The 72,089-nt window shown below is 38.9% G+C and overlaps 4 protein-coding genes and 1 non-coding gene across 5 annotated transcripts; 2 read left to right on the forward strand and 3 right to left on the reverse strand.

Moving 5' to 3' along the window:
- The first annotated feature begins 11,764 nt into the window (after positions 1-11,764).
- LOC137839454 (predicted GPI-anchored protein 58) lies at positions 11,765-13,498 on the forward strand. Its single transcript, XM_068648568.1, has 3 exons — positions 11,765-11,837; positions 12,302-12,840; positions 13,250-13,498. Exons 1-3 carry the CDS (start codon positions 11,765-11,767, stop codon positions 13,496-13,498), a joined length of 861 nt encoding a protein of 286 aa, XP_068504669.1.
- A 1,783-nt stretch (positions 13,499-15,281) lies between these two features.
- LOC137839455 (uncharacterized) lies at positions 15,282-16,460 on the reverse strand. The gene has a single exon (XM_068648569.1). It carries the CDS (start codon positions 16,458-16,460, stop codon positions 15,282-15,284), a length of 1,179 nt encoding a protein of 392 aa, XP_068504670.1.
- A 294-nt stretch (positions 16,461-16,754) lies between these two features.
- LOC137839456 (uncharacterized) lies at positions 16,755-26,234 on the reverse strand. Its single transcript, XM_068648570.1, has 3 exons — positions 25,958-26,234; positions 24,290-25,698; positions 16,755-17,741 (listed from the first exon to the last, which is right to left on the reverse strand). Exons 1-3 carry the CDS (start codon positions 26,232-26,234, stop codon positions 16,755-16,757), a joined length of 2,673 nt encoding a protein of 890 aa, XP_068504671.1.
- Positions 26,235-29,256: 3,022 nt separating this feature from the next.
- Positions 29,257-30,126, forward strand: LOC137839457 (uncharacterized). The gene has a single exon (XM_068648571.1). It carries the CDS (start codon positions 29,257-29,259, stop codon positions 30,124-30,126), a length of 870 nt encoding a protein of 289 aa, XP_068504672.1.
- A 32,201-nt stretch (positions 30,127-62,327) lies between these two features.
- Positions 62,328-62,400, reverse strand: TRNAP-UGG (transfer RNA proline (anticodon UGG)). The gene has a single exon. It is a non-coding gene; the product is annotated as a tRNA-Pro (tRNA).
- Positions 62,401-72,089: the final 9,689 nt, after the last annotated feature.

Raw genomic sequence — 72,089 nt, forward strand, 5'->3', positions numbered from 1 at the left:
ATGCTTTCAAATCATACCAAGAGACCACAATTGGCCTCTTTTTTAGCCCAATGTCCATTACAATTTGTTGCCACTATTGGATGGCATAGTCTAAGAAAACTAGGGAAGTTAACCTAACCTTTTGGTCTTCGATGACCTTATACACATTAAAGAGATGTTCAACTTTAGCTTCCCATTCTAAATACAAAGTAGGGTCATTAGACTCACTAAAACTAGGTAACTTTACAAAATCAAAAGAATGTTGTGGTTGTTGTTGGTGTTGATGGTGTCGTTGTCAAAATTGTGCACTCGCCAATCATGTTCTTGACTCCTATAGTGCATGGAATGTCTAGTTGTTCTTGGCGGCTCCCATCTCCTTTCTTGAGTTTGCCTTGCTTGAGCTTCTTCTAGTCTTTCCAATCTTTTCGCTAGTTGGCTTATTTCCTCATCTTTGTGGACCATTCGCTTCTTGACCTCCACAAGTTCTCCCAAAAGGTGGGTTTTGTGATGTGATTGCGGTTTTGAAGATTCACCTAAAGACAAATGACCCATAATGTTTGCACAAAGGAATCAAACAATTAGTGAAAAAGAAGTTAGAATACACTCTCTCAAGTTTGCCTCACTTTTGGTGAAAAGAAATCAAGAGGAGAACGACACTAAAAAAGAATTTTATCCTCTCAAAAAGGTCTATATTGGTGTTGAAAATATTCTCAAGTGAAAGAGGACAAAGCCAAAAAAACTTGATCTCAAAGAACCACAACAAAACTTAAGAAATTTGGAAAGACAATCAAGAAAAGCTCAAAACAAGAAAGTTAAATCAAATTTGGGAAAATAGACTATGACAAAACTCGAAAAGGAAGACAAGCAAGAAAAAGGCACACAAGAAAGACTCTAAGATACCTACTAAACTTTTAACAATGAAACTTTTTTTTAGAAATTTGTCAAAGCAAAAGGATCAAAACTCCACAAAGTTTGAAATCAATTTGCCAATCAAGATGAACCCAAAATTTTGAAAATGTTGCTCTTTGAAAAAATATAATTAGAACAAATTTTTTTTATTTTTTGCGCAAACTCCTTTTCTTTTCTTTTTTTACTTGTTTTTGGATTATGGAAATGAAATTTCCATAGTTTTGACCATGCATATTTTCTTATAACTCCAATTTTCACAAAAAGTTTGGGATTCAGAATAATTGATCACTTGAAATCTTTGTAAGAATGGATGACTTTAAACTAGAGGGGGGGGGGGGGGTGAATGGTTTAAAGAGGGATTTCGAAAACTTTTAAGTCAAGAATGAAATTATCTCAAGAAACAATTGATAAGGAATCCAGTTTGCCAAAACAATAAGCAAAAACAACAACACCGGAAAAACAATCGGTTGTTTCGCAGAAACGATAGGTTGTTTATACCAGTTTACAAAATGAAAACTGAATTTAAAGAGTTAAGGAAGAGAGAATGCACAAAAATGTTTATACTGGTTCACTCTAAACCCGGAGCTACATCCAGTCTTCTCAGAAACCACTGAGGAATTCCACTAAGCAATCAAACCTAGATCACTTACAACACAACCAAGAAAGTGACCTTGATCCCCTCAAGACACACACTTCTCTTGGCCAACACACCAACACTAAGAATGTTGATCTTGATCCCCTCAAGAACACACAACACTTCTCAGCAAACACACAGAAGAAATTTGTTCAACAGATACAAGGATTACACTTGTTACAGAAGTAAATCTGAAATCAATACAAGTAGAAATCCTATCTCACACTCTTTGATCAATCTCAATCTCTAAGCAATCTCAACTCTTTGAAAAACTCAAATCTGTTCTTGTTGTTCTCAAAATTGTTATTTCTCAAATCTTTTTTTCTGAATTTATTCAAAGATGTTTGTTATCAAATCTTAACAAACTTATTCATTGCATTTAAAGATTGGTCAAAGCATTAAAGACTGGAGCGTAAATAGTTAGAATCATTTAATGCTCAGTCAAAGCACAAAACAGTTTTTCTGTTATGGTACCAAAATAAACAATCGGTTGTTTCCTCGAATCAATCGGTTGTTTTGGTTTTAACAGTTCAACCATTTGAAAAACAGTTTTCAATCTTTTCTAAAAACATCTAAGTATAAAACAATCGGTAGTTTCGACAAAACAATCGGTTGTTTTTCACTTAGTTTGAAAAACACTTTTCTTTTAAAAGATTGAGAATGCCTATGCTTTGGATTCAATCTAGAGTGGATTACAAAACTCAAACTACCCCAGATGCTAACTAAGACAGCTCAACAACAACAAGCACAGCCAAGCCTTCAACATCCTTCAAAGGGTTTGGATTCTTCAAAGCTTGAACACCACTTGGTTCAACAATCTCCCCCTATTTGATGAATACAAATCCCTGATGCTTGTGTTGTACCTGATTGAATCTGAAGCAGTTCCTGCCAAGAACAGTTTTAAGCAAAGCATAGAACTTCTGATATTTGGTTAGCACAAAAGCAAGTATAGAAATTCAGAGCATAATATCAGAGTAATCAACAAACAAATATAGGAGCAAAAACCTATAAGGTTTAACTCATCCAAACTGTTTTGTAGAAAAAAAATAAAAACTGAAATTAAACACAACATATATCTCCCCCTATTTGTGTTCACAAATAGACAAAGAGAAAAGATAAAACAAGATAATAGTTTTGAATACATGAGAATTAAATAGCAAAAGTAGCAAAAAGAAAAACTGATACATCCACAAAAAAAACAATCGGTTATTTCGATACATCAACCGGTTGTTTTTCTTCATTCATCATCATCAGCATATTGAAGATCAAAGATTTGATTCTGTACAGCCTCGATCTGTTCATCTAGAGTCATGAAACGTTCATCCATGCTGTCAAACCTGTTATCAATCCTCTTGAAATTGCTGACACAGAGATCATGGAGATTCCTTTGATTCTTCTCAAAGCTATCAAGCCTATTCATCATGAGTCTCTCAAAAGGAGACATGGTTTGCATCCTTTCTTCTTGATTCCCAACACCAGCACTAGGTCTAGCATCTTGATGTGCTTCAGGTAGATCTTCATGTTGAAAATCCATATCAGCAGGTTCATCTTGTTCATGATCAGCAACAACACTAGATGAGGCACCAAAGTCACCATCTTTGCTAATCCATTTGCCACCTACTTTGGTAAAACCCATTTTGCTGAGTGATCCATTGTTCAACTCTTGAGTTGACTTGACCAACTCAGATGTTTCATCCTCTAGGTTCACTTCAAAATAGAGTAGAAATTTAGATACCAAAACAACATATGGATAGTGATAGTCACTTAACCTCATTGCCTTTTGCATGTGCTCTTTGATGATGTGGATCCAATTGATTGTGATCTTCTTCATGATGCAGAAGATGTACACCAGATCCTCCTCAGTAAGAACAGAATGATTGCCCCCCCTTGGTGTTAGAATCCAAGTCACAATGAGGGCTAGCAACCTTTCATCAAGCTTTAGGCCTCCAACCGAGCAAGTCCTAACTTGAGCATGTTGGTTCTTCAAGCAACTCTTGTAGTATTAGATTTTGTTGAAATCCTCCACTACTCCAAGGTTTCCCTTGTTAATCTTGAGGCCTGAGTACTTTAGACTAGCAACAGCAGCCCATACCTCACGGGTTATCTCCATATCTACACCTTTTACATGAGAAACTAGGTTGTTTCCCTCAAACTTGAGATTTGTGTGGAACACCCTTATTAAATCTGGGTAGATGTTTCCCTTCATATCCAGGAACATTTTGAGAGATTGATCTTTGAGCAATCTCCTTACATTGTCCAGCTTTTGACTTTTCAGCCAATCAAAGCACACAACCTTGGGGTTGTTTATCACTTTGGGGCTTGTTTCAAACCTATATCTCTCAATTAGATCATTGTCTCCAGAAAACCATCCTTCTAGCCTTCCTCCAGACCTTACAGCTCTGGTTTTGACTCTCTTTGAGGTGGGAGGAGTTGAGTTCATGATGGCAGAGAAGAAAACAGAGAAAAGCTCACTCATAGATTTTGCAAGAGATGTTGCAATTGGTTGTTCTTGTGGAAGAGATCAGCTGCAACAGATTTTATAGCAGTAATAGAATTAAAAAACATTCAATGACATGAGTGGGTACCAGATTTTCAGAGAGATAGGACTTGACCCTGCCCTGCACAGAAAACGTCAGAAAAGGCTGAAAATCACATGGTCTTCACATGTGATCTTTGACTAGTCATTAAGGCTCTTGAATTTCCAAGATTTTGGAATATATTCCTTTATGACTGTTGTAACTTCTCTCTGAACGTGATCAGCTTTCAACACAGGTTCATTGACTAAGGATTCTCTCTTTAAATTGATCTGCAACGGATAGAAATTCAAAATAGAAATTAAATTGATTTCTTTACAATGCTGTCAGGCTCAAAACAATCGGTTGTTTTTCTGCAGCAGTTAAAACTGATTTTGAATTTTAACCATGAGCAGAAAGAGTTCAAAGTAGATGAAGTTAAGCATTTTAAAGAAGATATTTAACCATGAGAAAGAACATTAAAACAAATTAAGAACAGAGAAAGGAAGGTCTTATCCTTTATATTGTTCTTTCAATGAGCCATGTGCTTTATGATCAAGAAGCCTCTTTTAACTTTTGAGGGCCTTTGGACAGATGCAGAGCATTGATTCAGCTTCAATGTTGGTCTTTTTCTTCCAAAAACTTGATCATATGACTTAGTTCTTCACACTTCTTTAGAATTCCTGCACAAGCATGAGCTCAAGCAACAAGATTTGGTCCCTTCACAAATGTGGGTCCAATTGATTTATTTTTCTCATTTGGAACCTCACATCCTTTAGGAATCCATTTCATGTAGCCTCTAGGAATAGAGAACTTTCTTATTTTGAAGAATCTAACCGAATGGCCCTTTTTCATGCAATAAAAGCATGTAACAACCGGTTGTTTCGATTTAACAATCGGTTGTTTTACTGGCTTTCTTAAAATTTTTTTTGAAAACTTATCTTGTTGGTTTTGTGCATTGAAACCTAAACCAGCCTTTCCAAAAATACAGCTTTGAGATGCCAAGACATTCTCAAAGTTAGATTTCCCTTTTGAAAGCTTGTCCACAGTGTCAACAAGATAATGAACCTTTTTCTTAAGATTTTCACAATTTTCGCAAATGAGAGTGTCACACTTGCAAGAAGGATTTTTGAAATGATTTTCCAGATTTTTGAAATCAGTTTTAGATTTTTCAATCTCATCTTCAAGTGATTTCACTCTCTTTTCCAGCCAGCTGTTAAGTTCTTTCAATCGGTTGTTTGAAAGAACCAATCGATTAGCTTCATCATGAGTTTCTTGAAAAGCTTTAAGCAATTCACTATAATTTTGTTCATTTAAAGAAGCACATGAACTTACCTCACTTGAGCTACAAGATTCATCATCTTCTTTAGCTATCAAGCAGATGTTTGCTTTCTCATCTTCACTTGATGAAGAACTTGATGATGATACCTCATTTTCATCCCAAGCTATGTAGGCTCTCTTTGTCTTGCCTTTCTTTTCCTTGTAGCTAGGCTTTTTCTCCTTGCTCTTGTTTGGACAATCTGCCTTTATATGACCTTGTTCACCACAGCCAAAACAAGTATAGTTATTGGAATTAAAATCATTTGATTTCTTGTTTCCATACCTATCTTTGTTGTTGTCCTTGTTGCGGTTCCTCTTCAAGAATTTGCTGAACTTTCTTGACAGCAAGCTAAGGTTTTCCTCATCACTATCATCACTGGATTCTTGTTTTCCTTTGTACTAGGAAGCTTTTAAGGCTATGCTCCTTACGTGCTTGTCTTCGCTTTCTTGAACATTGAGTCGATTAATCTCTAACTCATGTTCCCTAAGCTTACCAAACAAAGAAGCCATACTCAAGGATGTTAGATCTTTAGATTCGGAAATAGCAGTTACCTTGGGTTGCCATGCTCTATCAAGACATTTCAAGATCTTGATGTTTAGCTCTTCCTTTTCAAAGGTCTTGTCAAGGCTCATGAGATGATTGATGATGTGTGTGAATCTTTTCTGCACCTCAACAATTGTTTCACCTTTGAGCATTCTGAACATCTCATACTCTTGGATTAGAGTATGCTTCCTAGCTCTCTTTACCTCATTTGTACCTTCATGAGTTACTTCCAAGGTGTCCCACATTTCTTTTGATGATTTGCATTGAGAGACCCTGAAAAACTCATCAGAATTTAAAGCAGAGGTTATTATATTTTTGGCAATGCAATCGAATTTGGCCTTCTTGCTTTCTGATTCAGTCCATTGAGACCAAGGCTTTTCAATGAAAGATCCATCTTTTTCAAACTTTGGGACAAAAGGACCATTTTCAATTGCATCCCAAATTCCTTTGTCAAGTGATTCCATAAAGATTTTCATTCTTACTTTCCAAAATTGGTAGTTCAAACCAAAAACAGAGGTGGTCTGTTGATTGAAGCACCTTCCCCAAAAGGTAGTCTATCAGCCATTTAAAAACTGTTTTAGGATCAACTTGAATAACATTCAAGAACCAAGCTCTTATACCAATTGTAAGAATGGATGGCTTTAAACTAGAGGGGGTGAATGGTTTAAAGAGGGATTTCGAAAACTTTTAAGTCAAGAATGACATTATCTCAAGAAACAATTGATAAGGAATCCAGTTTGCCAAAAAATAAGCAAAAACAACAGCACCAGAAAAACAATCGGTTGTTTCGCAAAAACAATAGGCTGTTTATACCAGTTTACAAAATTAAAACTGAATTTAAAGAGTTAAGGAAGAGAGAATGCACAAAAATGTTTATACTGGTTCACTCTAAACCCAGAGCTACATCCAGTCTTCTCAGAAACCACTAAGGAATTCCACTAAGCAATCAAACCTAGATCACTTACAACACAACCAAGAAAGTGACCTTGATCCCCTCAAGACACACACTTCTCTTGGCCAACACACCAACACTAAGAATGCTGATCTTGATCCCCTCAAGAACACACAACACTTCTCAGCAAACACACAGAAGAAACTTGTTCAACAGATACAAGGATTACACTTGTTACAGAAGTAAATCTGAAATCAATACAAGTAGAAATCCTATCTCACACTCTTTGATCAATCTCAATCTCTAAGCAATCTCAACTCTTTGAAAATCAGAATCTTGTTGTTCTCAAAAGATTGTTATTTCTCAAATATGTTTTTCTGAATTTATTCAAAGATGTTTGTTATCAAATCTTAATAAACTTATTCATTGCATTTAAAGATTGGTCAAAGCATTAAAGACTGGAGCGTAAACAGTTAGAATCATTTAATGCTCAGTCAAATCACAAAACAGTTTTTCTGTTATGGTACCAAAACAAACAATCGGTTGTTTCCTCGAATCAATCGGTTGTTTTGGTTTTAACAGTTCAACCATTTGAAAAACAGTTTTCAATCTTTTCTAAAAACAACATCTAAGTATAAAACTATCGGTTGTTTCGACAAAACAATCGGTTGTTTTTAACTTAGTTTGAAAAACACTTTTCTTTTAAAAGATTGAGAATGCCTATGCTTTGGATTCAATCTAGAGTGGATTACAAAACTCAAACTAGCCCAGATCCTAACTAAGACAGCTCAGCAATAGCAAGCACAACCAAGCCTTCAACATCCTTCAAATGGTTTGGATTCTTCAAAGCTTGAACACCACTTGGTTCAACAATCTTTTGTTTGGAACTTAAATCTACTTCTACTAAAACAAATTTCTAATTACTTATAAAATTTCACAATTAAAAGCAAGTAAGTAGAAGCAACAATATAAGGAATCCTAGAACATTAAAGAACATATGACTCAAGGCAAAGAAGCAAGAACAATAAAAGACATAAAGGAACATTCAAAAAGCGAAACAATGCTATTGAATAAGGTAAATACCGAAATTAAAAGCAAGAAAGTAAAGGGCTGAAATTATAAGTTCTTGAAAGTAAAGACAAGAATTTAAAGGGAACTGAATGTAGAGACAAGGAATGAAAGATGCAAGAAAGTAAAGTGTCAAATCAACTCAAAGCAAAATAAGCTCAAGAACCTAAGTGCACCACATGATATGAGTTTAAATTGCTTCATTTTAGATGTTTTCATTTCGATGACACTTTACTTTAGGATTGAGATTTTAGGAGTTAATGGTGATACTGAACACTAAGTTAACCAAGTGGTTAAGTAGGTGTGAAGGTGCATTTCACAAAGGCAAAGATAAAAGACATTGTATGGTGAACATGTTTGCAATTGTCGAAATAAAGAAGGAAACTAGGAAACATTGATGGAAAGGAAACATGAAGGAAATGGAAGAAGAAACATATGGAGATGGCGGTGGGAGATCACACCACTTGATGGGTGGAAACCACCAAGATAAGTGCTAGGCCGCCACTTGAGAATTTCATTCTCATCAAGATAAGACCAAAACAAAGAGGAGACAATAGCCACTCAAGCTCGCACAATATTTGTGCAGAGTAACTTTTCTATTCAATTTGAACATGTAAAATACAATGGGTAGGCTTCCTATTTATAGGTGAAGGAGCCTTGGAAAACAAGCAAGAGGAGTAGGATGGGAAAAGGGAAAAAATGGGCAGTCTTAGGGTTTGACTAAGTCAAACCCTCACGTAGGCTTGTCCTTCTAGAAACTAGGTCAAATTGTTTTCCTAAAGGGCTAGGAACAAGCTAAAATGATACCTACACCCTCTATTATGCTAAAGGTGCCTTATTCTAGCCTATCTTTGCTATTTGGACCCCTAAAGTGAGCCCAAATTATTTACAAACATATTCTATTTTCTAAAAAGACCAAAAGGAAGAACTTCTAATATTCAAGTTTATAGCTTCTTCTTCTTTTGCTGATTCTTTCTCGAGGCTTGGTGGGGTCTGACTTTGTATCTTGAGATGACTGACCCTTTTGCGAAGTGCTTGTTGTGTCCTTTGTTATCAGTCGGTTTGTATCACAATTCAAGGAAGGTCAAATTATGGGATGATGTAATAAGTGGAATGAAAAATGAGTTGTCCATGTGGAAGGGTAGGTTGTTGTTCTTAAGGGGTAGAGTATGCCTAATCAAATCATTACTTTTTGCAAAACCATTGTTTTACTTTCTATGTTCAAGGTACCTAAGTTCGTTTGTAGAGAAATTATCAATCTACAAAGGAAGTTCTTATGGGGAAGGCACTTAAAGGGCTAAAAAATTGCATGGATTATATTGGGTGATCTAATTAGGCCAAAGGAGTAAGGAGGATTATGGAAGGATATTCAAAAATTCAATATTGCCCTTTTAGCTAAATGGAAGTGGAGGTTAGGGGTAGAAAGACAAGGCTTATGGAAATAGGTTATACATTTAAAGTATGCACTACAAAAAAAAGTGTAAATTGTGGCAGTTATTTTCGTATAAACTGATGTGTATAACCGTCACAATAAACGCTTGTGGCGGTTTCCCTAATCGCCATAGAATTGGCCGCCACAAAGTTTAATGTGGCAGTTTTACGCTACCCACCGCAACACCCACCACTTTAAACATAGTGTAAGTAGTGACGGTTATTATACGTAAGTAGTGGTGGTTTTTATATGTAAGTAGTGGCAGTTTTTATATGTAAGTAATGTCAGTTATAATTGTCGCAATTTAATTCATTGAAGAAGATTCTGGCGCCATAATATAAGTAAGTAGTTGATCTTGCAGGGGATTCAAACGTCAAAGGATTCGCCTTGTCCAACTCTATCTTCCACCTCCGCAACTGTGACAAGTGCAAGAACGCTCCAGGAACTCCACAAGAACTCCAAGCAAACCTGCGAAACACACCAAACGGCGCCTCTAGCGGCCGGTGGCACTCTGACTCTCAAGTCAGCCTTACAAAACCACCAAAGAACTAAGAACTTGTCTCTCTGCGAGACTCGTGTGCACTCTGTGATTCTCTCTCTTTTCTCTGTGTGAGTGTAAACTGGTAACTTGCAAGAATGAATCTTACCCCCTTTACATGAGCGCGAAATGCCCTTTATATACTCTGTTGTGCGCCTAAGTTATCCGTGAATGAAGTAACTTAGCGCGTTTCTTCCACTAGGTGGCTCGTGCAACCTCAGTGTGAATACCAAGTGTGGCTTGGCTAAGCGCACGCACCAGGAATTACCTATTGTGTGAGCGATCACCCCTGCTTTGCACCATGCACGTTATGGGTTAAGAGAGCACCAATCACCGACTGGCTTACTAGCTCTCTTGGGCCACTCTCGTGCACGACACTACAAAGCACATAACTTCTCCTTGCTCTGATACTCTGCCACGCCAGACTCGTATGCAACGCTCTCCCTGGGGATCACCCTTCGTTTCCAGCTTAAATGCGTGTAACACGAAAACCCGATGATCATCGCTCACACCAGATGACCGATCGGTGCACCATAGCGCCACGCCTTTTGCTTCCAGGCGCTTATCTAGGCGCTGATCACGCATCCTCTTTGACCACCGCCCTCTGATCACCGATCACCACCCTGGGTGACTTTCTCAATGACTCATCTGCTTCCCTAGCCCACGTGTTCCGCTAAGAACGGTCCACGTGGCTATCTGTTGCTGATGTCACCGACTACCGATGACCGACCGGATCACAAGTCCCCCAGTCTCGAGCTGTAAATTTGTTTTCAGCGAAGAGACTAAGTGATCGTCTTCAGTGGCCACGTAACAACTGATGCCACGTCACGTGCCACATCACGTGTTGTGTTTTATGTGACGTTACGCCTTCCTCCCTTAATCTTGCGACACGTGTACGCATCAACGGCTAACATGAAACGTCGTTTGCGCTTCCCACATTCAAATACTTGCGCGCCTCCACTGTTCCCTCACTTTCTCCAACGCTCTTCTCTGAAACTCTTGAAGCCCTTCTCTACGCGATTCGTCTTCCTCAATCTCAAGCTTTCAGAAACCACTTGCGATCATCAAAAGGTACCCCTTTTCTTCATCTATGGCATATTGAATATTTTCTACCGATTGCATCATCCAATAACTGTACTGTGCATACGTTATGGGCCGTTTTCCCTTTCCCTGCATTGTTCTAAGGTTTCTTCTGGTTTTTCTGCATTCTTCTGTGTTTTCGTTTCTTCTTCTTCGCCGCTTTCGCTTCTCCACTCCCTTCAACCATAGCATTTTCGTTCTCCTCGCCTTCCTCTTGTTTTTCGCTGAACCCTGTTTTTCATCGGTCCCTCATTCCTTTTTTTTCTTTCTCCATTGTAGCTACTGAACAATGGCTCGAACAAAAACTACTGCGCGTCTTGCTTCCTCTGGTGCACAGCCTTTCGCAAGTGCACCACCACCGCCTTCGACGAGCACGCCCCCCCAACGAGTGCGCACCCCCAAGCGGCGCCTCCTCAACATGACTACGTGCGTGTACAAGTGGGCTCCCCTCCACTTGCTCGCTGAGACTTCTACGCAACTTCACAACCATCTCACCAACCTTCTGAGCAGCGACTCAGACGAACCCACATGCGCCCTTGACAAGTAGGATGACTCACACTTGGACGTGTGCATCCCCCCTCAAAACATGCCAATATGCGTGGATGATAGGGCCACCAATGGAGTGCCCTTCACCTTCATTTACTCCGCCATCTTCAAGAGGTTGCGCCTCCGACTCCCTTTCACTTTCTTTGAGAAGGACCTCCTCACCGAGTTGAACGTGGCTCCCTGTCAACTCCATCCAAACGCTTGGGCCTTCATCCGAGCATTCGAGATTCTCTGCAACCATTTCGGACACCCTCCTTCAACCGACGTCTTCCTCCACTTCTTCGAGGCCAAGAACCCAGGTGATAGGTCATGGGTAAGCCTGAACGGCGTGTCAGGGAGAGTGACTTGGGCCTATACCAGCAATCCTTCAAGGACTGGAAGGGTAGGTTCTACATGATCACCTCCAACGAGCACAGTCCGACTCTACTTGAGGGCTTCCCACTTTATTGGGTTCCCAAGGTAGAGTTCAAAAAACCCCGAGGCTTGGAGGCTATGGCACCTTATGAGCACGAGCCGGCCTACTCTCGAGCTTGGGTGCTAAGTTCGGCTCCTCCACCCTCATCAAGCACGAATTTGACGCGGAGGCGCTTAAGAAATATATTGGTTTGCATTCTCTTCTTCCCTTCAACTTGTTATTTCTCTGAGTATGATAGTGTGCTTGCACTTAACTGCAACTGCTTGTGTTGTTTTCACTCCCAGCTTGTTTGCCATACTTGCACTCTTGCACATGTTAATCACTTCTCTGCATGCTAACACTGAACTGATGAACTTGATTGACTCCTCTGCACTTTGTTTGCTTTCTTGGCTCTTTGTGCACTAACCCTTTGCCATGCCTAACTGGTGCAGATATCACTTCCAGCAAAGAACGATGCCAAAAACTAATTAAGCTGGCCAAAAGCCGACGAGCTGCCAGGTCGTCTTCGGGGACCGAGGCCACCGCCGAGGCCTCCTCCGAGCCCATCTCTGCCTCCCCTCTCTCGTTCGCGCCAGCTGAAGGCCCCGAGACCAAGGGTGAGAAGAAAAGGAAACGGCTGGTGAAGGCTCCCACCACCGTCGCATCCACCGAGGGGGAGAGCTCGGGGTCTCCTCTAGCCCAAAGAAAAAGAAGGGGAGCCGAGGTGGGCGGCTCTTCCGCCCCAAGACCCGAGGGCGCTGAGGGGGATGCCACTCCAACCCTTCCAGCACAGACTTCTCCAACGCGCCCTCCTTCTCCAGCACCTCTTCCTTCCCTGCCCCCAACCAGCGAACCCCTCACCTTGCCATCTCAAACTGCTGGGAGCGGGGCTGCTCGCTCGGAGGGGACTCTCACCCCTCAACCTCACCACGTCCTCAAGACTCCGCCGCCACGACCGAGGGTGGTGGTGAGAGTTCCCTCTGAGCCTCAGGTTCCAGCACTGAAGGGCTCACCACGGTTATCAAGCTGGCCAGACAACTGCTCCAAAATCGCGAGCTGGTCAAGTGGAGCAGGAGCGAGGTGGACCTTCATCTGGTCCGCCAACTGGTGCTTTCTATGGACTTCTCGACACAGCATCGCCGCATCGAGAAGATGGAGAGAAAGATGACCGAGCTGCACGACCAAAAAGAGTCGCTACAAAATAACTACGAGGCCTTGCAGAACACCAACGGGCTGCTGAGGGACATGGTGGAGGAAACCAAGGGGGGGCACGCCCTGCAAGTCCAAGAAACCATCAAGACAGAGATGATGATGGGGGACGCCGTCGCCACTCTTGACGCTAAGTTGGTCGAGACCACGGGCAAAGCCATTCAGCTTAGAATGCCTTCCTGTGCCAACAGATCGCAAATCTGGTGGAGGCTCTCGCAGCAAACGAGAAGCGTGCCGATGATCAGGGGTCCAAGCTCAAGGAAGCCGAATCCACCATCGCCACCCTTACAACTGAGAAGGTCGTGCTTGAGACCGACAAGGCTGAGCTCGAGGCTGAGAAGACCAAGCTCTGGGAAGAGGCCGCTGACACTTTTGCTGAGGGATTCGACTTGGCCCTCGAGCAAGTTAAGTGCGTCTTCCCGGAGGCTGACTACTCTTAGTTCGCTATCGACTTCGAAGTGGTGGACAGCAAGATCATTCGCCCTTGATCATTTGCTATCTTGTTTATATCCCTTTGTACATAAAACTTTGAATGTAAAGACTCTTCATGCATATATAAAATGCCACTTTTTCTCTTACCGTCCTTCTTGCTGTGCATCTCTTATCCTTTATCTCTTGTCATGCATGACGAACTGCTAACCCGCTCGAACTTGGCCCGAACCTTTACTGTACTTGACTTCTCCACTTCTGACTTCGATCACAACTAACAACACTTGATAACTGATTTGGCTTGGCTTGGCTTGCTTAGGCCTATCGCGTAAGAACTTGTCTAAAACTCTTAAACAATGTTCGAACCACCGATAACCGATCAGAATGCTACAGCCACCCACTCATCAGTCCTCGCGCCTCTGCTTCCACCTTATATCTCTCTATATTGCTTGTCGCTCCAGCGCTAAGTGCGTAGAGGACTCCTAGACCGATCGGTCAAGGATGATGCCTTGTTTTAGGGAAAAGAGTGTTTCTCGATAACCCCTTTTGCCTGCCCCAAGGTCATCAACCCTTAACACGTCGGGTCGTACTTTCCACCTTCTCACTCCTGGGGTGAGAAGGGTTTTGACTAAGAGTTCTACTGCGCCAATATTGATGCTATGCCACTTGGGTAAAGGCGTTTCTCGAAATCCTTCCTTTCCCTTTTTGGGCTTACTAGCACCCCTGGCTTTTCGAACCTTAGTTGCCTGCACTCACACCTGGGGTGAGGAGGACTTTAAACCGGTTGCCATGCTCGCGCCTGGGGCGAGGAAGGCCTAACCGATTACCTGCGCTCGCGCCTGGGGCGGGGAGGATTTTAACCTTGAAACTTTGCAAACTCTTATACCGATAACTTCTTTTTTATTGGGTGGCCTCATTAAAAACCCTTTTTTAGGGAAAAGAGTGCCCCCTGAACTTGTTCAATTGCTTACAAAAGCGCGAAAGCGCGACTACTTTACAATTTCAACTAAAATAGAACTTCAAGTGTGTGGCGTTCCATGTTCTGGGGATCGCCCCCCCGTCCAAAGTCTCCAGCCGATAAGCGCCATTTTCCAACGTCTCCACCACTCTGAACGGGCCAGTCCACTTGGGGGACAACTTATTCTCCATCTCGTGCTGGTGTGCCTTTCTCATTACCAGATTTCCTTCCTGAAACTGCCTTGGCCTCTCCTTGGAGTTGTGCCTACGCTCCACCCTCCTCTTCACAGCTTCGACACTGATCCTAGCTTCTTCTCGCACCTCATCCAAGAGGTCTAGGTTCACCTTCCTCTCCTCATTGGACTCCTCAGCAACAAAGTTTAGAAACCTTGGTGAGCTTTCTTGTATCTCCACAGGGATCATAGTGTCTGACCCATAGACCAAGCTGAACGGTGTCTCATGGGTGCTAGATTGTGGAGTGGTGTGATAGGCCCACACGATCCAGGGAACCTTCTCTGCCCACGTCCCCTTGGCCTTCTCCAACCTTCTCTTCAGCCCTCTAAGCAGCACTCGGTTGGCCGACTCTACCTGCCCATTCGTTTGTGGGTGCTCCACCGAGGCAAACACTTGCTGTATCTTCATCTCTTCACACAGCTTCTTCAATTGATGACTCGTGAACTGAGTGCCATTGTCAGAAACCAAACGCTTGGGCACTCCGAAATGGCACACAATGTTCTTCCATACAAACTGTTGAACCTTGTGTGCGGTGATCTGTGCGACTGTTTCTGCCTCTACTCACATTGTGAAATACTCAATGGCGACGATCAAAAACTTCAACTACCTTACTGCCAAAGGGAAGGGTCCCAAGATGTCAATTCCCCAGGTGTGGAACGGCCATGGGCTGTGAATTGACCTCAACTCTTCAGGGGGCGCCTTGAGCCAATCTGCGTGTTGCTGACACTGCTTGCAACGCTGAGCATACCCCACACAATCCTCCTTCAGCATTGGCAAGAAGTACCCCGCACGGAGGACTCTGCTTGCCAAGGCGCGACCACCAACGTGGCTCCCGCACACTCCCTCGTGGAGTTCTGACATGATTCTCGTGCACTGCTCCCCGTGCACGCACACCAACACCGGATGGGTGAACCCAAACCTAAAGAGATCCCCATCAATAAGAGTGAACTTACTTGAGCTTCTCTTTACTCTCTTTGCCTCTGCCGGGTTCAGCGGAAGCACCCCAACAGCGCAAACCTCCATCACCTCATCAGTCCTCACCGGTTGCGCTCTCACCTTAGGTGTTCTCAAGGTTTCTTGAGTTAGAGACCGATGACCGATGGCTATACGTTCCCTTGACTTGTACACTTGAAGTACCTGGTTGTCCGTCACGAACGCGCGAGGTACCTTCAAGGTCTCTTGGATGACGGTCCTCTGCCTTCCCCCCTTTCCTGAGCTGGCTAGCTTGGCAAGCAAGTCAGCTCTGGCATTCTGCTCTCTCGGCACATGGACCAACTCGAACTCTGCAAAGGACGTCTTCAGGGTGTGCACATACTCGAGATATGCAGCCATCTGAGGGTCTTTGGCCTGGAACTCTCCTGTTACCTGCCCAGTGACCAACAGAGAGTCGCTCTTGGCCATCAAACTCCTTGCTCCCATATCTCTTGCCAGCAACATCCCAGCAATCAAGGCTTCGTACTCTGCCTGGTTGTTGCTAGCCTTGAAGGCGAAACGCAGAGACTGCTTGATCAGCACTCCGTTTGGGCCTTCTAGGATTACTCCAGCACCACTCCCTTGCTGATTGGAAGAACCATCCACTGATAGGACCCAGGGAAAGTCCAAACCCTCCGAAGGTGTCACGCCTGATGACAACTCGACGACGAAGTCCGCAAACACCTGCCCCTTGATCGGTCCTCGGGGCTCGTACTGGATATCAAACTCAGACAGCTCCACAACCAACTTCACCATCCTCCCAGCTACATCTGGCTTCTTCAGCACCTTCTGGATAGGTAAATCGGTCATCACCACCACCGTGAAGCTGTGAAAGTAGTGGCGGAGCCTCCTCGCCGAAAACACCACCACCAGAGCCGCCTTCTCTAGAGCCTGATACCTTACTTCAGGACCTTGCAGCACCTTACTCACAAAATAAATAGGTCTCTGAACTTGGTTTTGCTCTTGGACCAACACTGAACTGACCGCCCTCTCCGTCACAGCAAAGTACAAGTGGAGAGGGGTGCCCACCTGTGGCTTGCACAAAATTGGTGGGCTTGCCAGATACCCCTTCAGCTTGACGAAAGCCTCCTCGCATTCCTTAGTCTAAACGAACCTGCTGTTCCGTTTGAGACATTGGAAGTAAGGGTGACCCTTCTCTCCTTCGGCAGACATGAATCGCGACAATGCCACCAACCGTTCGGTGAGCTGCTGCACCTCCTTCACTGACGCTGGGCTCCTCATTGCCATGATCGCCGCGCACTTCTCGGGGTTTGCCTCAATTCCCCGCTCTGTCAAGAGGAAGCCTAAGAACTTCCCAGCTTCTATGCCGAAAATACACTTCTCTGGGTTGAGCTTCAACCTGTATTTGGCGATAGTCGTAAACAACTCCTCCAGATCAGTGACATGTTGTTCCTTCTCTCGTGAAGTTACCACCATGTCATCCACGTAAGCTTGCACATTCCTTCCCAGCATCGGCGAGAGCACTCTATCCATCAACCTCTGATAGGTGGCTCCCGCATTCTTTAGCCCGAACGGCATTACCTTATAACAGTAACAAGATCGCTCAGTCATGAACGCGGTCTTGCACTCGTCCATCAGATGCATCCTAATCTGGTTATAACCTGAGAATGCATCCAAGAAACTCAGAAGCTTGCACCCCAACGCGCTATCCACCAAGGCATCTATGCTGGGTAGGGGATAGGAGTCCTTGGGGCACGCCTTGTTCAAATCGGTGAAATCCACGCACATCCTCCACTTGCCATTCGACTTCTCCACCAGTACCACATTTGCCAGCCACTCCGGGTACTGGATTTCTCTAATATTCCCCGCGGCCAGGAGTTTGCGGGTTTCTTCGTGGATCACCTGCCTCTTCTCCTCATTAAACTTCCTCCTTCTCTGGCGCACCGGTTGGACCTGAGGGTCCATTGCAAGACGATGGCAGAGAGAGTCTGGGTCAACACCTGGCATGTCTGAGGCTGACCATGCAAATGCGTCCAGATGCCTCTCAATCACCCCGGCGATCTGTCGTCGCATGTCCTCGCTGAGCGGCCCTCCCAGCTTGAACCTCTTCCCTTGGATCTCCGTCTCCACCTGTTGAACCAAGTGGTGTTCAATGTTTTGAAGAATCAAAATCCTTTGAAGGATGTTGAAGCCTCTGCTTTGCTTGATGTTGCTGAGTTGGTTCAAGCAATTAGCATCTCAATCTTTATCAAAGTAAAATGTTTTTCAAACTAAGTTGAAACAACCGATTGTTTACAGTTAGGTGTTTTGAGAAAGTTTGAAAACTGTTTTTGAATGGTGAAATCTGTTAAGTAACAAAACAACCGATTGATTCGAGGAAACAACCGATTGTTTGTTTCAAACCATAACAGAAAAACTGTTTTCTTTGACTGAGCTTTAAATGCTTTAACTGAATACGCTCCAGTCATTAAATGCTTTGACCAATCAGTTTTAAATGCAATTAAGAGTTTGTTAAGATTTGATAACAAACTATATCTTTGAATATATTAAAAAAAAACTATTTTTAAGTTTTAAGAATCTTGAGACAAAGTTTTTAACTAAGAGTTTTTCAAAGAGTTCTGAGATTGCTTAAGAGTTTAGAGATTGATCAAGGTGCTGGAATAGGATTCTACTTGTATTGATTTCAGATATTCATCTGTAACAAGTGTAATCTTTGTAAACTGCTGAACAGTTCGTTTGTGTGTTTTGCTGAGATTGGCTGTGTGTTCTTGAGGTGTTCAAGATCAGCAATCTTAGTGTTGGCCAAGGAGAGTGTGTTTCTTGAGGTTTTCAAGGTCCTTCTCTTGGTTGTTGTGTAAGTGATCAAGGTGTGGTTGCTTAGTGGATTTCCTCAGGGTTTCTGAGAAGACTAGATGTAGCTCTGGTTTGGAGTGAACCATTATAAACAACTGTGTACAATCTCTCTATCCCTAACTCTTTATTTTCAGTTTGTTTGTTGTTTGCTGGTATAAACAACCGATTGTTTCGAAGAAACAACTAATTGTTTTTTCTAGTATTACAGTTTTTGCTTGCTGTTTTGGCTAACTAAATTGCTGAATCAATTGGTTTCTGAAATAAATTCATTCTAGCTTTGAAAAGTTTGCGAAAACCCCTTTAAACAATTAACCCCCCCTCTAGTTTAAAGCCATCTTTTCTAACAATTGGCATCAAGAGCTTGGTTCTTTAAAGTCATTCAAGTTTATCCTAAAATCTTTTAAAATGGCTGATAGACTACCGTTTGGGGAAGGTGCCTCAATAAACAAACCACCCTTGTTTTGTGGTTTGAATTACCAGTTTTGGAAAGTTAGAATGAAAATATTTATGGAATCTCTTGACAAAGGAATTTGGGATGTAATTGAAAATGGTCCTTTTATCCCAAATTTTGAAAAAGATGGTTCTTCCATTAAGAAGCCATGGTCTCAATGGACTGATTCAGAAAGTAAAAAGGCCAAATTGAATTGCATTGCCAAAAATATTATAACCTCTGCTTTAAATTCTGATGAGTTTTTCAAGGTCTCACAATGCAAATCATCACAAGAAATGTGGGGTACTTTGGAAGTCACTCATGCAAGAACAAATGAGGTGAAAAGAGCTAGAAAGCAAGCTCTCATCCAAGAGTATGGGATGTTTAGAATGCTTAAAGGTGAAACAATAGCTGAGGTGCAGAAAAGGTTTACACACATCATCAATCACCTTATGAGCCTAGACAAGACGTTTGACAAAGAAGAGCTAAACATCAAAATCTTGAAATGTCTAGATAGAGCATGGCAACCAAAGGTAACTTCAATTTCCGAATCTAAAGATCTAACATCATTAAGTGTTGCTTCTTTGTTTGGAAAGCTTAGGGAACATGAGCTAGAGATGAATAGACTCAATGTTCAAGAAAGTGAAGATAAGCACACAAGGAGCATAGCCTTGAAAGCATCCAAACATAAGGGAAAGCAAGATTCAAGTGATGAGGAAAATCTTAGTTTGCTGTCAAGAAAATTCAGCAAATTTCTAAAGAGAAACCGCAACAAAGACAACAACAAGGATAGGTATGGAAACAAGAAACCCAATGAATTTAATTCAAATAACTATAATTGTTTTGGTTGTGGTGAGCAAGGTCACATAAAGGCATATTGTCCCAACAAGAGCAAAGAGAAAAAGACAAGCTACAAGGAGAAGAAAGGCAAGACAAAAAGAGCCTACATAACTTGGGATGAAAATGAGGTGTCATCATCTAGTTCTTCATCAAGTGAAGATGAAAAAGCCAACATATGCTTAGTAGATGAGGATGATGATGATTATTGCAGTTCAAGTGAGGTAAGTTCATGTGCTTCCTTAAATGAACAAAACTATAGTGAATTGCTTGAAGCTTTTCAAGAAACACATGATGAAGCTAATAGATTGGTTCTTTCAAACAATCGATTGAAAGATCTTAACAATGGGCTTGAAAAGAAAGTTAAATCACTTGAAGAGGATATGAGAAAAGCAAAAATTGATTTTGAAAAACTGGAAAATCATTTCAAAAATTCCTCCTACAAGTGTGATACTCTCAATTGCACAAATTGTGAAAATCTTGAGAAAAAGGTTCACTATCATGTTGAAACTGTGGACAAGCTTTCAAAGGGGAAGTCAAACTTTGAGAATGTCTTGGCATCTCAAAGCTGTGTTTTTGGAAAGACTGGTTTAGGCTTCAATCCACAAAACAAGCAAGATAGGTTTTCAAAAAGTTTTCTAAGAAAATCAGAAAAACAACCGATTGTTAAGACGAAACAACCGGTTGTTACATGCTTTTACTGCATGAAGAAAGGCCACTCTGTTAGATTCTGTAAAATTAGAAAATATTGTGTTCCTAAAGGTCTTATGAAATGGATTCCTAAGGAATGTGATGTTTCTAACAGCAAAGAAAAGCCAAATGGACCCAAATTTGTAAGGGGACCAAATCTTGCAACTTGAATTTGTTTATGCAGGAAAAATGAAGAGAGAAAGAACAACTGAGCCATCTGATCAAGCTGTTGAAGAAAAAGGCAGTCATTGAAGTTGTATCAATGCTATGCAATATGTCAAAACAGTGAAAAGAAGTTTTCTTGATCAACAAGCAATTGGCTCATTAAAGAAACAACACAAGGATAAGACCTTCCTTTATTTGTTCTCAATTTCTGTTTCAAAGTTCTTTCTTGTGATTAATTTTCTTTTAATCAAAATCATGGGCTTTAATCTGTTTCTGTTTATGGTTAAAAACTTCAAAATCAAGTTTTTTTTACTGCTGCAGAAAAACAACCGATTGTTTTGAGTCTAACAGCACTGTGAAGAAATTGATTTAATTGCTTTTTGAAATTCTATCCGTTGCAGATCAATTTCAAAGGGAGAATCTTGGTCAAAAGATCTGTGTTGAAAGCTGAGCATGTTCAGAAAGAAGTTACAACAATCTTAAAGGAATATATTCCAAAATCTTGGAAATTCAAGAGCCTTAATGACTAGTCAAAGATCACATGTGAAGACCATGTGATTTTCAGCTTTTTCTGACATTTTTTGTACAGAATAGAGTCAAGTCCTCTCTCTAAAAATCAGGTACCCATTGAATGAAATTAAATTCAAATTGATTCTCTTACTGCTATAAAATCAGGTGCAGATTTCTTCCAACAAGAACAACCAATTGCAACATCTATTGCAATATCTCTTGCACCATCTCTTGCAAAAAATTCTTTGAAGTGAGTTTTCGTCTCTGCTGTCATGGAATCAACCCCTCCCACCTCTAAAAGAGTCAAAACCAGAGCTGTAAGGTCTGGAGGAAGGCTTGAAAGTTGGTTTTTTTGTGACACCGATCTCATTGAGAAGTATAGGTATGAAACAAGTGTCAAGAAGATAAACAACCCCAAGGTTGTGTGTGATTGGCTGAAAAGTCAAAAGCTTGACAATGTAAGGAGGCTTCTCAAGGACCAATCACTCAGAAAATTTCTAAAGCTAAAAGGGAACATTTATCCAGATTTGGTGAGGGTATTCTACACCAACTTGAAGTTTGAGGGAAATAATCTAGTTTCTCATGTGAAAGGTGTGGAAATGGAGATAACTCATGAGGTTTGGGCTGCTGTTGCTGGGCTTAAGTTCTCTGGTCTAAGAATCAACAAGGGAAACCTTGGTGTGGTGGAAGATTTCAACAAAATCCAGTTCTGCAAAAGTTGCTTGAAGAATAATCAATCTCAAGTTAGCACATGCTCGGTTGGAGGTTTGAAGCTTGATGAGAGGTTTCTTGCTCTCATTGTAATTTGGATTCTAACTCCAAGGGGGAGTAATCACTTTGTGTTGACTGAAGAAGATCTGGTTTACATCTTCTGCATCACCAAGAAAGTGAAGATCAATTGGATTCACATAATCAAAGAACATATGCAAAAAGCCATGAGGTTAGGTGATTACCATTATCCCTATGCTGTTTTAATATCTAAGTTTCTACTCTTTTTTGAAGTTAATCTTGAAGATGAAACTTCTGAGCTGGTCAAGTCAACTCAAGAGTTGAACAATGGATCACTTAGCAAGATGGGCTTTACAAAAGTAGGTGGAAAATGGATAAGTAAGGATGGTGATCATGGTGCCTCATCTAGTGGTGCTGCTCATCTTGAACAAGATGAACCTGCTGATATGGATGTTCAACATGAAGATCCAGCTGAAGATTTTCAAGATGCAGGACCTAGTGCTGATGATGGACATCAAGGAGAAAGAATGCAAACCATGTCTCCTTTTGAAAGACTCATGGTGAATAGGCTTGATAGCTTTGCTGAAAATCAAAGGAGCCTTCATGATCTGTGTGTTAGTAATTTCCAGAGGATTGACACAAGGTTTGACAACATGGATGCAAGGTTTATGACTCTGCATGAACAAATTGAAGCTGTCCAGAATCAAATCTTTGATCTTCAGTTTGCTGATGAAGAAGAATGAAGGAAAAACAACCGATTTGTCAACAAAACAATCGATTGTTTTTGGGCTGTTCTTTTCTAGTTTTAAAATTTCTTTCCTTCTGTTGTTGCTGTTTTAATTCTGATGTAATGGAAACAATATCTTGTTTTATCTCTTATCTTTGTCTATTTGTGAAGACAAATAGGGGGAGATATATGTTGTGTTTTCCAGTTTGTTTAAATTTCTGTTTTTCATGTTGTTAAAAACAGTTTGGGTAATATGTAGTTTGTTTCTGATATTAACTGTTTTAAGCTTTAAATGTTTATCTGTATGCTAACAGAATATCAGAAGTTCAATGTATTGCTCAAAGTTCTATTGCAGGAACTGCTTCAGATTTAATCAGGTACAACACAAGCATCAAGGATTTGTCTTCATCAAATAGGGGGAGATTGTTGAACCAAGTGGTGTTCAATGTTTTGAAGAATCCAAATCCTTTGAAGGAGGTTGAAGCCTCTGCTTTGCTTGATGTTGTTGAGCTGGTTTAAGCTTTGTTCTGGGGTAGTTTAATGTTGTAATCCACCCTTGGATTAAATCTCAAGCAATTATCATCTCAATCTTTATCAAAGTAAAATGTTTTTCAAACTAAGTTGAAACAACCGATTGTTTTGTCGAAACAACCGATTGTTTACACTTAGGTGTTTTGAGAAAGTTTGAAAACTGTTTTTGAATGGTGAAATCTGTTAAGTAACAAAACAACCAATTGATTCGAGGAAACAACCGATTGTTTGTTTTGAAACCATAACAGAAAAACTGTTTTCTTTGACTGAGCTTTAAATGCTTTAACTGAATACGCTCCAGTCATTAAATGCTTTGACCAATCAGTTTTAAATGCAATTAAGAGTTTGTTAAGATTTGATAACAAACTATATCTTTGAATATATAAAAAAAAAAATGTTTTTAAGTTTTAAGAATCTTGAGACAAAGTTTTTAACTAAGAGTTTTTCAAAGAGTTCTGAGATTGCTTAAGAGTTTAGAGATTGATCAAGGTGCTGGAATAGGATTCTACTTGTATTGATTTCAGATATTCATCTGTAACAAGTGTAATCTTTGTAAACTGCTGAACAGTTCGTTTGTGTGTTTTGCTGAGACTGGTTGTGTGTTCTTGAGGTGTTCAAGATCAACAATATTAGTGTTGGCCAAGGAGAGTGTGTTTCTTGAGGTTTTCAAGGTCCTTCTCTTGGTTGTTGTGTAAGTGATCAAGGTGTGGTTGCTTAGTGGATTTCCTCAGGGTTTCTGAGAAGACTAGATGTAGCTCTGGTTTGGAGTGAACCAGTATAAACAACTGTGTACAATCTCTCTATCCCTAACTCTTTATTTTCAGTTTGTTTGTTGTTTGCTGGAATAAACAACTGATTGTTTCGAAGAAACAACCGATTGTTTTTTCTAGTATTACAATTTTTGCTTGCTGTTTTGGCTAACTAAATTGCTAAATCAATTGGTTTATGAAATAAATTCATTCTAGCTTTGGAAAGTTTGCGAAAACCCCTTTAAACAATTCACCCCCCCTCTAGTTTAAAGCCATCTTTTCTAACACCACCCACCCCTCAGCATGGTGGGGCCTCTTTTCACTGGCGATGACCGCCCTTGCGATCCTTGACTCGCAGGGCGTGATCATGCTCCCTTTCTCAGCTTCTACTTGGGCCACCCCTGAGCCCCCCCAGCACTGCTTCCTCCATCTCCACATCACCTTGTATACCTCTTACCAGCCATACGACCTCCGATCGCCTCTCGTCCACACCCGGCGGTGGTGTCGGGGTAACATGGCACACACTCCTTTGCTGCTTGAGGCTGTTCTCATAGCAGCGCCTAGCCTCCTTCTGGTCTGACTTAATGGTGATCACTACCCCCTCCATCGACGACAACTTCAACTTCATGTGCCTCGTTGACGGTACAACTCCCAACCTGTTGAGCGTCGGCCTCCCCAACAGTATGTTGTAGGCGGATGGGGCGTTAACCACTAGGTACTTGATCTTTTCAGTGCGAGCCACGGTCCCATCCGTGAACGTGGTCCTCAGCTCTATGTAGCCTCGCACCTCCACTTGGTCCCCTGCGAAGCCATACAAGAACCCTACGTACGGTCTCAGTTGATCAAGGGACAGCTGCAGTTTGTTGAATGTCGGCCAGAACATCACGTCCGCCGAGCTTCCCTGGTCCACGAGGACCCTGTGCACCCTTCTCCCTGCCGTGACAAGGGAGATGACTATAGGATCGTTGTCGTGAGGCACAACGTCCCGGAGATCCGCCTTTGTGAATGTGATGTCAGCATCGGGGGAATGATCTTCCTCCGCCGAGTCGACAGCCATCACCGAATGAGCGTACCTCTTCCTCTGAGAGGCTGTACACCCCCCTCCAGAGAAGGCCCCCGCGATCGTGTGGACCTCTCTGTGCACAGGTACCTCGTGCTGCTGATCTTCTGCTAGTGGCCCCGACGCCCGATCACCTTGCGCCTCCCGCAAGTAATCGCTCAAAAAGCCACTTTTTACCAACTCCGTGAGTTGGTGTCCCAACGCTAAACAAGAGTGGAGTGAGTGACCATAGGCCTGGTGAAACTCACACCACACATTCTTTTTCCTTCCCAGCACCTTGCCAGTCTTCTCTGGTGCTCGCAACCTTGCCGCTATGGCTGGAATGGTGATCAGCTCCACGAATTCCACCACGAAGTCAAACCTGGAGGGCATGTTACTCTCCCTCGCGCGCCCCCTACCCTGATGCTTCCCAGGCTCGTAAGGGCGATGCTTCCCCTGAGCCTTCTTTCCTTCTCTGGCCTCATGCACCCTCATCGGCTGCTGAGACCTGCCCGGTCCTCCGCGCGACTTGGCCGGGACCGCGCTTCCCCTCTTCTCAAAGACCTCCGTCTCTGCTACAATGTGTGCCACAGCACGACGCCTAATCTCTACGAAGGTGCTGGGGTGGCTTCTGATCAACGATTCACTGAAAGGGCCTGGCAGAACCCCTTTCTTAAATGCATGCACCAACATATCTTCATCTTTGCTGGGCAGCCTCACCACCTGAGCTCCAAAATGACTGAGGTAGACCTTGAAGGACTCACCTTGGTTTTGTCGCACGCCGAACAAGTCATACGACACCACTAGGGTGCCCTGTTCACGATATACTGCTCCATGAACAACTTAGAGAATTGATGAAACGAGGTGATGTGGCCATCTGGTAGGCTCACGAACCACTCCAAAGCAATTCCGCTCAGGGTGCTCATAAACAGCTTGCAATACACCGCATCTGAACCCCTAGAGAGCATCATCTGGGTGTGAAACGCTGTCATATGCGTCTCTGGGTCCTCCACCTCGGTAAAGAAGGCTTTCACCCCAACCAAGTTTGGTGGCACCACCGCGCTCATAATCTCCGATGAGAAAGACATGGGGAAAGTCCTGGAGGAGACAGCGGCAGCGCCACCCTTTCCTCAGTCGCGCGTTCCTTCTGCGCTTGCAGCGCCTTGCGCAACTCTCCATTAACTTTGTCTAACTCCTCGTTTCTGCTCTGTGATGTAGCCAAATCCGCTTGCATCCTTTCTTGTTCCATTCTCGACGCTGCCACATTGTCTTGCAGCGTTTGCATCATTTCCAAGACCTGCGCCATCATCACAGCTCCTTCTTCAGCTGATGGCGCGGGTGAAGTTTGCCTTGTCCTTCTCATTTTCTCAGCAAAGAACCTCAAGAACAAACGAAATCTGACAGCAAAGTGTGGATGGGATCACAAATTCACACGGGCCCCACGGTGGGCGTCAAATGATCTTGCAGGGTATTCAAACGTCAAAGGATTCGCCTCGTCCAACTCTATCTTCCACCTCCGCAACTGTGACAAGTGCAAGAACGCTCCAGGAACTCCACAAGAACTCCAAGCAAACCTAAGAAACACACCAAACGGCGCCTCTAGCGATCGGTGGCACTCCGACGCTCAAGTCAGCCTTACAAAACCACCAAAGAACTAAGAACTTGTTTCTCTGCGAGACTCGTGTGCACTCTGTGATTCTCTCTCTTTTCTCTGTGTGTGTGTAAACTGGTAACTTGCAAGAATGAATCTTACCCCCCTTTGCATGAGCGCAGAATGCCCTTTATATACTCTGTTGTGCGCCTAAGTTATCCATGCATGAAGTAACTTAGCGCGTTTCTTCCACTAGGTGGCTCGTGCAACCTAAGTGTGAATACCAAGTGTGGCTTGGCTAAGCGCACGCACCAGGCATTACCTACTGTGTGAGCGATCACCCCTACTTTGCACCATGCACGTTATGGGTTAAGAGAGCACCAATCACCGACTGGCTTACTAGCTCTCTTGGGCCACTCTCATGCACGACACTACAAAGCACATAACTTCTCCTTTCTCTGATACTCTGCCATGCCAGGCTCGTATGCAACGCTCTCTCTGGGGATCACCCTTCGTTTCCAGCTTAACTGTGTGTAACACGAAAACCCAATGATCATCGCTCACACCAGATGACCGATCGGTGCACCATAGCGCCACGCCTTCTGCTTCCAGGCGCTTATCTAGGCGCTGATCGCGCATCCTCTTTGACCACCGCCCCTTGATCACCGATCACCACCCTGGTGACTTTCTCAATGACTCATCTGCTTCCCTAGCCCACGTGTTCCGCTAAGAACGGTCCACGTGGCTATCTATTGCTGATGTCACCGACTACCGATGACCGACCGGATCAGTAGTGACGTTTTTAACTGACGTAATAGTAATTCTGAATAAATTAAATTTAATCACCATTTCTTTATAATCTGTTTTATACAATTAACCTAAATATAATATATTTTCATAATAAAATAAAATAATATATAAAGTTATAATCATCCATTCATTTCATTGAAAGTTAAAGCACACATAATATTGTTCAAAAATTTATACATAATTAAAAATTAAAACACATTAAATGTTCATTCATCCCTAATCAAGTTTAAAATTACATCACATAATTGTTCAAAATTTTATACATCCCTAATCAAGTTTAAAATTAAAAAACACATCCCTAATCAGTTTTTGCTTCCATCACTTGATCCAATTACTTGATTAGGTGATGGAGCACCACTTCCATTATCTGATGCCTGAAATAAATAATTTTAAGTTAATGAATTTGTATGTTTATAATTATAAAATAAAAAACATCAATAATATATTTAAATATATTAATATCTCATTAGTGGATGCATGAACTAAAATAGCGGTTATTGCAGTAAAATGTTTTGGAACAGCAAAATAGTTAATTGGGTTTTAAAAATAGTTTATTCAAATAAATAATAAATAGTTAAATAAAAACCAAACTTACATAATGTGATGGTTGTAAAAACCGAATAGACGTATGAACTGTGAAGCTGCTGTGAAGCGAAAAATGTCCTAATAAAATACTGCAATTAATATAAAAGTTTGCACCACCATCATAAATCTGTGTTTTTGCTTTATATAGAGAGATAAAGAAAGGGACGGATAAGATATGAGAAATTGGTCTTGGGTGGTGGTGCCTTTGAATGTACCTTTTGATTAGGTATATACCCAATTGTCATCAAATCAAGGGTTTGTGGCTTTCGGGGTAACGGGGAACAACGGGGACGTTATTAACTTGTTAACGTTAAAATACCTACAGACTCAAACTATCAACTTGTTTTAATCATTGTTTATGGTGATAAATAATATAATGTCTTAATAATACAATAGATTACAAAATTGTATATTAATAAAAAATTAAAAGAATACTTTAGTAGAATAGATAGTGATGTGCTTCCCCGTTACCTATCTGTGTTCTTTTTTAATTTATATAAAAATTTGTCTTCTTTAGCAATATTCTTATTTAAAGAGTAAATTATATATATATTCTTCTCTAATTCAGCAACTCAAAAAAGGATAAACAAATAATAAAGCAAACAATTTTACCTCATCATTTAACCAACCAGAGCACTGGGCTCAGTGATCGAACATCAGCGCTTGTGTTAAGCAGGTCAGTTCGGTGGTCTGGTCGAGTTAATGGGCCACATAAGTGGGCCTCAGGTATGTGTGCATTGAGGTTCATTCATATACTCAACGTGAATAAGGTCTGGTAAGCAAAAAAGTGTGAGTGGTGTGTTTAGTACATTTGGGTCTAGCACAATTAAAATATTCTCTAGAAACGCCTAAGCCCAAGAGCGCTAGGATTTTTGGAGATAAGCTGCATGCATGATACATAAAAGGCTTGTACACCTATAGTGGACAGATGGCTCCCCTAATGCTAGTACATGAGTGGTACCTGGCGGCCATGCTGTTAAGATTATGCACTCCAAGGAGGAAAGATGATGTCGTGTTAAGATTGTGCGCATTGTAACAGACTCTCCTCCCATCAAACCTACTTTAACTCGAGATAAGTTTCTTGTGAGAGAAGGTTTGTTACGAAAAGGAACCTAAAAGTAGTCTATAAAGGGGACTTGAGATCCCTGGTAAAGGTAAATCGTTTCTAAGACTGAAACTACTTGCTTACTTACTCATTGTTTCTATAAGTCCGGTACTAACTTGATCGTCGGTGTGCAATCAACAAGTAGGGCCCCCTCTATTTCAAACGGAGTTGCGTTCCAACATCCAAGGCAAAGAGCAAATTTCAGCTTAAGCAGACGGAGTCACAACCTGTTCCCAGAGTCAACCAGCAACCAGGTCAACCAACAAGAACATTTGACGCCCACCGTGGGACAACATGAGGAATACTCGACAAGGTCCATCTGGACAGGAGGAAGGTCAAGAAGCCTCGATGACGGTGAAACCATCAGCGGATCAGAGACACGAATTGCCAGTCCATGGCGAGGTCAACACGATCTCTAGGGGTTTCTCGGGGGGAAGATGCATCGCCTCCCAGCGAAAGAAGTATGTTAGGGAAGTGATGGCAGTAGAGGCACGGGAGCCTGGCCAGTCGCCCGAGCCCGACCTCTACATCACTAAGGCCGATTTGCAGGATGTGGTCCCCCACGATAATGACCCGGTGGTGATCTTGGTGGTCACGGTAGGGAAAAGGGTACACCGAATCCTCATCAACCAAGGGAGCTCGACCGATGTTATGTTTTGGTCAACCTTTAACAAATTGGAGTTGTCGCCGGACCAACTGAGACCATACAACGAATGTTTGTACGGTTTCGTTGGAGACCAGATGGAAGTAAGGGGACATGTGGAATTAAGGGCGACCTTCACAGATGACACCGCATCTCTAACAACCAATATCAGATACCTCGTCGTTAATGCTCCTTCAGCTTACAACATCCTCCTGGGCAGGCCTGCCCTGAACAGGTTAGGAGCAGTGGCCTTGACGAGGCACATGAAAATGAAGTTTCCTTCCCTTAAGGGAGGGGTGATTACCATCAAGTTCGACCAGAAGGCGACAAAGAAATGCTATGAGAATAGCCTAAAGGCTAAAAGAGGAGTGTGCACGATCACCGCCCATCCTGAAGAAGTAGAAGGGGTTACCCGTGTGGAGATCGCCCAGGAAAGGCGACCTGAGCCTATTGGCGAGGTTCAGGAAAGAGAGATCGGAGGAAAGAAGTTCAAGCTGTTAGAACGTATGGCTTTAAACTAGAGGGGGGGTGAATGGTTTAAAGAGGGTTTTCGCAAACTTTTTAGTCTAGAATGAAATTACTTCAAGAAAACTTGATTAAGAATTCAGTTTGCCAAAAACACAAAGCAATTTAGCACAGCACCAGAAAAACAATCGGTTGTTTCGCATAAACAATCAGTTGTTTATACCAGTTCACAAATATAAACTGAATTTAAAGAGTTCGAGGGATAGAGAGATTGAACACACAGGTTTATACTGGTTCACTCTTAACGAAAAGCTACATCCAGTCTTCCCAAAACCCCCTAGGGAATCCACTAAGCAATCAACCCTAGATTACTTACAACACCACCAAAGAAGTGACCTTGATCCCCTCAAGACACACACTTCCTTTGGCTCAGCACAAACACCACTAAGAATGCTGATCTTGACAACCTCAAGAACACACAACACTTCTCAGCTTCACACACAGAGTTTTCTCAAACTACAAAAGGATTACATTTGTTACAGAAAGATCTTAAATCAATACAAGATGAAAATCTTATTCCACACTCTCTTGATCAAAAGCAATCTCAAAAGCAAACTTCAACTCTTCAAAAGCCAAATCAGTGAAAAACTCAAATCTGTTGTTCTATGATTAAAGCTTAGTTATTTGTTACAAAAACATAACAAACTATTTATTGCTTTCAAAGACTGGTCAAAGTATTTAAGACTGAAGCGTATTCAATTATAAAATCATTTAAAGCTCAATCAAAGCACAAAACAGTTTTCTGTTATGGTCCTAAAACAAACAATCGGTTGAATGCTCGAATCACTTGGTTGTTTTGGTTTGACAACAAGTCAACCATCAAAAACAGTTTTCAACATTTTTCAAAACACCTAAGTATAAAACAATCGGTTGTTTCGACAAAACAACAGGTCGTTTTTCACTTAGTTTGAAAAACACTTTCAATTAAAAGGTTTAAGAATGCTTAAGCTTTGGATTCAATCAAGAGTGGATTTACACAGATAATCTATCCCATATCCTATTCTAAAACAGCTCAGCAACAACAAGCACATCCAGCCTTCCATCAAACTTCAAAGGGTTTGGATTCTTCAAAGCTTGAACACACTTGATTCAACAATCTCCCTCTATTTGATGAAGACAAATCCCTGGTTGCTTGTGTTGGATTTGACTGAATCTGAAGCAGTTCCTGCAAAAACAACATATATACAATCCAATGCTTTCTACAATAGCAGGTTAGTTTTACACATATTAAAAACAAGGTTCCAGACAAACAATCGGTTGTTTACACGAAACAATTGGTTGTTTCTATCAGCAGAAGCAGAAACAATTTTGATATCAGAGATTTCAGCAGTTTTAAACTATTCCAGAGAAAGATACACAAGAAACAATCAATTCTCCCCCTATTTCTCTTCACAAATAGACTCTAACAGGTATTAAAACGGATTTAGGAAAGATTTTGAAGGTTAAGGATACCTAACTTATTTCGCAAAAAGAAGAATCTCTCTTTTGGTAGTGGTTTTGTGAAGATATCTGCTAGTTGTAGTTTTGTCTCGACAAACTTCACTTCACAGTCCCCATTGCTCACATGATCCCTGATGAAATGATGGTGTATCTCAATATGCTTAGTTCTTGACTGCTGAATCTGATTTTTGGTAAGATTGATAGCGCTTCTATTGTCACACATCAAAGGGACCTTGCTGATTTGCAATCCAAAGTTTGCAAGTTGCTGTTTGAGCCATAGGATTTGTGCACAACAGCTTCCAGCAGCTATGTACTCAGCCTCAGCAGTAGAGAGAGCCACACAAGCTTGCTTCTTGCTATGCCATGAGATGAGGCTTCAAAAAAGAATGTGGCAAGTGCCACTTGTGCTTTTCCTATCTAGCTTGCATCCTACAAAATCAGAATCTGAATAGCCAATTAAATGAATGGCAGAGTGAGAAGGATACCATAACTGATGAGAGTCAAGTAAAGGAGGTTTTTATTAATGAAGGAAGAGGCAATTCACCATCACACTTGAAGTTCTTCCTTCTAGTCTTCTCAAAATTAAAAGAAGACATAAAATAAAGAGAGGCCCAAGCCCAAAGCCCAAGCCCAAGCCCAAGTCCATCCTATGAAGGGCAAGGCCCAGTTTTAAATAATAAAGAATATTGTTTGAAGGTGCTTAGAGGGAAACATTAGAAACCTCTATTGTTAAAGCATCTTTTAGTCTTTAGTTAGGAGTCTTAGGGGGGGGGTGTTAGTAGATAGGTGTAGGAGTAGAAAAGGAGGTGCCAAAGTGAAGGAAGAGGTCACACCTTCCTCATGCTTTGTTTTAGGCGCCAATTCTAGAAACTTTTTAGGAGGGAGTTTTTGAATTTGTGTAGCTTACATTTCAGCACCTTAGGCTATAAATAGAGGTGCTCTCTTTGTAAATTTTAGATTTGAATTTTGATTAGAGAAACTATACTCAATTTTTGAGAGAGCATTGGAGAGCTTTTGAGCCTTCTTCTCTAGTCTTATCTTGAAGGATCCATGGTGTCCTCAAGTGGCGGCAGCACACTCATCTAGGAGCAACCATCCTTCTAGTGGCGTGATCATCCAACCTTGCATCCATCTTCATGAGCATTCTTTTCTCCTTCCTTCCTTCTCTTTCAATTGTTCATGTTGTCTTGTGTTCTTGAGTTTATGGTTCGGTTGTTCTTATTTTCCAACAAACATTTTCAGTCCTTTGCCTTTTAATTTCATTTTGTTCGGTTCAGTTTGTTCCTTATCCAATTCTGTTCGGTGATTTTAAGTTTTACCTCTTTTTGTTGGTTCAATTTGACAATATGAGGAACTTCCATGTGAGTTTGCATTTGGTGCTAGTTTTGGTGAGTTCTTGACTTAGAACATTGATCCAATTCTTAGAAAAAGTGCCTAACATTTGTCCAACTCAAGTTGATTCCCAAGAATGTCAAGAATCATTCTAATTGTGCTAGTGGAATCACATCAATAACCCAACAGTTGATGTTCCTTTGAGATATTTCAGAATTCTCTTTGCAGCTTTGTAGTGGGATTCCATTGGATTTGTTTGATATCTTGCACAAAGACATACCGCAAACATGATGTCCGGTATACTTGCTGTTAGATAGAGCAAAGAGCCAATCAAACCTCTGTATTTCAGAATTCTCTTTGCAGCTTTGTAGTGGGATTCCATTGGATTTGTTTGATATCTTGCACAAAGACATACCACAAACATGATGTCCGGTATACTTGCTGTTAGATAGAGCAAAGAGCCAATCAAACCTCTGTATTTTGTTTGATCTACACCTTTTCCAGCAACATATGCATCCATGTAGCAGCTTGATGACATAGGTGTGCTTGCTTCCTTGCAACTGTCCATTTCAAATTTCTTGAGAATCTCTTTACAATACTTTGATTCGCATAGAAAGATTCCATCCTTTGTTTGCTTAACTTTCAATCCAAGAAAGAAAGACAATTCTTCCATCATAGACATTTCAAACTCACCTTTCATAGCAGCCACAAATTCTTCACACAAACTATCTTGTGTTGCACTAAAGATGATGTCATCAACATAGATTTGCACAAGGATAATTTCAGAATTTGACTTTTTGATGAAGAGAGTCTTGTCAATCATTCCCCTTTCATAGCCATGAGACAAAAGGACGTTGCTAAGCCTTTCATACCACTACCTTGGAGCTTGCTTCAGCCCATACAAAGCCTTTTTCAGCTTGAAGACATGATTGGGATATTGGTGATCTTCAAAGCCCGGTGGTTGATCCACATACACTTCCTCATTGATGTAGCCATTTAAAAAGGCACTTTTGACATCCATTTGAAAGAGTTTAAAACCACTCATACATGCAAAAGCCAACAACAACCTCTCAACTTCCAATCTTGCAACAGGAGCAAATGTTTCACCATAATCAATCCCTTCCTCTTGATTGTAGCCTTTGGCAACTAGCCTTGCTTTATTTCTTGTGATCACACCATCCTCATCCAGTTTGTTTCTGAACACCCACTTAGAACCAATGATGTTCATCTCAGATGATTTAGGGACAATAAACCATACCTCATTCCTTGCAAACTGATTTAGCTCTTCATGCATAGCTTCAACCCACTTTTCATCCTTGAGAGCTTCATCAATTGACTTTGGTTCAATTTGAGAGACAAAAGCAGTGTGCCTGCAGAAGTTTGAGATGGAGCTACGTGTAGAGACACCCTCCTTTATCTGCCCAATGATGTTCTCCACTGACAGATCTCTAGGAATCCTCCATTCTTTTGGCAACTCACTCTGTTGCAAAATTTCAATCGGTTGTTTCGAGCAATCAACCGATTGTTTTTATGCACAAATGTCTAGCTTCTCCAAACTGATGTTTTGCTCATCCTCTTCAGGACTGTTCTTCGAGATTTGAATGCTTTTGCGATCCACTTCATCAAAGATAACATGAACAGACTCTTCTACAGTCATTAACCTCTTGTTGTAGATTCTGTATGCATGACTAGTTAGAGAATAGCCTATGAAGATACCATGATCATCTTTTTCATCAAATTTCCCTAGGTTTTCCTTTTCATTGTTGAGAACAAAACAACTGCAACCGAAAACCCTTAGGTGATTGATGTTTGGTTTCCTTCCATTGAAGAGTTCATAAGGAGTCTTCTTCAAAATTGGCCTAATTAGCACTCTATTCATCACATAGCAAGAGGTGCTAACCGCATCAGCCCAAAAATACTTAGGAAGAAAAGATTCACTTAGCATTGTTCTAGCTAGTTCTTCAAGGGATCTGTTCTTCCTTTCCACTACACCATTCTGTTGTGGAGTTCTTGGAGCTAAAAAATTGTGCAGAATTCCCATCTTTTCACAGAATTTGCTGAACTTTTCATTTTGGAATTCACCTCCATGATCACTTCTTATTGAGCCTATGTTGTTGTTCTTTGTATTTGAAGTGGAAAATGTGCGTCGATTTTACGGATTTGAACAAGGCCTGCCCGACGGATTCATATCCGTTGCCCAGCATCGACGCCTTGGTAGACAACGCGTCAGGCTGCTGACTTCTCAGTTGATGCCTTCTCAATGTATAACCAAATCCGGATGCATCCCCGAGACGAATACAAGACAACATTCATGACAGAGCTCTCTAGTTATTGCTATAAGGTGATGCCCTTTGGGCTTAAGAATGTTGATGATAGGGAAAAACGTGCAGGCATGTGTGGATGACATGGTCGTCACCTCCAAGGAGAAGGACCAACACATTGCTGATCTAGAGGAGCTATTAACCACAATAACCAGGCATAATTTGAAGTTAAATCCCGAAAAGTGCGTATTCGGGGTGGAAGCAAAGAAGTTCTTGGGGTTTCTCCTCACCAAGGGGGGAATAGAGGCGAACCCCCAGAAGTGTGTGATGTGAATGTAACTACAAGAACACATGATTCTTGACATTCTTAGGAACAACTTGAGCTGGATTTGAAAGGCACTTTACTTTGGAATTGGATCAATGTTCTAAATTCAAGAACTCACCAAACTAAGCACCAACCAAGACTCATATGGAAGTCCATTTATTGTCAAATTGAATCAAAACAAAAGGAAAGAAGAACAAGAATTAAAACTGGACAGAATTTTAAAGATAGCTACTGAACCAAAACATAAATAAGAACACAATGCTGGAAACACAAAATTAAACGGTAGAAAAAGAAGGAAGAACACTACGAATTAAAACTACCGAATGGAAAATTGAAGAAAAGGAAGAAGAACACTTATAGGAAGATGCTTGCTGGATTTTGAGAATTGGAAGAAGCCATTCACGCCACTTGGAACCTTGACCCAAGATAAGTGATGGAGTGCCACCACTTGAAGCTCACCATAACTCACAAGATAAGGCAAAGAAGAGGAAGACTCAAAATTACAAATTCTCTCCAAAATTGAGTATAGTCTCTCTACTATAAAATTCCAATCTCAATTGTGAAGGACCTAAGCCCTCCTTTTATAGGAGTAAGGGCTGGTCATTTACATAGTTTATTCCCTAAGCTACCCAAAAAACTCCTAAGATCACACCCCCCTTACTAAGCTCACTCCCCAAGCTTCTAGAATTTGCTAAACTAAAGCCTAAAGATGCTTTTACAAAAGAGGTGTCTCATGTTTCCCTCTAAGCACCTTTCTAAACATTATTCTATATTATTTACAATTTAAAAGAAACTATAAAGAGAGATATTTAATATGAAGCCTATTATTTGAGAGTTTGTAGACTTCTTTATCTGTAGGCTTGATCTTCTCTTTGACTTCTTTTAATTTGTGAGAAGACTAGAAGGAAGAACTTCAAATGTGTAGGTGAAAATCCTCTTCCTTCATTAATAAAATCCTCTCCTAGTGGATATCCATCAGTGTGTGACGATCATAGCGATGAGAAGCCCGACCTCGATGAAAGAGGTGCAGCAGCTAACAGGATGAATGACTGCCCTGTCCCGGTTTTTATCAGCAGGAGGAGATAGGGGACATCCCTATTTTCAATGCTCGAGGAGGAACAACCGATTTGTGTGGACAAACGAGTGTGAAGAAGCGTTCCTCAAGCTGAAGGAGTACTTGGCCAGCCCGCCTGTTCGGTGTAAACCATTGCCAGGTACTCCCCTCCGTTTTTACTTCGCTATCACGGATCGAACGATCAGCTCAGTCATAGTGCAGGAGCAGAATCGTGTCTAGAGGCCTATGTATTTTGTTAGCAAAGTGTTGTAAGGGCCGAGGTGCGCTAGTAGTATTCGCAGCTCGGAGACTCCACTACTATTTTTAGAGCTTAATAGTGATCGTGATGACTGACCTTCCCATCCGTAAGGTCTTACAAAAACCTGATATGGCGGGACGGATGGTGTGCTGGGCGATCGAGTTGTCCGAGTTCGGTGTGCAGTATGAGCCCAAAGGACCTATCAAGGGTCATGTTTATGCAGACTTTATAGTAGAGCTCTCCTTGGCAGCCACCCAGTTAGACAATGGAGATTTCCAGTGGGTCCTCTCCGTGGACGAGTCCTCTAACCAGTAAGGCAGTGGAGCTGGTATCATCCTAGAGGGACCAAACGCATTACTAATTGAGCAAGCCCTAAGATTCGCTTTCAAAGCCAACAACAACCAAGCGGAGTACGAAGCCTTGGTGGCAAAAATGTTGCTAGCCAAAGAGATGGGCGCTCGAAGTTTGTTGGTAAAAAGTGACTCGCTGCTATTGACGGGGCAAGTTACGGGTGAGTACCAGGCCTTGTACTTAAGGTATGCCATGCTCTTAAAGGAGACCTTTGCTGCGTTCGAGCTGGTGCACGTTCCCAAGGAACACAATGCCCGAGCTAACTTACTGGAAAAGCTCGCCAACTCAGGCAAGGGGGGCCGATACAGGACAGTTATTCAGGAAACCCTAAAAGCGCCCAGGACCACCACAGGCTGCGCGAAAGAGGTCCAACAGGTGAGTTTCTTCGAGGGCGGGAGAAGAGGGCACCGATCGTTAACACAAGAAACGTTGAGGGTGCCCAAGGTAAATGTTTGTGACTTGTCAGGGGGAGAATCATCGAATGTATGCTTGGTTGACGTGAGTGAAACCTGGATAACACCCTATAGGCGTTACCTGGCTGATGGTTTACTCCCACAGGAGCCAACAGAGGCCAAAATCATTAAGAAGAATGCATGCAAATATATCCTAGTGGATCGAAAGTTGTTAAGGCATGGCTACACTCACCCTATCTTGTCCTGTGTGAGCGGTGAGCAGTGCACACGTATCATGGTTGAGCTCCATGAAGGTATTTGTGGGAGTCATATTGGGGTATGAGCTCTCTCATCAAAAGTTGTTCAAGCAGGGTATTACTGGCGGATAGAGGTCGAGCCCGTTGCACATATCACAACCCACAAGGTTCAACACTTTGTGTGGAAGAACATAGTTTGTCGTTTTGGAATCCAAAAGCGTTTAGTGTCTGACAATGGCACCCAGTTTGCAAGTCAGCAGCTAAGCAAGCTATGCACAAAGCTCGGCATCAGGCAGGTGTTCCCCTCGGTAGAGCACCCTTAGACTAATGGGCAGGTTGAATATGCTAACCAAGTCCTGCTCAGAGGCCTAAAGAGGAGACTGGAGAAAACCAAAAGAACTTGGGCCGACAAGGTTTCTCGAATTGTGTGGGCTTACCACACCACTCCCCAATCCACCATCAAGGAGACACCTTTTAGCCTGGTGTAAGGGTCGAATGCTATGATCCCTGTTGAGATCCAGGAAAGTTCACCGCGATTCCAAAACTTCGTAGCGGAGGAGTGTAACGAGGAAAAGAAGGTAAATTTAGACCTGCTCGACGAGGTAAGAGAGAAATCATTGATTTATGGAAGTTGTGCTTACTCGAGACATACATTGTAAATTGTTCATAAGGTTACAAAAGGGAGGTAATAGCGGGGGAATCCCACACGGCTATTCCTCATCTACCAGTTGCCCATCCACGACAACTTTGCCTAAGCCTATTTGGGAGAGGTTCAACTCAGGGTAGACGCAGATGACTTGGGGAACGACGTCGTCAAATCCCATCATGTAGGAGTTGGCCGCATCTTTGGTCAACTCCTCCATGGTCTTCTCTAGTGAGGCATCTTTCTACACCAGTTCATCTTCCCACTAGGCTAGCTCTCCCTTCACCTTTTCTGAACTTCCCTTGCTTCCAACTTCTAATTCATGTTTGCCTTTTTATTCAACTTTTAATTGTAAAAATAAACTGACTTTGTTATATGCAGGGATTCAGAATTCGAGGTCGAATTCTCCCCGACTCGAGGAGTATGATGAGAATCAAATAAAGGAGGCTTTTATTAATGAAGGAAGAGGTCATTCACCTACACATTTGAAGTTCTTCCTTCTAGTCTTCTCAAAATAAAAGAAGACATAAAATAAAGAGAGGATCAAGCCTAAAGCCAAAGAAGTCTACAAGTTTTCAAGAATGGGCTTCAATTAAATATGTCTCTTTATAGTTTCTTTTAAATTGTAAATAATATAGAATAGTGTTTAGGAAGATGCTTAGAGGGAAACCTTAAGATACCTCTTTTGTAAAGCATCTTTAGGCATTAGTTTAGAATTTTCTAGAAGGTAACTCTTCATGTCATCACTAAATAGGCGTTAGAATAGGTAAAAGGGAAAGGACCTTTGGTTAGCTTCTTATGTAAGCTTTGTGTACTCTTTGACCGGTCCTTCTCCTATATAAGGAGGGCTTAGGTCCTTCATAATTCAGATTGGAATTTGGCTATAGAGAAACTCTACTCAAATTGAGAGAGAATTGTGTGAGAACTTTGTCTTCTCCTCTACCTTGTCTTATCTTGAGTGCCTTGGTTCTCTCAAGTGGCGACATTTGCTCACTTATCTTGGAGCCTTCACACTTCAAGTGGCGTGACCATTAACCAAGCTCTCCATCCTCATAAGTTCATCTCTTCTTCATCTTTTCCTTTTCATTTCCATGCTTATACGAACTATTAAACATGTCCTAGTTTCATTCTATTCGGTGTTTTTGCTTCCTTTTCACTTTATGTTCGGTTCTTCTCTTTTCTAGCTTGATTTGTTCGGTTCATTTCCATTCTTAAGCTTTTTAAACGGTGCATTTGCTTTCTTGTTCAATTTAATTGGTTCAATTGGCAATAGATGGATCTTCCATGTGAGTTTGGTGTTTGGTGCAAGTTTTGGTGAGTTCTTGAAACATAGAACATTGATTCAATTCTATTAAAAGTGTCTATTCTTTCTCCAACTCAAGTTGATTCCTTAAAATGTCAAAGAATCAAGTATATCTTGCTAGTGGAATCATATCAGTTCTCGTGAGAGAAGGGTTGTTACGAAAAGTAACCTAAAAGTAGTTTATAAAAGGGACTTGAGATCCCTGGTAAAGGTACACCGTTTCTAAGACTGAAACTACTTGCTTACTTACTCATTGTTTCTATAAGCTATGTATTGACTTGATCGGCAGAGTGCAATCAATAGGTAGGGCCCCCTCTGTTTCAAACGGAATCGCATTCCAACATCCAAGGGAAAGAGCAAATTCCAGCAGAGTCAACTGGCGACCAGGTCGACCGACAAGAAAAATATATATAATTTTTTTAATAGTACCAGTAGATTATATATATATTTCATGGTAGAAAAAAATCAAATTAACCTATAATACGAATTTCAGTGACAAAAGTCACATTTAGATAAAGGTACATCATCTATCACCGAATTTCATGGTACCAAAATTTCAAATCATGATATAGTTAGATACTAAATTCTAATTCAACAACTCAACAATGGGATAAACAAATAATAAAGCAAACAAGTTTACCTCATCATTTAACCATCCAGTTGACCTAAGGCACCGAAACTTTTCTCCAGTAATCTCAATATTAGAATTTTCATGGGTAACCAAGATTGTCCACCTGAAAAAGCAAAGAGCTTACATTACAGATTATACTCAACCTCCTAACATATAGCCAAATCATAAAGTAATATCGGTTGGCAGAGAAGGCACGTTCAACCTCGTCTTCTTCCTCACTACTAAGAGCAACAAATGATTCTTGCAACACTTCGGGTTCCTGTAAATCATAGTAGCACACAGGGTAAATTGAGAGTAACATTTACCCTAATTCTCCTTCCCCAACAAACCACACCAACTCAACTTACATGTTAGTACTAAAAATAAAAATAACTCAATTGTCTATTTCCACTATTACCTACAACCATACAACCAGTTGTCAAACTTTACTTCCTTTAATTTTACCAATATCCTAAATAGACATATATGGCTATTAGTACATTCAAGCACATAATCTATTTTGAATAAATATCCACCAGGGTAACAAAATGAAACCATTCGCAACCCAATGTAACCCAAGTAGTTATCAACTTCAGGCATTACCTGTAGTACCCTAAAACATTTAGCAAATTAAAGACCCATACTACTTCAACTTTTTTCAGTACCAAGCTTATTATTCGTGTCAGAAGGGAAAGCAAACAAACACTGAAGATTAACACAACTTGGGTAAGAAAAAATACCTTTTCAACCTGTTTTCTGGCAGATAATTCCTTTTCAACCTGTTTTCTCAAATATTTCTCTTCTTTAAATGTTTTCTGCAATTTTAAATTGTCACAATTGAGAACAATAAATTTAAAGAGAACACGATTAACATATAATCAAGCTTACTAGTTGATAGATATAATAACATCCAACACATTCCCACTAGGAATATAGTATATTTCACATACTCACGTACCTTAGACATATTAATATTACTATTACTATGTATATGATTATGATAACAGTTCACAATAACACAAAAGTGGGTTAATGAAAACTGCATTTATCATTGGTAAAATTGATGTAAATAGTAATTTTTATATTTGAGCCTATCAAACCCAAAAGAAGTTTATGACAACAAGCTAACAAGGAGTAAATGAAAACCAATCCAACACAATTATGCTCATGGAAAATTTGGCCAAGATAAGTCACAAGGAAACACAAGGAATGAGATTAGCATAGAAAGTATGATACAAGCATAAGCAACATGGATTTAATCCTAGCCTTTAATCTAGATCTAGATTTAAAATTTAAATTTGAAATCCCATCCTTCTTTCTTGTAAATTTATACCAAATCTTAGTCTTAAATGACTATATATGTTACAATATATGGCCTTAAACAAGAGGGGGTGAATTGTTTAAAAGGGGTTTTTGAAAACCTTTTCAAGTTTAATGAAACTCTTTGTATAAATCCAGAACAGGAATCAAGTTAGCCAAGAACTCAAGCATATATACAACAATACACAAAAAACAATCGGTTGTTTCTTCGAAACAATCGGTTGTTTATATCAGTTAAGCTTAAAACATAATTAAAACATAATCAGACAAACAGCTTATACTGGTTCACTCTTAAGCCAAGAGCTACATCCAGTCCCCAGAATACCACTGGGTAATCCACTAAGCAATCAAACCAGATTACAAAACACAAACCACCAAAGTAGTGACCTTGAACCCTTCAAGAAACACACTACCTTTGGCAAACCACACCAAGAGTATTGATCTTGAACACCTCAAGAACACACAATACTCCTTGGCAACACAACACCAGAAATACATTAGGTTTAGAAAGGATTACTCCTGATCATAGTACAATCTGAATTGAATACAATTGCAATCCTATTCCACTCTCTCTTGAAAATCCAAAGCTTGGTGTGAATCTTGAAATCTTATAATCAAATCTGTCAAACTGAATTTCTCAAAGTTGTTTCTTACTTGTTTGAAAACATAAACAAACTATTTATATTTTCCAAATATTGGTCAAAGCATTTAATGAAGGAGCGTATTCAGTTAGAAAACATTTAAAATAGATTCATCATTCAAAATTGATTTCTCTTAGGATTTTCAAAGAAACAATCGGTTGAAATCACGAAACAACCGATTGTTTTGGCTTGACAGTTAAGTCAACCAAACCAAACACCTTTCAACCTTTTTCAAAAACTCCTAAGAGTAAAACGACCGGTTGATTCGACAAAACAACAGGTTGTTTTTCACTTAGTTGGGAAAACACTTAATTTCAAAAAGGTTTTAATTCACGTTAATTTTAGATTCAACAAAGGAGTGAATCACACTTTATTCTACCCAGATCCCACCCAAACACAGAAACAACACCAGCCTTTCATCAAACACCTTGGATTTGGATTCTTCAAAGCACTTGATCACTTTTGATCAACAATCTCCCCCTATTTGATGAAGACAAATCCTTGGTTGCTTGTGTTGATCTTGATTGAATCTGAAAAAGCACCTGCAAAACAAAAAGCTATGCAATGCAGAGCATCTCTCATAGTAGGTTATGATGGCACATAAACCAGTTTTCTACACAACCATAACAGTAGAAAAACCAGCCAAAAAACTCAACTAAAACACACCAAACTACAGCACCATACAAACCAAATTGCAACAGAAGATTAAATCAGAGTTATAGCAGTTTTAAGACAACACATAAATCATATTCTCCCCCTATTTGTCTTCACAAATAGACTTTAGGAAGAGATGAAAACAGAATAGTCCAAAATAAAGCAATACAAGCATAGAAAGAATAACAAAACTTGGCATCAATCTTCTTTCCCATACTGCAGCTCAAAAAGCTGGTTCTGAACAACTTTAATTCGTTCATCAAGGGTCTGAAAACGTGTCTGTTGTCTAAGTTCTGAAAATTTGTAAGACAAAGATCATGAAGATTTCTCTGATTTTTAGCAAAGTTGTTCAGCCTATTGACCATGAATCTTTCAAAGGAAGACATTGAGGGAATCCTATTTCCTTGATATCCAACACTTCTTCCAGCACCTAAGTCAGCAACAGATTGTTCTTCATCTAGAACATTAATATCAGCACCTTCAGCAGCTTCTTGATCTTCTTCATCATGTTCAGCATGAGCACAACTTGAGGAACCACCATGTTCACCATCCTTACTTACCCATCTTCCATTAATCTTGGTAAAATCCATCTTGCTTAGTGAACCATTGTTCACTTCATGTGTTGATTTCACCAAATCATATGTTTCATCCTCAAGATTCACTTCAAAATAGTTTAAGAATTTAGAAATCAAGATAGCATAAGGATAATGATAGTCACTTAACCTCATAGATTTTTGCATGTGTTCCTTGATGATATGGATCCAATTGATCTTGCCTTTGCTCATTACGCAGTACATGTAGACAAGATCTTCCTCAAAGAGAACAGAATGGTTGTTCACTCTTGGTGTTAGAATCCAAGTGACAATGAGAGCCAACAACCTTTCATTCAACTTCAACCCTCCAACAGAACAAGTTCTTAATTGTGCATGTGGATTCTTCAAACAAATTTTATAATATTGAATCTTGTTGAAATCTTCCTCCACACCAAACCAACATACTTTAGGTCAGTCACAACGGCCCATACCTCATGAGTAATCTCCATATCCACACCCTTGACATGAGAAACAAGATTGTTACCTTCAAACTTTAAATTGGTGTAGCAAACCCGAATAAGATCTGGATAGATGTTCCCCTTCATCTATAAGAACCTCATTAACAGTTGTTCTTAGAGTAGTCTTCTCACATCATCCAACTTTTGACTCTTCAGCCAGCTAAAAGAGACAACTTTTGGATTGTTTATCACTTTTCTACTTGTTTCAAAGCGATATTTCTCCATCAATTCATTGTGTCCTGAAAACCAGCCTTCAAGACGCCCTCCTGATCTTACAACTCTGGTTTTAATCCTTTTTTCTGATGGAGGAGTGGAATCCATGAAACCAGAATGAGAGAAATCTGAAAAACAAAGGAAGATATGAGATGCAACAAGAGATATGCCAATGGGTTGTTTTTGTGTAGAAAAACAGCTGTAGAGGGTTTTATAGCAAAGCAGAAATCCTCTTTGATCCTTTGGGTGCAGTGGGTTCCAGTCTTCAAGAAGAGGAATCTAGTCCAAGCTTGCACAGAACCACGTCAGCCCTTACTAGAAAATCACATGGTCAGCACATGTGGATTTGACTAGTCATAAAGGCACTTGAATTTCCAAGATATGGAATAAATTCCTTTTATGACAAGAAACAACTTTCTCCTGAACCAAATTAGACCTCATGACTGCTTTAATGACTCATAATCCTTTAAAAAAAGAAAAATTGTAAAAGATAGAATGCATAAAGAAATTAAATCAATTTTATGCAGTGCTGTCAGAGAAGAAACGATCGATTGTTTCGAGGAAACAATTGGTTGTTTCGAGGAAGCAATCAGTTATTTTTCTGAAGCATCAACAATGTTTGAATTTTTTTAAAAAAAAAAACAGAGAAGAATCAAAGTGTAATTGTACATATATAACACACATAGATGAAGATTTTAGCATGAATTTATAACAGAAAAACAAATACAAAGAAAGTCCTATCCTTTTGTCATGGAGTTCCTTCAATGAGTCATTATTCATGATCAAGAATGTTTCTTTTGGCTTTCAAGACAACTTAAGCTGGTACAAAACCTTAATTCAATTCCAGACAAAATCCATTTCTTCCAAAATCTTGATCTGATAACTCAAGAACCCATGCTTCTTTTAGTATCCCTGCAACACAATAAATTCAAGCAACAAGATTTGGTCCCCTTACAAATGCAGGTCCTTTTGATTCAGCTTTATCACTGGAAACTTCAGAACCTTTGGGAATCCATCTCATAATACCTTTAGGAATAAAATATTTCTTAATTTTACAGAATCTAACTGAGTGGCCTCTCTTTATGCAGTAAAAACATGTAACAACCGGTTGTTTCGATATTTCAATCGGTTGTTTTTCTGGCACTTTTGAAAAAGGCTTTGAAATCCCATTTTTCTTGTTTTGAGGATTAAACCCCAAACCAGATTTTCCAAAAACACATTTTTGGGATGCCAAGACAATTTCAAAGTTGGATGTACCCTTTGAAAGTTTATCCACAGTTCTTACAAGATAGTGGACTTTACTCTCAAGAGTTTTACAATTTTCATAAGCTTTAGAGTCACACAAGCAAGAAGAACTTTTGCAATGCATTTCAAGATTTTCAAAATCAGTTTTTGACTTTTCCAATTCTTTTTCAAGAGTCTTGACTCTATTTTCAAATAGTTATTCAACCCTTTCAATCGGTTGTTTAAGAGAGCCAATCGGTTAGCTTCTTCATGAGTTTCTTTAAAAGCTTGAAGCAATTGACTATAGTTTTCAGCACTTAAGGAGGCACAAGAACTTACACTGCTTGAGCTGCTTGAATCATCATCTCCTTCAGCCATCAAACACAGATTGGCTTTTTCATCTTCACTTGATGAGGAGCTTGATGAAGAGACTTCATTTTCATCCCAAGCAATATAGGCTCTTTTTGATTTCCCTTTCTTTTCCTTATTGCTTGACTTCTTTTCCTTGGCTTCTTTATTTGGGCAATCAGCTTTTATATGCCCATGTTCTCCATAACCAAAGCTAGTGTAATTGTTAGAATTGAAATCACTAGTTTTCTTGTTTCCATACCTTTCTTTGTTGGATTCCTTGTTGCGGTTTCTCTTTAAGAATTTGCTGAACTTTTTGGACAACAAACTAAGAGTTTCTTCCTCACTTTCATCACTTGAGTCTTGCTTATTCTTGTGCTTGGCAGCTTTCAAGGCAATGTTCCTTACATGCTTGTCTTCACTTTCTTGAACATTGAGTCTATTCATCTCCAACTCATGTTCTCTCAACTTTCCAAACAAGGAGGTTGTAGTCAAAGATGTCAAGTCCTTTGATTCTGAGATAGTCGTGACTTTAGGTTGCCAAGATCTACCAAGACACTTGAGAATCTTGATGTTCAACTCCTCTTTGTCAAATATTTTTCCAAGACTCGTTAGATGATTGACAATGTGAGTGAATCTCTTTTGTACTTCAGCAATTAATTCTCCTTTGAGCATTCTGAACATCTCATACTCTTGTATAAGAGTATGTTTCCTTGCTCTCTTCACATCATTTGTTCCTTCATGGGTGACCTTTAGGGTATCCCACATTTCCTTAACAGATGCACACTATGAGATCTTGAAAAATTCATCAGAGTTCAAATTAGAGGTTATGATATTCTTGACAATGCAATCAAACTTGGCCTTTTTATTTTCAACATCAGTCCATTAGGATCATGGTTTTTTAATAGAAGATCCATCCTTTTCAAATTTAGGAATAAAAGGGTCATTTTCAATTGCATCCCAAATTCCTTTATCAAGAGATTCAACAAAGATTTTCATTCTAACCTTCCAAAAGTGATCATTCAAACCACAAAACAAATGTGACCTATTAATTGAGGCACCCTCCCCAAAAGGTAGTTTTTCAACCATAGAAAAAAAAATTAGGATCAAACTTGAATATTTTTAAAGTACCAAGCTCTTGATGCCAATTGTTAGAATATATGGCCTTAATGTGGTTTTGAAAAAATGGGGTTTTGAAAAAGATTTCAGGTTTAATGAAATTCTTTGTATAAATCCAAAATAGAAATCAAGTTAGCCAAGAACTCAAGCAGATATACAGCAATACACAGAAAAACAATCGGTTGTTTCTTCGAAACAATCAGTTGTTTATATCAGTTAAGCTTAAAACAGAATTAAATGAGTTCAGGGTAAGAGAGAATCACACAAACAGCTTATACTGGTTCACTCTTAAGCCAAGAGCTACATTCAATCCTCAGAATACCACTGGGTAATCCACTAAGCAATCAAACCAGATTACAAAACACAAACCACCAAAGTAGAGACCTTGAACCCTTTAAGAAACACACTACCTTTGGCAAACCACACTAAGAGTATTGATCTTGAACACCTCAAGAACACACAATACTCCTTGGCAACACAACACCATAAATACAGTAGGTTTAGAAAGGATTACACCTTTGTTAGAATGGATGGCTTTAAACTAGAGGGGGGTGAATTGTTTAAAGAAGATTTTTGTAATCTTTTAAAACAAGAAAGAATTTATCTTAGGAAAGAATTGATTCAAAAATTCAGTTCGCCAAAACAGCAAGCAAAAGCTGTAGTACCAGAAAAAAAAATCGGTTGTTTCACAGAAACAATCGGTTGTTTATACCAGCAAACAACAAATAAAATTGAATTTAAAGAGTTAGAGATAGAGAGATTGTACATCCAGTCTTCTCAGAAACCCTGAGGAAATCCACTAAGCAACCACACCTTGATCATTTACGTAGCAACCAAGAGAATGACCTTGAACACCTCAAGAAACACACTTTCCTTGGCCAACACACATACACCAAGATTGCTGATCTTGATCCCCTCAAGAACACACAACCAATCTTAGCAAACACAGAAACGAAACTTGTTTCACAGAGAATACAAGAATTACACTTGTTATAGAAGATAATCTGAAATCAATACAAACAGAATCCTATTCCACAACTTTGATCAATCACACACTCTTAGCTCTTTGAAAAACTCAAAAACTCTTTGCAAAACTTTTCAAAGAATTAATTGTCAAATCTGTTTTTCTGAATTTATTCAAAGATGTAGTTTGTTATCAAATCTTAACAAACTCTTAAATTGCATTAAAAGATTGTTCAAAGCATTTAATGACTGAAGCGTAAGCAGTTAAAACATTTAAAGCTCAGTCAAAGCTAAAACAGTTTTTCTGTTATGGTCCCAAAACAAACAATCGGTTGTTTCCTCGAATCAATCGGATGTTTTGGTACTTAACAGTTCAACCATTTTAAAAACAGTTTTCAATCTTTTTCTCAAAATACCTAAGTATAAACAATCGGTTGTTTCGACAAACCCATCGGTTGTTTCGACAAACCCATCGGTTGTTTTAACTTAGTTTGAAAACATTTTTACTTTCACAAAGATTGAGATTGCTAATGCTTTAGATTTAATCAAAGGGTGGATTACAACATATAAACTACCCCAGAACTAAGATAAACCAGCACAGCAACACCAAGCACAACAGAGGCTTCAACATCCTTCAAAGGGTTTGGATTCTTCAAAGCTTGAACACCACTTGGTTCAACAACCTTATCACAGTACAATCTGAATTGAATACAATTACAATCCTATTCCACTCTCTCTTGAAAATCCAAAGTTTGATGTGAATCTTGAAATCTTAGAATCAAATCTGTCAAACTAAATTTCTCAAAGTTGTTTCTTACTTGTTTGAAAACATAAACAAACCATTTATATTTTCCAAATATTGGTCAAAGCATTTAATGAAGGAGCGTATTTAGTTAGAAAACATTTAAAACAGATTCACCATTCAAAACTGAATTTTGTTTGGATTTTCAAAGAAACAATCAGTTAAAATCACGAAACAACCAATTGTTTTGGCTTGAAAGTTAAGTCAACCAAACCAAACACTTTTCAACCTTTTTCAAAAACTCCTAAGATTAAAATAACCGGTTGATTCGACAAAACAACATGTTGTTTTTCACTTAGTTGGAAAAACACTTAATTTCAAAAAGGTTTTAATTCACAATAGATTTAGATTCAACAAAGGAGTGGATCACACTTTATTCTACCTAGATCCCACCCAAACACAGCAGAAACACCAGCCTTTCATCAAACACCTTAGATTTGGATTCTTCAAAGCACTTGATCATTCTTGATCAACAATATATAGGTAGTTCAAATTTGTTGTTGAAAAATAATTTCTCATGCTTTTTGCTTGGCTTGCATATTCTTGATATGTCTCATCATGCTAACTAGAAAAGAGGAACAACATGTCATGCAACGGTTGTTTCTATTTATTGGCAAACAAGGGATCCAAGAAAGCATGATGTATGACATTCTTCACTCATGCTATATCAGATTGGCTCACCCTAAATCTCCTTAAGTTTCTGCTCATAAAACATTTGTATCACATCAAATTTTACCTGTCCAAAACAAATCCTTTTGCTCATAATGATGTTGTGTTTGATTCTGTTTCAATTATATTCTGTATTTTATTCCTAGAATAAGAAATTTAGAGTGTATTTGAAAGTACTGGATGCGGATTATAAAATATTTTCTACTCTTCTTGTGAACTTGTTGTTAGAATCATTGACTGAAGTTTCATATAAGTTTTCGCGAATAGAAACAAATGAGGAGATTCAACTCTACCTACATTTTATGTTTCATGTGTTAAATGCTTTTTATGCTTATATGACTCTTATCACGTAATCTTCTTTAGTGAAGAGTCGTGCTTTACAAATTACAAATTGCTAGAGTTAACTCATCAAACCATTAAGACAGCAAACCATAATGAAATTCACCTCAACTGAAATCTCTAAGACCAAAAAATGAACAGAAGAAAACCATACCAATTCAATCCAATCAAATCAGAGAACACTGGATAAATCGAACTCAGAAAGAATGTGATGAAAGAAGTAGAAAGGGAGCAACTAACCAGCATCTCAGTTCCACATGTTACATTGAAATTAAGGTTTTAAAAAACCATTTAGTAGAAACGAAACGAAATGTAATTTCCCGCAATATCAAGCTACCTTGCTGAAATGAAAATGTCGCAAAACTTCGCCCTCCTTCCACTACCTCCAGTGCCACCACATGAAATAGGGTTGGTTAGATTGAAATCCAAAAAAGTGTAGAAGTGGAATTCGTTTTCGGATAATGAACAAATCTGAATAAATCCTTTCGCGGAGGCACTGATGGTGGCGATTTCGGATAATTGCGAAAGGATTTCGTGAAGCACAAAGGATTTTGCAAGTACAACTTCGCGAGTACAACTTCGTAATTAGGGCTTCGTGAGGAGGGTTTGTAAGGAGTTCGTTAGGGTTTGAGTGTTTAGGAAAAGAGGGGTTTGAGTGTTTAGGCAGAGCTTCGTTAGGGTTTGAGTGTTTAGGCAGAGAGAGATTTGACTGTTTAGGCAAAGAGAGGGAAGAGAGGGAAGAAACTTTCGTTTCCCAAAAGTCAAACCAGATTTTCAAACATAATTGGGAATAAACTAATTTCGGTTACCAAAAATATTTTCAAAAATAATTGGGAATAATGAGGGATGTTAAACTTGTTTTTATTTTGAAGGATAATTGTGACAGTTGAAAATGACATATTTTTGAAAGATAATTGTGGCGGTTAGTCAAATGACGTATTATACTGAAATTTGTGACAGTTATTAATAACCACCATATTAAAACTGCCACTTTTTACACAATTTTTTGTAGTGATGGGACATGGAGGACTTTGGATGGGGAGGGAAGTGTGAGTTTAGAATCAGCCTGGTGGAAAGACCTAAAGAAGGTATGTGGGAAGCAACAAGAGAGTAATTGGTTTAATAGTAATATACATTGGAAAATAGGTAGAGGAAATGAAGTCAAATTATGGGAAAATGTATGGCTTGCAGGGGAACCGTTAAACAATGTATTCCCTAGACTCTATACAATATATGGGACCAGGAGAAAACAATAGGAAGATTTTGGACTTGAGTGCTCAAACATAAAAGTGGAGGTTAAATTGGAGACGGGATAGATTTTGTTGGGAAAAGGAACTAGAAGCAGAATTTATGCAGATTGTGCAAAATCTAAACCTTAAAAAGGAACAAGAGGACATGTGGGTGTGTGGGTAGATGACCACCTAGAGTATTTTGTTAAGTCAGCATATAGTTGCCTACAACCCGACCAGAGGGAGGAAATGGAGATTAGGGAGTCTTGGTACTCTACTTTTTAGGATATTAAAGTATTACTTGTTGCCCAACTTTTGGCCTAAAGAGTGATTAAGGACAGATGTCCTACCGAGGTGAACCTTACATGTAGGGAGCATTAGTACAAAATACATAATTAATGACACCCTTTAAAGACGGTTTGGAAACAACAATCGTAATAAGCGAGGCGGAGGCAGTTCCATAAATTTTTTGAATTTTTTTTGCATTTTTAACGACTGTTCCTGCCTGAACCGTCGTTAAAGGTGGGAGTTGAGGATACAACAACGGTTCACACCAGAACCGTCTTTAAAAGTAGGGCTTCCGCAACGGTTCTCACGAAACAGTCGTTAAAGGTGGTGTCTTTTGATTTTTTCAGCACCAACGCTTTGCCTCACTTTCATTTTCACACAGATCCCTCTTCTTTCTCATAGATCCATCTTCATTCTCACATATCCCTTTTCTTTCACTCCTCACCCACACCGTTCATAGGCCACCCTTCCGCCTTCACCTCTGCACCGCTTGCCTTGCGACCAGCGCCGCCCCACGATCGCGCCCTTGCGACGTCGTGCCCCGCACCGCGCCCCTGCGCCAGCGTCGTCGCGCCCCTGGCCACCACGACCGCGCGCCTCGCGTCCCTGCCCCACCGCGCTAGCACCGCCTCCTTGTTGCCCCGTTCGTTAACAAAGTTCTCGCTCGTTTGCGCGAGTTTCTTTTCAGCTTCGTTTCACTTTGGAGGTTAGTATATTGATGACATTTTACGGCAAGTGCACCGCATTTGTCAGAAGTAATAATTGTCCCTAAGGACGGATATCGATCCCACAAGGAACAGTGAATTATCGAGTAAAATAATCGCTAAATATAAAAACAGAACAATTAAAAGAGTTTTGAATTAATTGTGTTGGCATTGATCAATAAGAAAACAGACAAAGAATTAGTTGTTTCAATTGGAAAAATAAGGATTAGTTTCATCTCTCTCACTCTCAAGTATTTTTATTAGCATGTCAATATTAAGTTCTTTGATTGAAATTGATGCCCGTATAAAAACGATTTATATCGATTCCTCGCATATAAAATCCTTAAGAATGTCCCCTAACTATTGATCCCTCGTATAATTATAAGAACAACTTAGAACGAAGCTCAGACGTTTAATAGCAATTAACATTTCAAGTCTATTCCTAGCACTCAAATATGTTAAGTATTGTTGTTTAGGTCCGAACCCTAAAAATACCTCCTGGTCATATTTAAGATTCTCAATTTGTCACGGAAAATTAAAAGTAAAACAACAATACCAATAATCAATCAAGAACTGAATATTAATATATAAGATATCACCTCAATACATAAGAGTTTGAGCAGATTACTCCCAATCCCAAAGGGTAGAATTAGCCACGCATACTTCTAGCACCTTCCATTCTCCCAATTGGGTTACAATTCACTCTCTGGTGTTTTCCTCTCAATCTGGCACACAAGGGTTGAGCCTCTAGCCCCCTATTTAACCTAATTTTCTAAGGTTAGGTTGGTTCCTGTGTCACGCTAATGGGCTAAGTGATAAAACATAAAAAGGCCCAATCTATCTCTACATCTTTTTCCATTTTGGGACCTTCCATCTTTCTCTTTTTAGCTCAAATCATTCATCTTTAATCCAAATCTCCAATCTTCCTTAGAAATATGCAATTAACACCAAATTTGGGAATAAACTACTCTTATTCAAATAAAGATCATAAAAAATGTAAAAAGGTGTAAATTCATAAATTAGGGATTATTTTATATGTAAATTAGCAATAAATCCTCATAAGTGTCTATATTTTAATATGAAATATTACTGAAATTAGACACTTATCATATATTTGTATTTTTTATTTAATTATATATTAAATATTATAACTATATTTTGAAAGTGTTTGTTTTGAGTTAGATATTGATTTTATATATTAAACACACTGAGTCTGAGTCTGAGGGTGTCCGACCTTTGGCTTTCTGATTTAGTTTTTAATGGTTATATATTGTTTTGACATATTGAACGCACTGGTTTTGAGTCTGGAGGTGTCCGACCTTCGACAATTTTGATTTATTTTTTTAATGATTACATATTGAACGCATTGGTTCTGAGTCTGCATTGGTTCTGAGTTTCGTAGTTCTATGGATTAGAGTTGAATTAATACACCACGAATAAGTGATGCTTAAGAAAAATGGGTGGAAGAATTCATACAGTTCGCATAACATAATGCAGTTAGTTGTAATAATGGAGTAAGAATAAGGTGTCCTTGTGTCAATTGTTTGAATGGAAGGATATTGAGTGCTTCCGAAAATAGAGAACATCTTTCGTGTGATGGATTTTTGAAAAATTATACAATATGGACGTGGCATGCTGAATTGTTAGACTTACCAAATGTGCGCCGAGCTTCGGAGGAAGTTCATTTCTCAATGAATGATAGATTAGAAGACATGATTCGTGATGTGGGAGTAGAATCTTTTGCTAATGCAGTTTTCGAAAATATGTCTAATGATGCAGAGACTCCTTTGTATCCTGGTTCAACTAACTTCACAGGATTATCAGCAGTGTTAAGGTTGATGAATTTGAAGGCAAAGAATGGATGGACCGACAAAAGCTTTACAGAATTGCTCGAATTAGTTAAGGACATGCTTCCAAAAGGAAATACATTACCCAATCGAAATTAAGAGGAAAAAAATACTTTGTCCGATGGGTATGGAATATAAAAAAATACATTCATGTCCTAAAGATTGTATTTTATACAGAAATGAGTACGAATATTTAAGAAGATGTCCCAAGTGTGGTTTGTCACGTTATAAGGTTAAAGTTGGTCAGAATGATGAAATTGATGAATTCACAAAGGTCAGAATGTCCTAAAGTTGGTCCTCCTGCTAAGGTTGTTTGGTATCTTCCAATAATTCCAAGGCTTAAGCGTTTGTTTGCAAATGCAGATGACGCTAAAAACCTTAGCTAGCATACAGATAATAGAAAAAGTGATGGACTACTTCGTCATCCTACTAATTCTTTGTAGTGGAAGAATATTGATAAAGAATTTCCAGAATTTGGAAAAGAATCAAGAAACTTAAGACTTGGATTGGCAACTGATGGAATGAATCCCTTTGGAAATTTAAGTGGTAATCATTTTTCATGGCCTGTTTTGTTAGTGATTTACAACTTACCTCCGGCTTTTTGTATGAAGCGCAAATACATGATGTTATCTATGATGATCTCTGGTCCAAAACAACCTGGAAATGACATAGATGTTTATCCTAATCCATTGATTGAACATTTGAAGTTATTATGGAATGAAGGGGTTGATATGTTTGACGCGTTTAAGAATGAATCTTTTCGATTGCATGCGATGTTGTTTTGTACTATCAATGACTTCCCTGCATATGGGAACTTGTCAGGTTATAGTGTGAAAGGCCATAGATCATGTCCAATATGTGAAGACAAGACATCTTATGAGCAGTTGAAACACGGAAGAAAAACTGTGTATCTTGGGCATCGTAGATTTCTAAAGAAATATCTTCCGTATCATAGATTGAAAAAAGCTTTTAACAGATACCAAGAACATGACATTTGTCCCACTCCCTTAAGTAGTGTTGAAATTTATGAAAAAATAAAAAAATTTAATGTGACTTTTGGAAAAATGAAGAAAAAGCAAACTGTGAGTGAAATATGGAAGAAGAGATCAATCTTTTTTTATCTTCCGTATTGGCGTAAGTTAGATGTCAGACACTGTATAGATGTAATGCACGTAGAAAAGAATGTGTGTGATAGTCTAATAGGAACACTTCTAAACATTAAAGGAAAAACAAAGGATAGTGTGAATACACGTCTGGATTTGATTGAGGTGAATATATGAGAGGAATTAGCACCGAGAGAAGTTGGTAAACGTACATACTTGTCTGCAGCGTGTTACATTTTGTCAAAGAAAGAGAAAACAAGTTCTTGTGAATTTCTTAAAGGTGTTAAGGTACCACAAGGCTACTCTTCAAATGTGAAGATTCTTGTATCTATGAATGATTTGAAACCAATTGGCTTAAAGTTACATGATTGTCACGTTCTAATGCAACAATTACTATCGGTGGCTATTTGTAGAATCTTACCAAAATATGTTAGGCATACAATCACTCGACTATGTTCATTTTTCAATTCCATATATAGTAAAGAGATTGACTCTCAGAAGTTGGATGAACTTGAAGAAGAAATAATTGTTATCTTGTGTCAACTCGAGATGTTTTTTCCTCCATCTTTTTTTGATATTATGGTACACTTGGTTGTTCATCTTGTGAGAGAAATCAGATTGTGTGGGCCAGTTTATATGTGATGGATGTATCCAGTTGAACGATACATGAAGATTTTGAAGGGATATGTGAAGAATCAATGTCGTCCTGAAGCTTCCATTATTGAAAGATACATTTCAGAAGAATCTATTGAGTTTTGTTCCGAGTACATGTCAAAAGCCAAATGTATAGGAGTTCCTGAAAAAGGTTGGCACTCTCGTAGATTGATAAGTAAAATCTTCAAAAGGTGTACATGTCATAAGCAAATCTAGAGAAGAGGTTCTGCAAGCACACTTGTATATCTTGAATAACACTGATGAGGTGTTACCATACTTAGTGTTCCCGCTGGTTGACCCAAGGCATCTTATGCGTCTACGACAGTTGTGCGTCCTAGAATCCCTCCTCCTTACGTGCCTTTCCCCTGACGGAACCACCTGAAAACACAAGAGACAAAGGGCGCCCTCGCGGCCGTTTGCACTCCGACGCTCGAGTCAAACATCGGGCAAAGAAACACCAAAAACTCTAAACTCTGAGAGCTCTGTGTGTGTATTCTCTCTGTGTGTTACATGCATTAGAAATGTGTACCTTGTTATGCTAGTTGTTTCCCTTTATATACCTTTCAGTGTCTCTGCCCCTTTTGCTAACTGTGACCTAAGCTTATTGTAGGTGCGTCTTAGCGACACTATCACCCAGTCTTAGGGCCATCTAGTGCGTAAGACTACCTTGCCGAAGAGCAACTGGCGCGAGATGACCACTTGGATGCCAACTCATGCACCCAACCCCCAGGCCATCCGCTCTAGGAGTGCCCTTAACTATTCACGCGCCATGCATGCAGATCACCCCTGGGACGTGACCCTTACAAGTCGTCTCTTTCCCATTGGCTCTTTGATAGTGGTGCGTACTACCGTGTCCCCTACACCCCATGCACGGATCCCTCATGATCTACGCTTCCCCTCACTGATAACTAGAGTGTGGCTTGGAAACCACCTTTTTCGGTCTATCTTTACTGTTGGGTTACCAAGGCCCGAGGCCTCCACGCCCTGCCTTGATGTCGCCCCCTCCTCGGCTCCCCTTATCTGTGAGCCAACTAAGACTCTGGCCCGTCCTGCCAACCTCCCAGTGGACCTAGCCTTCGGGGCCCCACCATGACTTTGGTCATTGCCCGAGACCGAGGACTGGTCGGTACACTTAGATACACACAAAGACATTATCAAATATAAAAATCCAAGACAATTAGAAAAATGGGTGTTAATTGAGCATAACAAAACTTTCATGTCATGATTTAAGCAACAAATAATGAATGATCCATCAACATCTGAAACATTAACATGGCTTGCAAACGGTCTCAAGTTTGATATTTTATGTTGTTCTAGCTATGAAGTAAATGGTTGTTTGTTTTACACAAAGTCTCGAGATGATAGGAGTACAGTGCAAAATAGCCGAGTCACCTTGGAGGCAAAGTCTATGCGGTTTTCAACTGCAAAGGATCAAAATCCTGTTGTGGGATCGATGCCTTATTATGGTGCATAGTAAAGATTGGGGAAGTTAATTATACCAAGTTTACTGTACCTATTTTTAAATGCAAGTGGGTTGACAATAAGACTGGTGTCAAAGTTGATGAATCAGGAATGACTTTGGTTGACTTTCGAAAGATGGGTTATCATGACAAACCATTCATAATGGCACATCAAGCTTCCTAAGTTTTCTATATCCAAGATCCTATGTCTGAACACTGGTTTGTTGTGCTACATGGAAAAAAAACAACATAATGACCCAGAAGATACAAACAATGACATTTGTTACAAGAACGACCATCAATAAAGAGTACAAGGATATTGTTGATGGTGTACATGCAACTCGAAATGATCACAACGAAGGAATATACATTTGTATGTGCATGTGATTCATGTTTAGTTTTACAATATATAATTTTAATTATATTTCATATTCTTGATGCTTATCATATTTGTTTGATAACAGGAACATGGCAGATGATAAAGTTTCTCGTTCAAAAACTGGTAGATGACCTACAAGATTAAAGAATATGTTTAAGAAGATAAATAAAGATGACAAAATATCATTGCCTATTGATGTCCACACTGGTGTGGCCACTGGGCCATATGCAAAGAAATATAGGAGTTATCTTGGAGTACTGTCTCGTGAAAGGATCTCTATCTTAACTGAGTTTTGGGATCACGTGACCAAGCACGAGAGAAACATGATTTGGCAAGATATTATGGTATGTAATTGTTTTTACCTTCTTCAATCGAAAGTTCTTTTATACTTTGTTCTTGTTTATGAACTAATTCTTTCAAATAATGTAGATGCGTTACAAGATCTTGAATGTGGAAACCTTGAAAGCGAAGGTTCTTTCTGATGTGGGTGTCAAGTTTCGTCAGTTCAAATCAAAATTGACAACAAATTTTATATATGGTAAAAGGAAAGAAGAAAATCCTTGTACAAAATATGCATCCCTTGATGAAGAAACTTGGCGGCAGTTTGTGCAAATTCGACAAACTGAAAAATGGCAGGTTAATATCACTTTTATATTTGGATATAGTTTATATTAACATATTATTAAATTTTGAATGTTGATGATAGGATGTTCGGAACAAAGCAAAAGTCAGTCAGGAACATAATGATACCCCACACTTATTGTCCCGTGGTGGTTATAAGTTGTTAGAGCAGAAGATGCTTAAAGAAAATATTAAATCACGTTCTACTTCCATTGAGGAAATGAATAGTGTAGATTCTTTTAGGCCTCCATCCCCACCACTCCGACATGAGATGTGGAAGGGTGCCCATATAAACCTATCAGGGACATGGAGTTCTAAGTCTACAAAACAAACAGTTGAACAAATTGTAAGAAATATGTTTTCTATGTGTTATTTTAAATTGAATGTGTTGAAGTTTGACAATTTCTTTTCATTTGTTTTAGGATTCTCTTGCTGAGCAATCAACACAGGGGACTTTTAATCCATGTGGTCGCAATGATATTCTTAATGTTGCTCTCGGACGACCTGAGCACCCTGAACGTGTTCGTGTAACTGGATATGGGGTTGGGATTCAGTCATACTTTGGACCTTCATCACATAGCAAGGAACAATCGTTCAGTCAACCTAGCCAAGAGTATTTACTACAATTACGTGAGCAGATAAAGGCTGAGGTAACTCAAGAGCTTAGAGAAAGCTTAATGGAGGAGTTTAATGGGGGATGAAAAGGGAGTTCGAAAAGTGGTGGGAGGGTTTAAGACTCTCACAGCAACCACCTACTATGATAGAAGATGAACCACCTCCGCCTCCTATTAAGAAAGTCAGACTAAAGGGAGTTGTTCGGTGGTTGATCTATCGGGAGATGACTTTGGCTCAACTAGCCAATGCGAGTTATATGTTGAATGTAATTCTTTGACCCGATTTGTTGCCCTAGGTAAGTGTTATAAAAGGGTCACAATGTTACACAATGTGCCTCTTCCTTCTAATTTCATGAAGGTCACGGTGGTGAAGGTCCTTTATGGTGATGTTGCAATTTCTGTGCCGACATCAGAGGTCACAATTGTAGCAGAGGCATTACATACTTTCGTTGCCTAGCCTAGACATCTGATCAGACCTATAGACTCTACGGTATATCTTTGCACTAATACTAATAGGATTATATATAAGATATATTACATTCTAACTAATTTAAGTATTTGTTTGTTTGTTGATGAGTAGCAGGAACCTAAGACAAAACTGCCTTTGCGAAAGAAGAAAATATTCTCCATTGATGATCCTGTGGCGGCATTGGTGGAAGTTGCTACAGCTTTGGATACAACCGTCTTAAAGGTTCCATGGGATGCCAATGTTTTTGGAAGGCATAGTGATGTACCGTTGTACATTCACATGTCTGATTTGTTGGACCTTGCATCCGGAGATCAAGAGATTAACTTAACAGTTCTGCAATTATGGATTATGTAAGTTCAAATATTAAAATCTTTATACTTTTGATTTATTAAATATATTAGTACTAACTTATTGAAATTTAGGTATCTTTGTGGATTATGCTTCGATGAGGGGAAACACAATATGTATGGGTTTTTAGACCCTCAAGTCATTCAATTAATTGGAAACAAGAAGTCAGAAACACAAACATACATCACCAATGCCTTAAAGAATGGAGGAAAAGAAATTTATTTTGCTCCATACATCCATGAGTAAGTCCTTATTAAATAAGTTATATTAAATTATTAACATAAGATAAATTAACTGATTTGTTATATAGGTGTCATTGGCAACTATTGATCATATTTGTTCAAGATCATACCATTGCATGGTTTTGCTCCTTGCATAAAAAAAAACCCTCCCTATTTTAAACACATTATAGATAGGTACGACAGTTTCATTTAACATTTATTATTACTTATACATTATATAATGTTATGTATTCTGACATGAAATCTTATTATTTTAGTACTTACTCTGGATATAACATGTTGAGTGGGAGGAGAAGTGCAAACGCACAAAGACTCATTTGGATGTACCTTAAGGTATTTAAAGTATATTTGTTCACTTAATTTAATGTGTCTTAATCATTCATTTAATACATTTATTTTCACATGCAGTCCAACAAGCAATCCATAAGTTATGAGTGTGGTTATTATGTTATGCAGTGGATGTTGACTATTGTGCAAGCTGCAATTAATAAAGGTTGGGATCAGGTAATACCTCAATACAATAAACACTTTAAAATTCGGGGTTTATTATTCATGCACTGATTCAAAAAAATTCAAATGTCACAGTTTTTCAACGACTAACACCCATTAGATTCAAAAGCATTGGAGTATGTGAGAACAACATGGTCAAAGTATTTTGTAACCATGTATAACACCTTAGGATAGTTAAATCATTAGAATGACATACTTTTTCATATATTAGCAAAACTTTTTGTAGAATGTTATAATTTGTTGTATGTATATTTTTTGTATTTAAATTATGATTTTAAATGTTTTGATCTTCTGGAATTAGATATTTTATGTAGATTTGAGGTTTATTAAAAAACAAAATATAATGATTTACATACAAAGTTAAATCATTAGAATGACATACTTTTTCATATATTAGCAAAACTTTTTGTAGAATGTTATAATTTGTTGTATGTATATTTTTTTTATTTAAATTATGATTTTAAATGTTTTGATTTTCTGGAATTAGATATTTTATGTAGATTTGAGGTTTATTAAAAAACAAAATATTTTTTTAAACCCACATATAACGACAGTTTCACATGGAACCGTCTTTAAAAGTCTCACATACAATGACGGTTCCATGTGGAACACTCTTTAAAAGTCACACATATAACAACGGTTCCCATGGGAACCGTCTTTAAAAGTTTGTTTAAAACTTTTTTATTACTATTTAGCATCTACTTATAAAGTCGATTAAATGAACCGTCGTTTTATAACGACAATTCAACAACCGTCGTTAAAAATGATTATTTTATAACGACGTCCGCAGTAACGACGGTTTGAGAACCGTCTTTATATGTCATTTTTAATCGTCGTTAATGTACCTTTTTGTACTAGTGAAGATAGGATTATTGAATACATTGGGTAAGTTGTGTCGACTTGAACAAGGGAGTGTGAATAGGTGCAAATAATTATACATCTATTCCTGAGGTGTAAGTAGGTGCAAAACATTTGGTTAATGTGTGACATATGGGTGAGAATTCAATGTGTGAGCCATCAAAATATACCTGATCACTTCTGACATTTTTATCTCATGAAGTTGTAAAAAAAAACAAAATAGAGTCTGGAAAGGAGTGTAAATAAGCATAATATGGATGATATGGAAGCATATAAATAAGATAGTGATTGAACAAGGGAGGTTAGATATTCAAGAAATTTTTTGCATGGCCCAACTCAATTCATGGTCCTGGACAAAACACAAGATACCCAAAAGCTCTTATCTTCTACTCTTATTAGGTCCAATATCCAACGACATTCCTGAAAATGTTATGATCTAGACGTAGGTAACTAACTATCTATGGCTATTGTTGTGGGTACTAATATGCAAGAAATAGAGAGTGGTTACTGAAAGCAATAACATGCACCTAGACAAAGATGCTAGTCAAAGGACCTACTCAGTTTCTTATGAGTAGGGTGTAAAGAGTGTGTGCCGAATGGATGGGTTGCTAAAACCTCAAGGAAAATTGATTTGTCACGGCTGTATCAAGCGGGAGATGGAAGCAAGTCCATGTAATGATGCGGGGAGTCAAATATATGTTACCTCACTTTAGGGGTTGTAGGAGCCTCAAATTTCTACTTTGAACTCCCAAGATAGCCATGCGTAGGAGGATCGTAAAGGAGGTATAGTAACGTTATCCTGGTAGCAGTGGGAAAAAGAAAAGATGCAACATAGGAAACTTCGCAATAGCATATTTGTGAGTTGTTGTAGTTTTAAATCTAGTGAAACTGCTGCAACCATAGTAGTAATGAATTTGTGTAATTTTACTGGTTTGTTGTAAGGGTGTGGTTGATGTTGATCTTGAGTGTTTTGGAGTGTGTGTGAAGTTTTTTTTTTATAAAAAAGTTAAGGTACCTCTTAAATACTCATTTTTATTTATTTTATTTATTATTAATAAAAGATAATAAATAAATAACTAGATATGTTTGAATTGCAGAGAGAAGATCTTTTTCCTACATATATCAGAAAGTGTGATCTTTGGTTAATAAATATAAAATAATAATGACCATAAAAATTATGAATACATTATTGAAAAAATAATATTTATTAGAAGTGGATATAATAAAAAAAATAGAACAAATAATTTAATTGGAAGAAAAAAAATCTGCTTTTTAGGGTTTTTAAAATATATATAAAAAGGTGAGGCATTCCGAGAATCGAACTCAGGACCTCTCGCACCCAAAGCGAGAATCATACCACTAGACCAAATGCCCAACATATTTTATTAAGTTTAATAAGATATTAACTGTCTTTGTTTTATTACAAATCAAGTTGGGTACCATGTTTGAGAAATTATCAAAATTATCCTACATAATCATTTATGATTAAATATAAAATATTATTACATTAATAGCTCGTATTTTAATTGAATAATTTAAATTTATTTTCTCATTATTTTTTTATTTTTCATTTTCACGAATATATTCTAATTCATCAGATGTTTTTGTTTTTTTTAAATATATTTTTAATCTCCGTCCACTTCTAATCTTGTAAACATATTTATTAGTTTTAACGCATGACATTATGACAAGTTTCTCTTAAATAAATAATAAAATTTTAACCACTACTACTTTAAAAATAACTTTTAATTTAAAAATATTAAGGATGTTGGTGTACATCTAATAAATAAACCCTTCTGATTAGCATTACAAAGTTAAATGAATTAAAATGATCTTTTAAAGCTTAAATAACCTAAGAGGAAATGACTAAAGAGTGAGGGTAAAAAATAATTTTAGTCATAATTTTATTTAGTACTTTTGTTAACATCATAAGTACAGTTTATTATTATTCAGTCAGAAATATTTTTTGTTTCATCGGTATCTTACAACCAAATTTTAATTAAACTTTGTTATCGTTGTTACATTTATTACACTTTGTTTCCCTATATGTGGTGTGGTTAGGGACTAGGTTTATTGCATAAGGGTGTTTGAACTAGCGAGACCTGTTTACATGTGAAAATAGACTATGACATCTTCTAGTTTCATATATTTAAAAGAATTAAATATATTTTAAATTTATATGAAAAATTAGTTTTTATTTCTATTTAAATTTTATATATCATAAATATTTATAATTAAAAGTTTATTGAAATGAAATATTGTTAATTTTTTTTTGACAAACGAATTTTCAGTTACATAAATTATAAGTACTATATTGTCTAAAGTTTAGATTAGATAAAAAAAATTAATTTCACTTTATAATATAGGACAAAAGTTATATTTAACAGTTTTAAAAATATATAACTTTATATCATTTTGTAATTTTCTTTAGTGTCATTTAATAAATAAAAAATTATTTATTTCATTGAATAACTTCTCTTTGTTTTAAAGTAATTAAAAAAGTTATTTTTTTAAAATAATAGCTACATAATTTTTTTAATATAATTTTTATAAACATACATATATTAAATTGTATATTTTTTATTTTTTAATTAATTATTCATAAAAATAATAAAATTATATCTTTTTTACATGAACTGAAGCACATTTATTGTTATAATATATTAATAACAAAATTGTATAAAAGTACACTAATAGATAAAAAGATATTAAAAAAACATCTCTCTTCCATTCCATTGTAGAAAAAAAAACCTAAGTGATATTTTATATAAACATTTTTTCTATAAATCCCCCGCTTATTCTCTTTCTTCTTCTTTTTCTCGTCCCGCTCTTTCGGTTTAAAATTCTCTCTTTTTCTTTTTTTTTTCATTTTATCTCTCATACTTCATCTATCTTAAAATCTGATCACACCATGTTGTAGTTGAAGAGTGAGGGTATATTTCTACCCTTTCAGATTTTCAAACATAGTAAGTTCATTTTTACTCTAAATATCCATTATTCTCTATGTTTTTCTTTGATTTAGTCATAAAGTGAGACCAATTGATAAAAATGTTTCTCTCAATTTGATTAAGCTCATACTAAAATTTGGTAATATTTGGATAACTTGCGTGTTCCTAAATTTTGAAGTAGTCCCCCCTCTTCGAGGTAGAATTTCCATTAGTGGAATTTCAGGTAAGGGAAACTAACTTTAACTCTCAATAGTACCCTAGGCTAGAAGATCTGAATGTGGAGGGGACGTGGTCCCAAGTTTCAATTTCTCTTGTATGGATGTTATTTGATAAAGTTGTTTGATTTTATGTTGTGTGAACATGTATAAATATTATATTTTGATAGTTTGGAAGTTAAATATTGTTTTTGATGTTTGAAAAATTCTTGAATGTTATGAATTTTTAAATTTTATGTAATTGAATGATATGTATTATATATGAATGATGAAAGTTGTATGAAATTGATGTCATACATTTGGGATAATATATGAGTTATTATTTGATGGTAAAAACTATGTTTAATAGAGATGATCTAGTTTCACTGATGATCTAAGTCATATAGACTAAGATATCAGGTGGTGAGAAGCTGGTGAGGGAGTTCATACACAATGGGTCCCGTTGTAGACACTCGATATATTGGATGTTTGAACTTACCCTGATCTTTTCTCTTGAATTTGCTGATAATCTTTGGATCAGGTGTTAGTCTCTGGTAGGGACATACTTAATGAGTCTTCCGGAAGACGATGGATTCATGTGTAGTCAATGGGATTGCAATGAAATCTAATGATTGCGATTGAAAATAGATCCATGTGTGGTCTATATGAATGATGAAATTGGTATTAAAATTTTATATATTTAAATAAATGTTTATAAATGATTAGTTTGATTGGTTCTTTTTGCATGAATTAAATGTTGTGAAATTTCTTTTCATTAGTTTACCCTTATTTTTCTTATTGTGTTGTGAACTGTGATGATTGTACTAGGTACACAAGCAAACGATCATACAGGTGTCGGGGGGAGGAGAGGGTCTGGAGGGCTTTATAATATAATTTTGAACTTTGTTAATATTTATATTTTTATAAGTCATAATCTTGTAATAGTTAGATGTATTTTATACGGTGTTATATTTTTCATCAAATATTATCACATCTTCCAAAAAAAAAAAAAATTACGTGCATTTTTTTCTATTAATTGTTTCTCACCTCTTTTGGTGCATTTTTTTACAAAATTCATTATTATTTGTTAAAAAAAACCTTGGATTTTGTTAGGAACATCATCTCTCTTATACTCTTGTTAATATATCCTGTGTTATTAAGTTTATTGAAAATAAAAAAAAATTGAATTAGTATCATTATTTGATGAATTTTCTGTTGAGAAATTTATCTTAAATAAAACTTAGAAGAGATACACAACAAGGATTGAAAATGATTCATTTTTTATTAAATGTAATATCAACTTTAAATGATCAATTATGAGAAGTGGTAATGTATTATTCAAATAAAAATCAAATATATACTCTTCTTTTATCTTATTTATATATTAAATATGTCATGTTCCGTCCGGTTGACCGTGACGTCTTCGTGCGCGACCTCAACCGTCAGCTAGGGACTCCTTCCCCCTGGTTACCTGTGGATTCCTGCAAAAAAGAGGACAAAGAGGCGCCCTAGCGGCCGTTTGCACTCCGACGCTCAAGTCAGCCAGCAAGAAACACCAAAACTGTTCACCTACGTCTCTGAGCACCGCGTATGGCACTCTGAAGGTGATAAAAAGAAATGTGTATATGTGTGTGTGTTTTCTCCCTCAGGCAAAGATCTTTCCCCAGTCCCTTGTACGTAACCTTAAGCACGAGCAAGCAACTAGAGAGTTCTCTGGTAAATTTGCCAAAAGTTCCAACCCTGTTTCCAACATTCTCCGCGCTATTTAAACTACCCAAGCATTTAAAGCGCCTTAACGCGCCTTTAATTGCAAAATGTAACGCACTCAATCAGCGTATCTGATTTAGGAAACGTAGCGCATTTAAGACGTTGAAACGCTTGGGAGCCATTATAGTACCTGAATGTTCGAAACAGAAACTGTATTGAATGACTTTAATTACCTGGTACCTGACTGGAGGGTGTTTCTATTCTGACATGGCTGTCGTACACGTGGAGGGCCTCACGACGCCATGACCCCATCTGGGGGCGTTTCTACGTGTGAGTCCTCCTGCTTGGGAGTGCTACTGTGCTAGGGGTGACTTTTTGGGTGCCAACTCATGCCCCCAATTATCTAGTCACTTACTTTGAGAGCGTATCTGCCTTCCTCTCGCACCCTGCGCCCTGCTACCCTGGGCGTGACCTTCCTCTTGAGTCGTATCTGTCCCAAAGGCGTCTCGGGGGCGGCAGGAGTACTTCACGAGTCAGGCTGCCCTACAATGGTGCTATTACTATGGCCTTGAAGCCACCTTTTCCTTCTCTTTATCACTGCCCCGGGTTATCGGGACCCGAGGCCTCCCCACGGCGTTGCTCCCTCCGTGGTCTTTCCTACCCATGGGTATCGGGGAACCACACTGTGATCGCCTTGCTTTAGTACTGTTTGAGCTGGCGACGCCCTGGTTGGGTGACGCCATCACCTAGGCGACGCCTTGTCCTGGCGACGCTTCCTCTTGGCGATGCTGGCACTTGACGTCTCTCCACCTAAGCGACGCCTTGCGTTGACTTTGACTCTCCAGTCGTTGACTTTGACCTTGACTTAGTCAACGCCCGGATACGGGACGGTACATGTCATATTATTTTTCTCTCACATATTACATATTTAGGGTTTAAATATAAACTAAGTTAGATATATTAAATTATCGTTCATTACTTACATTTATAATATATAATTAAAATAATTAATATAATAATATTAAATAATTGATTTTGGTATGATTTAGTTTTGAAATGTAAAATCATAAACTAAATCAAATGATTCAATTATAAGAAAAATTAAATCAATCTAATTTTTTATTTTAATTAATTAATTTTTATTATTTTATTTAATCACTTTGACTCTTAACACTCTAACTACTATTAGTAAATAATCTATCATGATTAAGAAATAAAAAATATTTGCAAAAATAACTTATTTAATTAATTTGTAATGGATTTCTATTCAATAACAATATGGTCAATTACTATTAACAAAAAAAAAAAACTATCTTTTCTAAAGGATGTATATAAGTTTCTTTCAGGTAAAAAGTATGTAATAGAGATAATGAAGATCAAACACCTTGATCAATGAAGATGCCTTCTTCTTGAATTAAGTTGTACCTAGAAACTCATTAGGAGAAGTTTCATCTTGTTTTTACTCTTTTAAAAACCAATCACATCAAGTGATATTGCTCTTCTTTTTTTCATTTGTTGAATTATTTTTTCATACCTAGGTTTAGTTAGTTAAATTTAGTAGATTTCTATACTATTTTGAAAGGTGTAACAAATTATATGGTTGAGCTTACTATGATAAAGTTTATATAACTATATTCTTTATGATAAAGTGGAAACTCGCGATGGTATCGTAGTGAAGGTTATGGGGTTTAAAGGACTATGTATATAAAACTTATTAATGTAAAAAATATATTATTGTTTCTAATTTAGATTAAGTTATTAAAAAAGTTCTTATACTAAAAACTACTATTATTTAAATTAATTTGTTCTAATTTTATGTGAGATCAGCGTTATAGTTATATATTATGAGTGTGTTGTTGTAACATGTGTTTGTGATGGATTATTTAAATTGATAAATATACTGCAATATTTATAATTTTATTTATTATAATAAAAATAAATAATTAAAACAATGATAAATATGAAAAAATAACAAATAAATTTTATTTTTTACTTAGTTTTTTATTCAACTTTTTTAAATAATGTTAATTTTCTTTTTCTTATCCTCTTAACTCACTTTTTATCATCAACCCAAAACAAGTACATATTGATGTGTAAGTGTCGCCCACCATTCCAGCAATGTTCTTTCTGCCAGTAAAAGTGACACCCACTCCCGCACCACCGCACGCTTCCATTGGTTTTGGTTGTGTCACAAAACCATTAAATTGTCTATTATTTCTTTTCAGCCACTATTAATATAAATATTATTTTATCTAGTTGTATTAGCAGAATTTCTAGTATGAGATCGGATCAACCATATAATCAGTTCAATAGAGCTTATCTATAAAAAAATAGATAAATATTTTATGTTTAATTAGTCTCGTTTTTTAAAGTTTTAAAACCTATAAATATAGGATAATTATTAAAAGAAATATTATTTTATTCTCATTACTCTATTATTATAATTATTATTATTAAGTATTATTATTCTGAAAAGTACTAAGTAAATCCACTTAATTTTCCAAAATATTATAGTCAAAACTCATTTATTAAGAATTTACATTTTATTATTGTTCTAGCAAATCAAAGAAATTCTGAATTACTCTAGGGTTAAAGCTTACAAACAGTTGAGTATTATTATTTTTTCTCTCTTTTTTAAATTATATATAATATATTTATAAGAATAAAACCCATTTAAACCTTTTTTTTTCTTTCTTCCTTAAGCTTTTGAGAGTTTTCCGACCTATTAATTAACTTCCATTATTTAAATGGTTAAACTCTATATTTACAGTGGTATTCTTCTCATGTCTCACTTAAACCGACATATCTCTCAATCATGTTGATTCTCGTGTATAAATGTTATTAAGTATGGTGGAATTACGATGATTACTGTTATTTTAGAACTCTTCTTACAAGTCTCTACATCTTGATAAAGAATATTAGAAACTTAATACTTCACGCAACAAAAGGAAAATCCCTACACAAAAGTTGTTGGAAGAACAACTTTAATGAAATTATTGCATGTGAGAGTTAGAGAGGGACAGAGTACGAAATACAATTATAGGATGGTGGCTAAGAAACACGTAATGGTCTGTGTGAATCATCATATTCGATCTCTCTTATGTCCAAAACATTTGTCATCATCACCAAAAACCATATGTGATGGGATCATTTCCTAATAACACAAGCATCTCCACCCAACATCCAATTTTTTGGTGGATTATTCTTCTAATTATTAGGAAACTTTCCCACAATCAAGTCAAATATTTCAAATTTGAAATTATAGAGAATCAAATTTCTTGGCATTGTTTTTTCGTACTTTGTTTACTAATGAAGATAGAGGCACCTAACATAGAACAAACAGATTACCATAATGTTTTTTTAGATAACATGTTTTCATTTTTACCAAGACATATATAATTTTTTTTGAAGTAAGTACAAGCTAAAGAAGAAGCATTACTACCACTTCACACATAGTTTGAGAGTAGGAAAAGCACTACAAGAGGAGTTTATTAGTGTTCCTACTAGGGAGATGGGACCTAGAGAACTATTGAAGTCTTCTTCTCATTCCTTCGGTCGGTCAGGTGACTGAGTGGTGAGATGAATTTCTTGTCGTCCTCCTGCTTCTCCTTCGGCACTTGGTCTCGGGTGAACACCGGATGGTGAGGGTACTGCGAAGGCACTCTGACGCTCAAGTCAATAAAGCGGGTGGTCAGCTCTTAGGTAGGTAAACAGTAATAAATGACATACCTTACTCCTTGGAATGCGTGCTATTTATATTATTCTAATGAGCCTACCTTGTTGGGCCCGTTTATCGAGGTGGATACCGCTTAGGGTTGCATTACCTAATTCTTAATGATATATTAACTTCACTGATCTTGGTTTGAGCATTAACTGTAATAAGGGTCGGCCGTCAGCCATCTCAGTCGTCTCGGCCAAGTCTTCTAAGGTCTCGGCCAAGTCTTTTAAGGTCCGGCCAAGTGGGTCATCGACCTCGTCATCCGGCCAAATTTCTTAAGTCTCAGCCAGGTTCCCCTGGTCTCGGTCAGGTGGACTCGGCCTCGGGCAGCCAGGTGGACCTCAGCCTCGCCCATACCGGTACACTTGCCCCCCAGGCTCAAGGGCATATGTGTTAGATGTCCGATGAGTCTTTAATGATGGGTGTCGGTCGGCCTCCCTTGATCGTGCGATTGCTTCATTTCTCGAGGTATGACGTGACCTAGGCGGCGTGATGTGACCTCTAGGCGACGTGACATGATTGGCATTAATGAGGGTTTTTCGGGCGGGAAGTGTTGTGAACCGTTGGATCTAAGCGATCTAACGGTTGAGATCGATTCGACGGTTCGAATTCCGAGGCCCATGGGCCTTATAAATAGGGGTCTCCACAGTGTTGTGACGCTGTGTTTTCATCTCTGAGCCTGTCTGATAGCCGAGTGTTCTTCCTCCCCTAGCTATAAGATCCGAGCGACTTCTCACCCACTTTTATTAGGTTCAACCTCGTCCATTATTTGCAAGGTTAGTGATGTCGACCGTGTCTCGGCCAACGTCCTCTTCATCCGACCATTCTTCCCCTTCTCTCGGTCGCCCCTCTCCCACCCTTGAGTCGTCTTCCTCTTCTTCATCTTCTTCTTCATCTACCACCAGTTCTTTATCGGTTGGAGTGGCCGAGGCGCCACCCATGGTAGAGGTGGTCAGGGGGGACGACCCGGTTAACGTTGTTGACCGGTTGGACTCTCCCCCAGTTAACGTTGTCGACCGGCCAGACTCTCTTTCGGCCGACGTCATTGACCGGCCGGACTCTCCCCCGACGGCCATTCCGCTCGTGGATCTTAGTTGGGTGGATCCTAAGGTTGTTGAGTTCTCGTCCGCTTATGATACCAAGAAGTCTGTGGCCAAGTTTTTGGCTAAGTACCCGGTGTTGAAAGCGGGCGAGGACTCTGACGATTTTAGGGATCCAGACTACTTTAGGATCTTGCCTTGTGGGTCGACCGAGCGGGTGTGTATGGATCGGGCTGGTGCCGGTCCTCCTTTTTTTTACATGTATACTTGTTTCTTTTCCGATCTTCATGTGTCCCTCCCCTTCGATAAGTTCACAATGGGCGTCCTTCGGGCGCTCAACGTGGCACCCACCCAAGTGCATCCAAACACGTGGGCGTCCCTTCAAGCGTTTCGCTTGCTGTGTGACGCCATGCGGCTTCGCCCCACCCCCTCTTCCTTTCTTTGTTATTATGGTTCCCACCTCGGTCGTCTTTCCTCTTGGCTTTCCTTGGCCGGCCGGCCGGGGCACGTATTGTTTGACCCTTTTGCGGTCTCGTACAAGCGGTTTAAGGAAAGGTTCGTCAAGGTCATCATTCGGCCCGAGGCGACGACCTTTTTCTTTGACTGATCCGGTCGGTCTCGGTTCCCCCTATATTGGACCTCCAAGCCCAAAGATTTTAAGATTTGGCCGAGGCCGACGGAGAGTGAGGAGGAGGTGGAGATTCTCTCCTTCTTCGACGCACTCCCAAGGAAGCTTCCTTGCCGATCGCTGATCGGTGCATATACCGAGACGGCGCGTTGGGCGACCATTAGGGGTATGGGCTCGTCTTTTGTTGTGTTGGTCGGTATTTTTATTTTCGTTTTTCTAACTTGTGTGTTTTGGTTTGCAGCTATGATGGTTCAAGAGAAACCGGCCAGCGTTAGCGTCCTCGACAAGTACCAACAGAGGGCGGCCGATCGAAAGGGACGTCGGAGCATTGACGTTCTTCCCGTGACCGCCCCTGGCGCTGGAAAGGACTTGGCTGGTCCTTCTCATAAGTCCAAGAAGAGGCCGAGGGACGACGGCAATATCGCCACCACCCTTCGTTCCCCCGGCTCTCTGCCGACGCCGCCTCCTCGCCGCGAGATTGCCGAGGTGGTCCCTCTTTCCCTTCAGCGTGTGGAGCAGGCGTTCGAGCCTCAAGCTGGCGGCCACCAGCCATCGTCATCGGCCCTAGATCTTCTAGGGGGAATCGAGGGGACTCGGGAGTCGCTCTGATCAGTCACCCCCATGGACTTGGTGAGGAGCGGCCTTGAGCTCATGTGCCGGTCCATCGTCCTTGTTGAGCATGGGATTGAAGGCCACGACCGGCACGCCGAGGACATCTCTCGGATGGAGCAGGAGCTGGCCGAGGCTCGCGAGAATTTGAAGTGGTCTTTGGCTGCTAATGATGACTTCTCGGATAGTGCTGCCCGAGAGGCTGCCGAAAGGGAGCTT

This window comes from Phaseolus vulgaris, chromosome 3, assembly GCF_000499845.2.
Source record: "Phaseolus vulgaris cultivar G19833 chromosome 3, P. vulgaris v2.0, whole genome shotgun sequence".
Classification (NCBI taxonomy): Eukaryota; Viridiplantae; Streptophyta; class Magnoliopsida; order Fabales; family Fabaceae; genus Phaseolus; species Phaseolus vulgaris.

Excerpts from the sequence above, each read along its gene's own strand:
- LOC137839454 (XM_068648568.1), top strand. The coding sequence starts at position 11,765 with ATGGGTAAGCCTGAACGGCGTGTCAGGGAGAGTGACTTGGGCCTATAC. Across the intron at positions 11,838-12,301 it reads ATCCTTCAAGGACTGGAAGG|ATATCACTTCCAGCAAAGAA; the intron begins GTAGGTTCTACA and ends TAACTGGTGCAG. Across the intron at positions 12,841-13,249 it reads GAGTTCCCTCTGAGCCTCAG|ATCGCAAATCTGGTGGAGGC; the intron begins GTTCCAGCACTG and ends CTGTGCCAACAG.
- LOC137839455 (XM_068648569.1), bottom strand. The coding sequence starts at position 16,460 with ATGACCGATTTACCTATCCAGAAGGTGCTGAAGAAGCCAGATGTAGCT.
- LOC137839456 (XM_068648570.1), bottom strand. The coding sequence starts at position 26,234 with ATGAGAAGGACAAGGCAAACTTCACCCGCGCCATCAGCTGAAGAAGGA. Across the intron at positions 25,699-25,957 it reads TCCTCCAGGACTTTCCCCAT|TATATCGTGAACAGGGCACC; the intron begins GTCTTTCTCATC and ends TTCATGGAGCAG. Across the intron at positions 17,742-24,289 it reads GATCGGAGGTCGTATGGCTG|GTGGAGACGGAGATCCAAGG; the intron begins GTAAGAGGTATA and ends TTGGTTCAACAG.
- LOC137839457 (XM_068648571.1), top strand. The coding sequence starts at position 29,257 with ATGAGGAATACTCGACAAGGTCCATCTGGACAGGAGGAAGGTCAAGAA.